Here is a 72,089-nt window from a genome sequence, read left to right as displayed (position 1 = left end):
ATGGCCATGGGAGCAACTGCCACTTTGCCAAATTTCAATGATCCTCCTGCCAGTGCAAAGCAGACTCAACAAAAACCCACAGATATGTCTACCCTTAATAATCTCTTTGCCCCTCATAAACCCAAAGTTAGCATGAACCAGTTAGCAGAACAAAAACCGAATCAGTGACTTAATCACTTTGAACCTCCTGACGGGTACCCAAGTATGGGCAACACAGTAATGGGGACACAGATGAACATGATAGGACAATCTGCCTTTTGTATGCAGTGTAATCCTTTCTTTAACCCACAGAAATTTGCACAGCCACCAACTACTATGACCAATAGCAGTTCAGCCATTAATGATTTATGAGATCTCATCGGGTGAAATCTTGCACTTCTTTTTAAAGTATTCCTTCAGTTTTAATCATGCGTGAGCTGATTTTCATCTTTATAGTTGGCTTGGAAAAATATCTCTGTGGGAAATTGAATGGTTCTGTGACCGAAAAGGCCTCTTTCCATGTCAGCATAGTTGTCATACAGACTCCAAACCAGTTGCATTTTTTAAAAGCATTGAGAAATGTTTCCCCTCTTGTCAACTCCTTCAGGTTTTTAAAGACCTAAACCAGTCTCAAAGATTAAAAAGTCAGTTGAATATCTTGATTTTCAGCAGAATTTTAAAGTTAAATGTTCATTTTGGCTTGTAAATCTTGGTATAATTTTTAAAAATGATGTGATGGTAATTGCAAGTTTCCTCTACTGATTACTACATGCTTATATTCTACTTCACAAGTCATCAGCCTTCATTTTAATATGTGAAAATCTCAATGTTGTTTAATTTGTTTGCATTAGTCTGACTGAATGAGAAAATGATAAGCGTAAAGAAAAGGGTGGACTAATAAAATCTTACATTTAAGATGAACTAAAGTTTAGTATGAAAGACTGAGGAAATACTACAAAATTTAACTTATTCTTTTTTCAAACTACAAGAATTGTTAGCCATCTTAAATGCAAACTAACCATTGTAAATTATATTTTAGCATGGTCTGCTTCAAATAGTAATGTATTTTTCGGCATTGACTTGGCTATATTTAGAATCACTTATCCTGCTATCTGTGTGGAACTGGCTCCTGAAGTCATGGCTGTCCTGGAGAGCAACTTTAGTAGTTTAACACAAAAGTGTCTGGACATATCAAAGGGACTCTGAAGAAATCAGCACAGGAAAGTCACTGAGAGGGAAATTCTACTCTTCTAGGTCACTGGAGGAGCATCATAAAGATAAGTAGAAGTAGACCCACTAGGTTTTGAGGAGCTGTGGGCTTTTGGCTTACCACCATGGAGGCAGGCTAAGGCTTAACCTTTGCCCAGCAGTCTCGGCCAGAGCCAGGATCCTTTGGATTGCCCAGTGGCTTTACTTCAACACAGCCACAGCTTGACAACACCTCTGGGCTCGGTTTAAAGCCCTCCAGACCCATGGTCAATGATCGGGTCTCAGCTACATCTTTACTTTTGTTTCTCTCTCATTTCTTTCCCCACAAAGTCTCCGAGGGCTCAGGTTTTTTTTTTCTCTTCTCTTTCCTCTCACATGTCACTGCTGGCCTCCAGGCCATTCTCCTTCACCTAGGGGCATTATCTCTTCCCTTCACCCAGCTGGGGGATCTCCCACTCTCTGCAGCTTAACATGTGGCTGGGAAAATTCTGCCAATCTTCCACCCCAGGGGAACTCATGCCTAACCTCCAAGACACTTTTAGTAGCTCTGAGAACTTCCATCCACCCTTTGGGGTGTTCCACATAGCTGGAATAACCTCTGCCCGCCTTCCATGGTGCACCACCTGGCTGGGGGAGCCCTTGCCCATCCTCTGTGGTCCCATGTGGCAGAGGGAGCTTTCTATTGCATGCCATAGTGCTTTGCAGAGCTCAAGGCAGCTCTGCCAACTCTCTCCATTGCCCCATGCTGTTGCAGGAACCTCTGCCTGACCTATGAGGTAATCTAGTCAATATGGACAATTCTGTCCACTATCCGCGGTGTTCAACACAAAAGTGGGCACACCACCTGCTCTTTGTGTCACTCCTGTTGTAGCAGCCACCCCTGCACCCCTGCTGAGGCACCACATGCAGCCATGGGCCACACCACCAGGGCTTCCTGTGAGATCATCCAGTGCAGGGCCATCCTCACGGGTCCACCACCACCCAACCAGCACGCCCTGAGAGGACTATTAATCTTGCTCTCCAAATAACAGAACACTGCATGGCTAGGAAAAGATTGAACCCACACAAGTATAAAGCAGTACCATGACCCCACAAAGCAATTAGCTGCAGGAAGATCAAAGAAGCATTTGTACGAGTCTCCCAAAGAGAGAGCCTTGTGCTCTTCGACTCTCTAGAAAATGGCACTGGGAGCCTCTAAAAAACACAAACAGCAATCAGCCCCAACAACCTCAACAAAAACCTAAGATAAATAAAAGGAAACGTTGGAAAAAGTCCTGAACCTAATGATGTGCATAGAAGATGCAGACCTTGATGCACCACAGAAAGAAATCTTCAGAATGCTGCTTGGAATCATACAAGATAAGAGGAAAGAAATACGGAAAAAAGGATGAAATGATAGAGGATATAAGGGCCAGGCACCAAAGGGAAATACACAACCTAAGGGATGAGATAACAAAAGTCAGTAGTAAGTTCAAAGAATTCACCAACAGACTCAAGGAGCCAGAGAACTGCACCACTGACCTAAATAACCAGGCAAAAATCAACAAAAATAATCAGAGAAGTTGAAGAAAACTGGAGAGCTATGTTTGATGCTATGAAGAGGAATAACATTAGAAAAATTGGACTACTGGAACAATACACAATTAAAAAAGCCAGCAGGTAAAATAGCAAGGAAATTATTGGAGGAAAACTTCCCCAGCTTAATGAATTAAAACCAGGCAACCATTCAGGAGGCCGAAAGAACATCAGCTAGACTAGGAATTCCAAGGAGAAGGCACCAAGGCATATAATAGTTTAAAAAAAAATCCAACTTTGAGAAATCATAAGAGCTGCTAGGGGAAAAAAAGCAGTCACATATAAAGGTACCTGAATAAGAATATGTTCAGACCAATCAGTGGACACTATGAAGAAGAGGAGAGATTAGAGTTACATATTCTGAAAATTGAAGGAAAATAACACAAACTCAAGAATACTCTATCCAGCAAAATTCTCTATCAAGATAGATGGAGAAGTCTCCCCCCAAAAGAAAAAAACTCAAAAAATGTTAAAACAAATCCTGTCCCACAAAAGATCATTGACAACCCAGTTTGGGCAAAAGAACAACACTCATTGAGCACAAATAAGAGCCACATAGAACCACCCAGAGGGCAGCAAAGACAAAACAACCCCCAAGATAGCATTGGTTCAACAGTGGAAAGAAGCAAGAATGAAACACACACACACACACACACTGATAAGAAAGGGAGGTAGGAAGACACCCAAAACAAATGGGGTTCTTTTAACATATTCCTTGAATTTTTCCTTTTCCTGAAAGACTCTTACTTCTCCATCAATCTTGATAGATAATTTGGCTGGATTGAGTATTCTTGGGGTTGCGATCATTTCCTTCATTTTTCAGAATATGTTACTCCACTCTATCATCTTCATATTGTCCACTGATAGATCTGAACATATTCTTATTCTGGTACCTTTATAGGTGACTGCATTTTTTCCCCTAGCTTTTCTTACGATTTTTCTCCTTTACCTCAAAGTTAGATTTTTTTTAAGCTATTATATGCCTTGATGCTTTCTCCTTAGGATTCAGTCTAGCTAGTGTTCTTTCGGCCTTCTGAATGGCTGCCTGGTTTTCATTCATTAAGCTGGGGAAGTTTTCCTCTAAGATTTCCCTCAGTGTTTTTTCCGTTGACTTCTTTGTTTTGCCTTGTTCCAGTTACCCAATTATTGTGATGTTCCTCTTCATAGCATCAGACAAAACTCTCTGGTTTTCTTCAACTTCTCTGATTAGCTTATTTAAGTTTCTTCCCTTTTGTTGAAGTTTGCTTGTTTGTCTTCTAAGTCACATGTGTTATTCTGTCGCCTCAAGTCTGTTAGCGAAGTCTGAATTTGCTACTGATTTTCGTTATCTTCTCTTTTAGCTCTTGTTTTTACCTTTGGTGTATGGCCTTTATCTCCTCTATCATTTTATCCTTTTGAGTATTGCTTCCATCATATCTTGTAAGACTTTTAGCAGCATTCTGAAGATTTCTTTGTGTGGGAGGTCAATGTCTGCCTCTTCTATCGCTGCCACTAGGTCTAAGTCATCCTCTGACATTTATTTTGTTTCTCTTTTTTTAATTGAGGAATTTGACTTCTTCCTTGTTGATTTATTGCAACTAGGTGCCATTTTCCTAGGAGTCAACGAGCCCTGGGCTCTCTCTTTGGGAGGTTGGTATTGATGCTTTTGCAGACTGCCTATAGCCAAGTGCCCTGAGGGATTGAGTTTCACCCTTTCCCCACTGTGGTTTCCCTCTGACTGGAGCCCACCCAGAGTCTGTTGTTTGGAGGGTAGGTTGGGTGGTCCTTTCAGTAGTCAGGCTCGGAGGTCAGCCTTTGTCACCCTCTAGCAACCCTCAGGCCTTCATAGGGACCGTTTTTAGCTGGGCTTGCCGTGATCTGAAGGAATGTGCTGGTCTGGGGGCGGGAGTACACAGCTCAGGGAATGGGGATGGCCTGGGGATGGGGCCCCTTGCTCTCGGCTAGAGGCAGCCAGTCAAGTCTGTTAGAGGGGCGGGGAATGCCAGGGAAGGCAGGCAAAAGGAAGGAAACAAAGTGCTGGTCTTAAAGGAGGGATCTGCTAATGGGCAGCAGGAGTGCCCTGTGCAGTTTGGGCTATCCAACTGAGGCTACACCAGCCTCTGCTGGGTCATTGGTGCTTGGGATGTTGCAGCTGGATGAGATGCTGCGGTCTGCAGTAGCACAGTGGCTAGTGCCAGGCCAGTTTCTGCTAGTGCCATAGAATTAATTGACTGTCGCTGGAATTAACTGACAGCCTCGAAACCCCCACTCAGCCCCCAGATCTCCCAACTCACGGTTGTCCAAGGAGCTCCCAGTTTGAGCTACCTACGTGGTCACCATCTTGTGAAGCAGACCCTTTATATATTCTTAAAGCATCATCACTCTCAGCAAACACATTCTGATGCCATGTTCTTCATAAGGCTCCAGTGATTAGATTATTTGTTCAGCATGCAACTTGAATAGACAAGGTGAAAAGATACAACCCTATCACAAGTCTTCTGCAATGTCAAACCACACAATCTCGCTTGGTGTTATTTAAATGATTGCCCCTTAACAAGCCCAATTAAGTGTTCTGAAATTCTCATTCGTTGTGTTGTTATTCATAATTTAGCACAAATCACAAAGTAAAATGTCTTTGTGTAATTGACAAAATATAAATAGCCATGTTCTGAAAGTATTCTCTAATTTCAGCCAGACTTATCTGACATCAGCAGTGATATCATTTATTCCATCTCTTCTAAATCCAGTTGAACTGCGGGCAGGTTTTAGTTTATATATTTATATGCAGCCCTTAAAAATTTTATTTTGCAAAAATTTACTGTCAAGTAATATTATTGGTATTAGTCAATAATTTCCACATTTGGTTTGATCAACTGAGATGTATCTGACAGAAATTACTAAGAGTTGAACAACGGGTGAACAAGGTAGTGGGGCAGGAGGAAAGAAAAAAATTAAATAGAGGAAACAACAATGAAGTAGATATTATATATATGTATAAATCAAGATATGCAAATATGTAAAGATATGAAGATAGGTGTATTTATCAATGTATGCATATGCATGTAAATAAAATAAGGAAGCAGATGGATTGTGGGCCTCTACTTAAATCTTACCTCAGTACAAGAATGGTTTGTTCTAATAATGTGGCAATGTATGATACTCATCTTCCTGACATAATTGCTGAAGACAAAATGAGTGCATAAGCAAATGTGGTGAAGAAAGCTGATGGTGCCCAACTATTAAAAGATATAGTGTCTAGGGTCTTAAAGACTTTAGGTTAAACAAGCATCCATCTAGCAGGGAAGCAACAAAACCCACATGGAAGAAGCATGCCAGCTTTTGTGATCATGAGGTGCTGACTTGAACAGGTATCAGAAGTTCAAAAACAAGCAATTGAGTTGACGTGAATGAGAGTAGGCAAAGTGGAGATGCCAAATCCACCTGTAAGATAATTAGACAGTCCTTCATAGAAGGGCTACACAGAATAGTCGTAGTATCCAGGGTGAAGTAGAGCACTGATGAAAAACATAACTATTCTCGACTTCTTAAAAATTTCCCCCTCCCACTATTATGGCCTTAGTTTTACCTCACTAACTATCTGTGTATGTACATGGGTACAAGTAAGATCTTTTGATGCACAAAATCCAAGATAGATAACCCCCTCAGAAACAGTAATGGGAATAATAATAATAATCCCATACCTAAGGGTATGGGATGAGGGCAGGGGCAAGGGGGCAAGTGGAACTGAAAGCAATGATGACTGCATAACCCCACTCGAGGAGAATAAACATTAGAATTTTAGCTGAATGGGTGGGTACATTGGATGTTGTAAGTTATGGCCCAAACCACCACCCATACTACTACTACTACTACTACTACTACTACTACTACTACTAGTAATGTATTAAGGGTTCAGGGGGGTGGTACGGTGGAGGAGGGGGGGCAAAAATGGGAGCTGATATCAAGGAGTTCAAGGAAAAAGAAAATGTATTGAAAATGATGATGGCAGTAATTGTACAGCTGTGCTTGATCTAATGGAGCTGTGGATTATAATAATATCTGTAAGAGTTCCTAATAAAATGTTTAAAAATTTCCACATTTGATTGTCCTTCTTTGGAATGGCATGATAGTAAATTTCTTGCAGTTAACTTTTCAGATCATCATTTTACAATCATCAACTCAAACAACTTGTCAAAACTTACTGTACACTACACCTCCCTCTAATAGGTTATCTTCTTTTTCACTGAAGTTAACACCTGTCTACCCTCAAGCACCAACCCTATTATTTCCCCTTCTCTCCTCCCTCTCCTATCTCTGGTAACCATCGAAGTCTATTTCTTTTGGAATGAATACACTTTATCTTGATTTTAAGAAAATTACTCGTATCATACAATATTTGTATTTTTGTGATTACCCAGTCCTAGACCACCCTCATGATTGTCATGTTTGAGCCCATTGGTGCAGCCACTCTGGGACAGTTTTCCTCTATTTCTTGGACACTCTTCCTTACTAATCCTGATGTCTTTCTCCAGAGCTAGTCTGTTGTGATAACATACCCAAAGTAATTGAGATAGAGTCTTGCTTCTAAGAAGCATTCTAGTTGTTCTTCTGAGACATTTTTGTTAATTTTTCTTGGAGTCCATGGTCTAGTAATTATTCTTCACCAGCATCATAATTCTAATGCATCATTTTTTCTTTGACCTTTCTTATTCATTGTTCAGTTTTCAAAAGCAAATGAGGCCATTGAAAATACTTTGACTTGGGTCAGGCGCACCAAAGTCTTCAAACTGACTTATTTAGTCTATCACACTGTGAAGAGGTCTTTTGAATCAGATTTTTCCAGTGCAATATGTTGTTAGATGTAATCATATTAAGAAGAGTTTTGTGATTATCACCACAATCAATTTTCAGAACATTTCGTCTTGTACTCATTGTTGTTAGCTCCCCATTCCCCACAACCTTCCCTGCCATGGGCCTAGGTAATTATTAACCCAGTTACTGTCTCTATAGGTTTACCTATCTTAGAGACTGGGTGGTGTGGTGGTTACATGTTGGGCTGTGATTTAAAAGGTCCACAGTTAGAAACCACTCTGTGGTAGAAAGAGGAGCTTTTTTCTTCCACAAACAGTTCCAGTGTTGGAAATTACACTGTCCCAAGGTTGCTATAAGTTGGCATAGACCCGATGACAGTAAGTTTGGTTTAGATTTCATCTACAGAAAATCATACAAAACACAAACCAAGCAATTAACAACAATAAAACGCAGACAAGCCAACCAAAATGACAAAACCTTGAATTAAAAAGAGCAGAAAATATAATCACACTAATAACAATGAGTACAAGGAAGAACAAAATGTTCTAAAATTGATTGTAGTCATGATTGTACAACTCTTCTTGCTATAATTCAACTATTGAGTTGTATTATATGTGGATGAAGTGCCCATGAAACTTTTTTTTTTCTTTAAGTGTAGAGATGCTGAGTGAGAGCAAGTCTGAGGAGTTTTCCCCACCATATGTGTATGATGCTCTGGATGTCTCACTAATTCCCAATTTTAAGTTGGGTTAAAATGTATTTATCATCTATATTCTTACTACAAATAATTCTGAGGTAGAAGTTTGTAACGTACTTGCGAAATAAACCGAAATTATTATGAAAAAGGAAAGCAGAAAATATTTAAAACTGCAATAACTATGGGGCAGGGGCGGGGGCATGAATGCTGTGTCTTGTGGTGGGGCCGGCCCTATGGTCCTCTTTGTGCATTGACTGCTTTTGAGCAGGAACACCATCCTTGGGGCTTGGTGGGCCAGGGTGCGTTCCATTATATCTTTCTCTATCCTTCCCTCTTAGTTTGCTCCTGAGTGTTCTGAGCAGAAGTGCCCCTCTCCCCAAGCTATAGTCTCAGTGCTGTCCCCTGTAGTGCATTCTTCTTGGGAGAGGGTCCGCATAGTTTGGATTGGGGCCAGCCCCACAGATCTCTCTATGGGTTCAATGCTTCATGCTGGTATGTAGCATCCAAGTCTTGGTGCGCCAGGTTGAGGTCTGGTTCCTCTCTCCATTTCCTGGGGAGATATAAACAATACCTTCTCCTTGGGTGGCTTAGTGCCCTGTTTCCCTGCTGCCCATGTTCTTTCCTCCCTTTTTTTCCTCCTTCTATTTAGTTGGCTGCCATATGCATTCCTGTGCTGGTTCTGACCCCTGCCAGAATGTCTGGTCCTCGCCCTGGGAATTTATGCATATAGTAGCTTTCCTCCTATGCCCCTTTTACTTTTTAAAATTACCTTAGTGGACTCATGTTGTACTTGTCCTGTTGTGCTTGGCTTAGTTAGTTTACCATAATTTTCTCCAACCTTCCCATGCGGCGATGTGCTTCATACACTCATCACTACTTTTTAGGGATGCATTATACTCCATTGTATGCGTGTGGCACAGTTTTTTAATCCATTCGTCTGTTGATGGAAATTAGGTTGTTTGTAACTCCTTGCCATTGTGAACTGCACTACAATGAGCATTGGAGCACAGATGTCTGACCGTGGTCTGTTTCTTGCCTCTTCTGGGTATATGCCCAGTAGGGGGATTATTGGGTCATATGGTAGCTTGATTTCCATCTGTTTTAGGTATTACTAATTGGGCATCCCATCACAGAAGGGTCACAAGGAAGGGACAAGCCAGCCAGGGTGCAGTATAATACTGACAAAACATACAACATTGCTCTAGTGTTTTAATATTTCCTCCTCCACGGTATCATGACCCCAATTCTACACAGGGAATCCAGGACAGATAAACCCCTCAGGAAAAGTTATGGGAGTAGCAATACCATGAAGGTAGGAGGAAGGTGGGAGGAGAAAGAGAGAACTGATCACAACGATCAATGGACAACCACCACCCCCTCAGAGGCACAAACAGCAGAAATGTGGGTGAAGGGACGCAGCGGTTGGTGTAAGATATGAAAATAATAATAATTTATAAATTATCAAGGGTTCATGAGGGAAGGAAGGAAAGGGAGGGAGGAAAAACGAGGAGCTGATAACAAGAACTCAAGTAGAAAGAAGATGTTTTGAAAGGGATGATGGCAACATATGTAAAAATAGGCTTGACACATTGGATGTATGGATTGTTAAAAAGCTGTAAGAGACCCCCCCAATAAAATGCTTTTTAAAAACCTGAAACAACTTTAAAATGAGTCAAAAGAGACCAAATGATAAGACATTACATTTTAACCTAAACTACCATCTGCCATAATCAAATATCCAATCCTCTCTGTCTAAAAATCTAGGCTATTCACGTTCTTTGACTGTGGTCAGAGGGCATTCACCAGAGGTTGAATCCATGTGTGTTGCCTGCAAATGGATTTGGGGCCTCCATTGCTCTCCATAGCCTTCTGAAAATAAGGTGCTCACATTTTAAACTCTAATACCATGCCCTCCTTTGGATTTGGATTTTATTATTTAAAATCCTTGGATCTTCCATAAAGATGTAGTTGATACCTCACTTAGATGGCTGTTTGTTTGAAGACACCCCTTTAGGACCCTAGATACTATGCTTTGTGATTGCCAGACATCCTCTGGTTTCTTCACTACACTTTGCTATAGCACCCATATCTTTAGTGATCAATTTATGAAGGGATTAAGTAGGGCATGTCATGAGAATGAATGGTTCTTAGATGTGTATCCTTATCTTTCTGCTACAAACATCAGTCTCAGCCACATGTTAGGAATGCTGCGTCTCAAACAGTTCCACAATTCTCAGCAGAGGAATCAATCAGGAAAGAATTCGCTCTTTTCCTCTGTGCACTCAGAGACTTCTACCCAGACCATATGGTCAGTTATAGTGTTCCCATTTCCCTCACTGCCTCTATTCTCTGAGGATCTTGGGGAAACTAAGAGGAAAAAATATCTACCATTCTCTTGCTTAGGTAAAACTGAAAAATTAGCGAGGGGCATTTAATTTGGCCCCTTTTTGGAGTAGCCAATTTTCTCTTCTGCTATTTTTTTTTTTTTTGCTCCCCATGGCAGAGACGGAGCCTTCCTGGCAAGGCCTGACCTCTCCTAGGATATGTTTTTATGAGGAAAAACATCATATGGGTATATCCTCAACGTCCCTTCTCTTCACCTTTGGTATTCCAGGATGTCTCAGAAGTCCATTTGCCCAGTTCTGTCTTCCATTTATGAAATCCATCTGCCTAAATTTTCCAAAGGAGCTCTGGTAGTGTAGTGATTACATGTTGGGTTGTGATCCACATGGTCGGCAGTTCGAAAGCACCAGCAGCTCTGCAGGAGAAAGAGTGGGCCTTCTACTCCCATAAAGAGTTACAGTCTCAGAAATCTTCGCGGTGTCGCTATGAGTCAGCATTAACTTGATGACAGTGAGTTACAATTTCCAAGGACCTGGCATTCCTCAGTCTTAAAGACCCAAGGAATCTTACGTCTTGTCCAAATTTGCAAGCATAACAGTGCCCTAGATAGAATGGAATCCAAAGTTTCCCTCACTCCCCTGACTTCACGGAGCTTTTAGGGACATCTAGTCTGATTTCAGTAAAGAAGTTTGCCTCATATCGTTCCTGAGTGTCTATCTTCCAGCTAATTCTGTGAGCCCTGGTGGTGTAGTGGTTATGCTTTGGGCTGTGATCTGCATGGTCAGCAGTTTGAAAACCACCAGCAGCTCTGCAGGAGCAAGACTGGGCTTTCTACTCCTGTGAACAGTTAAAATCCTCGGAAACTCACAGGGGGTCACTCTGAGTCAGCATGGACTCGATGGAAATGAGTTTATTTTTTTTTTATTTATACTCCTCTTAGGGAGCTCTGATATCTTCTCGAAGCTCCACTTACTTGATTTCTCGTATCTGTCTAGGATAAATTTACTTTGGAGAAGAAATCATGAGAAATGATAGTGTGAGGAAGGCATCATTCCTCTTGACTGCTCTGCTTCTTAACCACTAAACCACCACTGCAGCACCACTGAAAAGATTATATGTGAGTGTCAGACTTTACTGAGGGGAGAAATGCAACTAGAGAGAATTATAAGGTGGAACAAAACCCTTAGGACTTGATGAATAAATATTAATGTTCTTACTTTTCAGGGAAAATCGAGTAAGGACTTCTGGGGAGATTCCATTCGGGGTTATTTCTTGGTCACAGCCTTTCTTCTAGCTTGAAAACCTCCTTTTTCTCCCTTAGAAGGAGAAAATGTCCTTCATTTGACCACTTGTTAGTTGGGTTTTCTTTTAGCTTCACAATGGAATTTATACATATTCCCGCCCAACTTTGAAAAACACACACACAATTAATGGCGTACAATCTTTAATCTCTATATTTTCCCAAATCTACATTTGTCAGTCTCCGTTCGCCTTAATTACTCAGCCTGTGCCTTAGGAATTGAAACACGCATGCCTTCATTTTCTGGCCATTTTTGCTTCACAAATCCTTAATTCAGAGTTTGTCTCTATAGATAGATGTAGATTTCAGCAAATTTGAAGCAAAAAGTGTGAAATATAGGGACCCGTAAATCATAATTTTTAATAATTTCATATTCTATTCACAATACCTTTCATCCAGGAAAGATTTAATCTCACCATTATTCATTTTGTATCTTCAAATTCATATGCTCTAGTGGTTATATTCATGATATATTATTACCTACCCTAAATCTTCCCATGATGGCATTCCTTCTGGCTATTGCTCCATCTGTTTAAATCCCTTGATAGCATACTTTTCTGATAAATTGTCTAAATGTAGTGTTACCGCACTAGTTTTGATTCTGCTTTAAGGGTTTTCTAGAGTTTATTCATGAAGTAATGTGATTGTTTTATACCCCCATTTTGTTATAGATTTTTCCAGATTTTTAAATTACTCTTGAGGCAGTTTCATTGGTTTGTAAGTTTATAGGAGCTTATCCATTTCATCTAGGATATCAAATTTGTTGGCATGTAATTATCATACTCCCTTTAATTTCTTTCTGTAAGGTTAATAATAATGTCCAATCTTTGATTTCTGATTTTAGTGATTTGGGTCTTCTAGTCTAGCTAAAGCTTTGCCATCTTTGTTAATCCTTTCAAATAACCAACTTTTGAATGTTGTTTGTTCCCCCTATTATTTCCTATTCCATTTATTTCCATTGTAATAGTGGTTATCATTTCCTTCATTCTTCTTCCTTCAGCTTAGTTAGCTCCTCTTTTTCCTCTGTCTTCAAATGAAAATTTGGATATTTTTAGAGCTTTCTTCTTTGTTAACACAGGCATTTATAGCTATAAATTGTCCTATCAACACTGTTTTAGTTACATCTGTCATTTTGGGGACCTTGTGTTTTTATTTCAACTCAAAGTGTTTTCTCATTTTCCTTGTAACTTCTTTGACTATTTTATTATTTAACAGTGCAGTATGTTATTTTATTTCCACATATTTTAAATATCCCAATGTTTTTTGTTATTGATTTCATTCCATTGTGGTCAGAGAATATAATTTATATGACTTCAATGTTTAAAAACGTATTGAGGATTGTTTTATGTTATATCCTAGAGAATGTTTTAAGTGCATTAGAGAAGCAAATGTGCATTCTACTAATGGCTTAGAACTAGTTAATTCCATTTCCAGACCTGCTACAAAATTTCTTTTACTCTTCAGATCTACTAAATCAGAATCTACATTTTGAAAACATCTGTGGTAACTGGGTTTGTGTCTCTATTTGGCTGGACCAGGATTCCCAGTGTTTGGTAGCAGAGGTCTAGTAATCCCTCATGATGCAGCCTACTATAATGTAGTAAACTGTACAATAGGCTGCAGTTAATAGCCAAGTGGTTGTAAGAGTAGAATGCTACCACCTTACTCAGGTCACAGAGCTGATGCAATTGAAAGGAGGTTTCCTTTGGAATGTGGTCAATTTCCTATGTAAGTAGACTGTGGGAAAGTTTGCTTGTTAGGTCTAAATCCTACATCTGGCTCATTGACCTTCAGGTCTTTGGTCTGGTACAGAAACTGAATGAAGGGTCTGGCCGCCAGACATTGTAGCTAATCACAAGGGAGCGAGGGTGAGATCTGGAAGGTCAGCGGAATAATTCTCCAAAACTGCCTTGCTTTTCTCAAACAGTCAGGGTTTTTAGAATTTTCTGGAGTCAGCACATTATAATGCTACCTTGGTTTTTGAAAAGCTCCAAGCTTGTACTTTCCACTGCGTGAAAAGCAAAGTTAAAAAAAAAATTCTTCCTGGTGTTTGTGCTTTCTTTTGCACTTTATTTGCATAAAGTATCATAAACATGGTTCCAAAGAAAGTTAGTGATACCAGCAAAGGAAAAGTGTGAGAACCATGGCAGAGTTGAAGAAAGAAATCATTGCAAAATTTGAATCAGTCTGCTGCTTTGTCTGATTTGCCAGCTGAATACAAGGAGGCTAAGTCAACATTGTCAACATTTTGGGGGAGGGGTGATTAAAGTGGCTGATGTAGTAAAAGGTATGAAATAATTAACCACAAAACAAAGAACCTAGATCATAAAAGATTTTGAAAAGTTACTCTTAATTTGGATAAATCAGAAACAACTCGATGGTGATACTGTATCTGAAACAGCGATATGGGATAAGACTAAAAACCTCCATAGTGATTTAAAGTCCTCAAAAATAAATTCATAAGTGAAATTCTTGGGCCTCATAACCAATTATTTTTCCCCATTAGTTCTTATGGAGAAATGTTCAGTTCTTGAATTTTTTGGCATTTGAACCACGAATTTAGAATGAATTGAGTTCAACAACCAAGGTATCATTGTCCTTTGTTATAATTTTTTCTCTAAAGATTATAACCTTCCTCTTCGGAAGTACAATCTATTTTTTTGTGTGTACATCAGTTTTACTTTAACAACTCAGATGCTTGGGGTCAGGGGAAGTTCCTGCACCTGCAGGAAACTGAAACCTAAATGTGACAAATAAAGCAAGAGATTCCTCTCTCACAGCCAGTAGCCTAAAATACTGACCTAAAGTATCTTGATCTGTCGACCTTGGATTCATTCATCTATCCAATAGCCAATCTAACCTCTGAGCTTGGACTAGCCTGTGGAAAATAGGATAGGCTTTGCTCACTTCTACAACTATGTGAGTCATTTTCTTAATACATAACTCCCCCTCCCATACACACACATACAAATGCCACTTCTCTACTGAATCCATGCTTACATATTTGCTACCCATGGATCAAATAGTAAAGATAAGTGTTCTAAATTGGTCCTCAAGTGTGATTAGGCTTTGAGACTCTGATAACTCTGCCTTCATTAGTACTGATAAACTCACCACTATTAGTAAAGAAGGCACTGTTAATTATGGTAATACATAAACTAACACCACTAATAGACAAAGTGTTGTTGAGAAATGGGGTTTTGTGTGATCATGTCTTTGATATTTTCTGCAATTTTGTCAGGATAAGTATAGAAGTCTATTTTTTAATGTTAAAATGTAGTTTATTAAACGTTTTATCCCTCTTAACAGTATATGTCTCAATTTTTCTAATTAAATGCATTTGATTCCACATTATAAACTAGCAATATGCAAATTTACACATATTGTCTGCATGAATGAGAACTCTATTGGCCAGAATAGAACTATTACCAATGTGGATGTCTTCTACACCTCCATTTAAAATTTTGTTGTATTAGGTACTGTATACTTATGGCATAGTGGTTATATCTTGGGCTGCTAACTGCAAGGTCAGCAGTTCAAAACCACTGACTGCTCCTTAGGAGAAATATGGAGCTTTCTGCCCCTATAAAGAGCTACAGTCTCAGAAACTCACCAGGACAATTCTTCCTCTTCTATAGGGTCACTATGAGTCAACATCAACTCAATGGCAATGAGTTTGGTTTTGAGTTTAGAGGGGATTTGAAATTATGTACAGCAGAACCAAATATTGTCTAGTCCTTCGCTATCCTCAGTTGGGTTTTCATCTTTTCTACTGTCCTTTTACCTTAATAGCTATACTATATTTCAATGCAACTATTTATATATTTATTTAATTAATCATACTCAGTTAAACTTTTCATTTATTTTAATGTCATTTCTTTTATAAGCAATTCTGCATTTGATATATGTTTAATTTCTAGATAGATGTTTCAAGGGTATAATTTAAAAATAATTTTGGGGGGCTCTTACAGCTCTTTTTCTACAATAAATCATTTTATTGGGGCTCATACAACTCTTATCACAATCCATACATACATCAATTGAGTAAAGCACCCTTATACATTCGTTGCCCTCATCATTCACAAAATTTGCCTTCTACTTGGGTTCCTGGAATCAGCTCATTTTCCTTTTTCCCCTCCCCATTCCCCCTCCCTCATGAACCCTTAATAACTTATAAATTATTACTCTACCCTATTTTACACTGCCCGGCGTCTCCCCTCACCCACTTTCCTGTTGCCTATCCCCCAGCAAGGACGTTACATGTAGATCCCCGAGATCTGTTCCCCCTTGCTACACCCCCTTCCCTCCCAGTGTCGCCAATCTCACCGCTGGTCCTGAGGGGTTCATCTGTCCTAGATTTCCTGTGTTTCCAGATCCCTATTGCACCGCTGTGCATTCTCTGGTCTAACCAGGTCTGCAAGGTAGAATTGGGATCATGATAATTGGGGGGGAGGAAGTGTTCAAGAACTAGAGGAGGGTTTTGAGTTTCATTGTTGCTACATTGAACCCTGGGTGACTCATCTCCTCCCCACTACCCCTCTGCAAGGGATGTCCAGCTGTCTACAGATGGGCATTGGGTCCCCATCACACACTCCCCTCATTCACGATGATATGATTTCCCCCCCCCCCCGTCTTTGTTGTTTGAAACCTGGTCCCCTCGGCCCTTCATGATCACACATGTTGGTGTGCTGCTTCCATGTGGGTTTTGTTGCTTCTGAGCTAGATGGCCGCTTGTTTACTTCCAAGCCTTTAAGCCAATGCTAAATCTCTCTATAGCTGGGCACCATCAACCTTCTTCACCACACTTACTTATGCACACATCCGTGGTCTTCAGCGTTTATGTGGGGAAGGTGATCACACAATGATGGTTTTTGTTCTTTGGTGTCTGCTACCTGATCCCTTCAACACCTCGTGTTCACTGAGGCTTGTGTGCTTCTTCTCTGGGGGCTTTGTTGCTTCTGAGCTAGATGGCCGCTTGTTTTCCTTCAAGCCTTTAAGACCCCAGACGCTATATCTTTTTTGATAGCCGGGCACCATCAGTTTTCTTCACCACGTTTGCTTATGCACACGTATGTCTTCAGCGATCATGCCGGGAAGGTGAGTATCATGGCATGACCGTTTAACTAAGCAAGGTGCTATTGTATTGAGGGAGTGTGCACAAGGAGGCCCAATGTCCACCTGCTACCCTACTACTGAACTTATACATATATGCACATAGGTCTATTTCCCCCATAATCATAAATATATTGACATATGTACAGGTCTGTATTTAGGCTTCTCTCTATGCCCTCTGCCTCCTACTCCTTTCCTCTATTTCCTTACGCTTTCCTCCTGTCCCACTACCATGCTCAGCCTTCATTCTGGTTTCAGTAATTCCTCTGAGTTACTTTGCCCTTGGTCACTCCCTACCAGTCCTCCCACCCCCTCCCTCCATTAGTTTAGAACCACTCGTTTTTCCCCTTCTTACAACTCTCATAACAATCCATACATCCATCATGTCAAGCACAGTCGTACCTCTGCTGCCATCATCCTTTCAAAACATTTTCTTTTCTACTTGAGCTGTTAGTATCAGCTCCTGATTTTTTCCCTCCTCCCTGCCCTCTCTCATGAATCCTTGATAATTTATAGATTATTATTCTTTTCATATCTTACACCAACCGCTGTCTCCCTTCACCCATTTTTCTGTTGTTTGTCCCCTTGGAGGGAGGTTATACATCATTCACTGTGATTCGTTCCCCCTTTTTCCTCCCACCTTCCCCCCCACCCTCATGGTATCACTACTCTCATTATTGTTCTTGAGGGTTTTATCTGTCCTGGATTCCCTGTGTTGAGAGCTCTTATAGGTAGTAATATACATGCTCTGGTCTAGCCATATTTGTAAGGTAGAATTTGGTGTCATGATAGTGGTGGGGGAGGGGCAGGGAGGAAACATTAAAGAACTAGAGAAATGTTGTATATTTCATTGGTGCTATATTGCACCCTGGCTGGCTCATCCTGTTACTTGTGACCCTTCTGTGAGGGGAGGTCCAATAGTCTATAGATGGGCTTTCATTTTCCACCCCACACCCACCACCCCTCATTCGCATCAATATAATTGTTCGTTCTGGGTCTTCTGATGCCTGATCCCATCGATACCTCATGATCACACAGGCTGGTGTGTTTCTGCCATGTGGGCTTTATTGCTTCTCAGCTAGATGGCTGCTTGTTTATCTTCACGCCTTTAAGACCCCAGATGCTCTATCTTGTGATAGCTGGGCACCATCAGCTTTCTTCACATTATATTATGCACCCATTTTGTCTTCAGTGATTGTGTTGAGAGGGTGAGCATCACAGAATGCCAGGTTGTTAGAACAACGTGTTTTTACAGTTGAGGGAGGGCAGAGCAGAAGCCCAATGTCTGTCTGCTCCCTTAATATTTAACATCAAATATATGTACATAGATCTATGTCCCTATCATTATATATAAATATAATTATATATGTACATACCTATGTTTATACCTTTATAAATGTCTTTTGCCTCCTACTTCTTTCCTCTGCTTTTACTATCCTCTTGTCCCACTTTCATGTTTTACCTTCATTCGACCTCTCTGTATTTCCTCTCAGCTACATTGACCTTGATCAGACCTCACCAGCCATCCCACACTCTCCTAGTATAGATTTTAGGTCACTTGTTGTTCCCTTGTCCCTGGGTTTATTGGCTCCCTGCTCCCTTTTCCCCCACCTCTCCCTCTCCCATGTCCCCCCAGAACCATCAGCCCAAGTTTTTTCTCCTCAGGATTGCTTATTCTGCCTATCTTATCTAGATAGACATGCAAAAACAGAAACAAAACAAAACAACAACAAAGAAAAGCCTATAAATAGTTCCAGGTTTGTCTGTTGATCTTTAGGTTTTCTGGTTGAGTTTAATGAGGTGCCACGTCCTGCCCTTGAAGTCTACTTTTGGGATTCCTCTGGGACTTCATTGCTTTGCTCCCCTTGCTGCTCTGTTGCACACACTTTATGTTTCACCCTGCTGTGGTGGGGTCAGATCGAGAACAATTCCTGCACTCTATCCCCAGTGTTGCTCCCCATAGTGAGGGACGTCATCATATCTCGTCATATCTCATCATATCGCTAGCATTATGGTCCTCTCTGTGGTTTGACTGCTCCAAGCAGGAATATCATTCTTGGGGCTTGGTGGGACAGGATGTGTTCCAATATCTCTTTCTCTCTCCTTCCCTCTTGTTAATACCACCAACCAACCAACTTCCCTATACCTTACCACTTTGTCTGTTGTTAATACCACCAACGAATCAAAGTGGTAAAGTAATGAGCTCCGGGCTTCAGAGTCACAGATAAAGTCCCCCTGCCCCCCAAAGATCTCAACTTTTTGAATTGTGTCCTGAAAAAAAAAAGCCTTATTTCTTGTAACAAGAGTTGATATTGCTGAATTACAATGCAAATGGAATTTCTGACCTCTAATGGTGCCTGATGTTAAAGTGAGGGCATTTATTGAGACTAAATGGGACCCTGCAATTTGCGATAGGGACTTATGGGCCGATAGTCAGGAAGATGGGGTTATTGGGCCCCTAAATTCCTTTGAAGTACATCAGCCAATAGCACTTCCCTTACCATCTGAAGTGATAACTCCACTTTTGCCTGCTAATTCTTTATAAGTAAAATCATTATCATTTTAAACCACATTTGAGGAGCTTAACTTAAAAGTGCATGCTGATATAGTACCTGAGTTTGTTTCTGGAACATTGCCTGAGGCAGATGCCCTACAAGATATTGCTAGAAGTTCCCTGCGGACACCTTCATCACAGATTATTGCTTCTAAAACTATAACTAGACATAATTTTCAGTGAGTCTCAAATTGTAGAAAATATAATTGATATTTTTACAAAAGGGTAAAAAGAGAACTTAAAGAATAGGAACAATTTTTGGTAGTAGCACATTTAATACAGGGTAATCTCTAAAGCTTGTATAAAACTTCAAAACCCCAACAACAAAAAGGAAAACAATCCAAATTACAAATGGGACGATTTTTCTTCAAGAAATATATATAAGTAGCTGCAGTGTTTTCAAGTACTTCATATGACTGTTTTGGCCTTCATCCTTCAGTTTTTTGTGATATACAATCCTAACTGCTACACCTGAGACTATCATCCCATTTTGGAGTGAGTTATCTTGTATATTAATGTGATAGGATAAAAGTGGGATATATTGTGAGTCTCTACCTAACTCAAGTCACTATTCTTAGTTTCCTTGGGCTCATGATGGTCAGTTTAGCCATCGTCTTTGAAATATGTGTTAAAACAAGAACTATCCTGTAGTTTTAAGCACTTCTCTTAACAGGAAAATGCCTCTACATGGAATAAGAGAAAGTTGTGAACAGAATAAGGGAATACTGCATGATTTCAAATCAAGAAAGGTGTGGGTTAGAATTGAATCCTCTCAACATACTTATTTAATCTGTAAAACCATAAAAATTGGATTATAGAAAGAAAAATGCGGCAACAAGATGGAAGAAAGGCTTACTAACAGCCTGTAATACACAGATGACACAACCTTGCTTGTTGAAAGTGAGCCCTTGACTTGAAGCCCTTGCTGATAAAGATCAAGGAGCCTACAGTGGATTAGAACTTAATGTAAAGAAGACCAAAATCCCCACAACTGGAGTAATATGTAACACCATGAGAAATGGGTAAATGTTTGAAGTGATTAAGGATTTATTCTGGCTTGGATCCACAATTAATATTCATGGAAGCAGCAGTCAAAGCAACCAAAGACACAATATTGGGTACTTCTGCTGCACAAGACCTCGTTAGAGTATTTGAAAGCAAGGACACTGCTTTGAGGACAAAGGATGCCTTACCAAAGTCATGGTATTTTGAACTGCCTCATATGCATACGAAAGGTGGCCATTGCATAAGGCAGACCAAAGAAGAATCCATGTGTTTGAAGTGTGGTGCTGGTGAAGAATACTGAAAGGATAAGCAAATCTTTCTTAGAAGCATGGTCAGAGTGATTCTTAGAGGCCCCAATGGCTAGATTTTGTCTTACATACTTTGGATTTGTTGTCAGAAGAGTCATCTTCTGGAGAAAGGTATCATGAGGAATGTCCCTTAATGAGATGGATTGACAGAGTGGCTGAAACACTGGACGTAAGCATATGGGCAATGGTAAGGATGGTACAGGCCCAGACAGTGTTTAGTTCTGTTGTGCATAGGGACAGTAGGGATTGGAAAGGACTTGACACCAGGCAAAAACAACAATCCATTTGATCAGCTCTCAATACTATAGAACTGGAAATCAACAATAGAAAGAGCAAGAGAATAAGATAAAAAACATGGAAAAGGGCAACTTTCCCAAGGCTATATCTAGTGGTGGGATCCAACCCGTTTGCATGGTTTTGTGATACATAATTTTTTGTTGAGTTTGGGAAACTGTTTGTTAAAATGGCAGGGTTCTTTCTAAGGTTGGCTGCTGGGAGCTGCCCAATATGGAAACTACAAGTTTACTTTCCGCATTCTTTTTAAAAGTTTATCTGTGTTAATATCATATTCTAAGTTTCCAAATGAAATAGTAAATGTTCATATCCTTCAGTAAACAAACATATAAAATAAAGAGAAAAAGTGCCAAACAACCAGCTGGTTACACTGTCATTCTTTTCAGCTTTGCGTAACACCCACAATTTCCACAAGATAGTATGAGTGAATTATTCAATTCCTAAAGGCTTTCAAAAAGTTAAAAATATTGTCAGAGCAATTGTGGTAAGTTTAACAGACACAGAAAGGGGTTCTTCAAAGATGAACATTATATGCTCAGAGATGAGAAGTTGGCTGTTTCTAATTGGAATACCTCTAAAAGAATGGGATCCTACTCGTACAGTGAAAATATGCTTAAGAATAGATCACACAGCTGATGATACTCAGATAGATACAAGGGAAGAATATTTCAAGTGAAGACACCAATCAAGAAAAAATATATAAATGTCTTAAACAAAAATAGGAAAAATGTCGAGGATGGTGCAGGATGGCACAATGGTTTCTTCTGTTGTGCATAAGGTTGATATAATTCGGAACCAACTGGATGGCACCTAACAATGACAATATTCCCTTGTTAAGTTTGCACAACAGTCCCTTGATCCATGAGAACAGTGTAGAGTGCTGGAACTCTCAGTCTTCTCAAGGCTATTTATCATTTGTGATGGCTCACACAATCCAATACATTGGCAATGTCAATAAAACACAAGTAAGCTTATTTCTGGTATTCTCTGCTTTTGGCCAAGATCCATCTGACATTGGTAATGATTTTCTTTGTCTCATGTCCTCTTCTGAATCCGACCTGAACTTCTGGCAGCTCACTGTCAATGTACTGCTGTAACTGTTGTTGGATGATCTTCAGTAAAATATTACTTGCATGTGATATTAATGATTTTGTTCTGTAATGTGAGCATTCTTCTGGCTCACTTTTCTTTGGAATGGGTACAAATATGGATCTCTTCCAGTCAATTGGCTAAGTAGTTGTCTTCCAAATTTCCTGGCATAGATGACTGAGTGCTTCCAGTGATTCATCAGCTTCCTGAAACATTTCAGTTGGTCTTCCATCAATACCTGGAGCCCTGGTTTTGGCTAATGCTTTCAGTGCAACCTGAACTTCTTCCTTCAGTACAATTGGTTCTTGCTCATACGCTCCATCCTGAAATGGTTGAATGCTAACTAGCTCTTTTTGGTACAATGGCTGGATTGTTTTCATCTTCTTTAGATGTTCCCTGCATCATTCAATGTTTTGCCCATTCAATCCTTCAATATTGCAACCCAAGGCTTGATTTTTTTTCCTTGAACTCTTTCAGATTAACTTATGCTGAGCATGCTCTTTTTGGTTTTCTAACTCCAGGTCTTTGCACATTTCACTATAATATTTTACTTGGTCTTCTTGAGTTTCCCTTTGAAATTTCCTGTTTAGTTCTTTGACGTCATCATTTCTTCCATGTGCAATTAATAGCAAGTTTCAGAGACTCTTCTACCATCCACTTTGATTTTTTTCTTCATTTCTTGTTTTAAGAACCTTCTGCTTTCTTCATCAATGATGCTCTTGATGTCTTCCTACAGCTCATTAGATCTTCTGTCATTAGTGTTCAGTGCAGCAAATCTGTTCTCGAGATATTCTCAAAATTTATCTAGGATAGACTCAAGATCATATTTTGGCTCTCATAGAGTTGTTTTCACTTCCTTCTGCTCCAACTTGCACTTACATATATGTAATTGATGGTGTGCTCCACGGTAAGCCCCTGACCGGTTTTTAGCTGTTGATACTGAGATTCTCCATAGTCTCTGCTCAAAGATGTAGTCAATTTGATTTCTGTGTATGCCATCTGGAGAAGCCCATGTATATAGTTGTCATTTATGTTTTTGAAAAATGGTATTTGGGATGAAGAATTCATTGTCTTGAAAAATTCTATCATGCAATCTCTGGTTTCCAGTATAAATCACACTGGAGTCCAGGGAATCTATGTTGATACATTTCACCTGCAACAGTGCAATGTCACTATTTATTTAGCCCTTCCTGCTCATTAGGTCACAAAAAATGAAAATCCATCCATCATAATCCCCAAAAGATTCGACACTGGGACCAAGAACTTTGCAGAAACCTCTGAAACGCTATACTGACTTGCCAAGTTGGGCAAAACCTTTTTTGATTTGTCAAGTATGGGGAATGGGTAGAAAGAATTTTTTGGCAAGTCCAGGAGGGAATGGTTGTACATGGGCAAAAAACAATGACCAGGCAAACTGTAAAAATAAAATGCCAGAAATAATATTAAAACTGGTAGCCCTGGTAGACCTGGAGAAACTCTCCATGTAGAAAATGGAAATGGCTCCAACTCATGTCCCTCAACTCAAGCACAGTCTAGCTTTACTCAACAATCTAGCTTTAGCCACCAGCCTTCAAATGGGGGAAAATATAAAGGTAACCTTCGCTGGTGGTTCTTACTAGACATAAGTATCTGCTTCAACAAAGAAGTGATCTTTATCCCCCAGGATATGTCCCCCAGTACACATCTTTGTCTCCCAATGAATTGGACTGGATTATATATCAGGCACCTAATATAGCACTCCTTCCAACAGAATCCAGCATGCCTGTCTCCTTGAAACTCCATTAGTAGCTTTAAGGCACAAGTGTGTCATTCACCTGATTCCCCTACTGGTAGTCATGAGGCATATACAAACCTTATCAAGAGAATTAGCAGAAACTCTAACCGAAATCTTGAAAGAATCCATGTGCTGCAGTCAGATAGATTCTCTAACTGCCGTAATCCTACCAAACAGGTGAGATCACTTAAGAGCAGAAAAGGGAGGCATTTGTCTAGCTTTACAAGAATGCGGCTACTTTTATACCTGTAAGTCAGGAGTAGTCTAAGAATTAATCTCAAAATTGAAAAACAGAGTCGTAAAACTACAGCAACAAGCCAATGGCTCCTGGGATTTTTTCCTTAGGCACTTAACCATCTTAGGTAATACCCATTTTATTCCCTGTAGTAGCAATAATATTTTATTGCCTTTGCCCCCTTGTATTTTGGGTCTAGTCACGAAGCTTATGACCAGGATGATTAAACCACAAGTCCAGGTCCTACTTCAAGACCAAGCCCCAAACATTCTCCTGTCTCAGTCCCAGCAACACAGGTAGTACCCAAACTCAGCCGGAGGCAGTCAGATAAACATTTACATCCCTCTTTTTAAAATACTATCTGTTAGCTGCCAATGAAGGGTAATGTCTATCCAGAAATGAACCTCTCTCTTCCCGTTCAAACAGCCCAGACACTGGCTGGCAAAAACATCCTGCAAAAACAGCACAAACACCTGGTTCCGGAAACTAACAAAAATTACAACTCAGCCCACAAATGTAGCCAAATAATTCCTTTTGACTAGTCCTGTAAAGCCCTGTTAGTTTGTACAGAGAAGGCCTTCTGATTCAGGTCAAAGGTCCCCTCAGGTTTCTTTTAATAAGTCTGTCTCTTGCTGATGTCTCTCATCTCATCCCTCTTGCATTTCTGATTCTAACAAGCCTAAACAGAAACAAATGAGATGTAGACAAAGAAAATTGCAAAACACTACAACCTGAAAACAATGCAAGATGGGTGAAAGGCCTAAATGGGAAACCTAAAACTATAAACATCATCATAGATAAGGTAGTGTCAAACTTAGGTACTGTGCACACCAATACATGGCATAAATAAACCTTGAAACATACCATATGTACTTGAGTATAAGCCGACCCGAATATCCACTGAGGCACCTAATTCTTTTTATCATTTTATTGGGGGCTTGTACAATTCTTATCATAATCCATACATACACCCATTGTGTCAAGCACGTTTGTACATTTGTTGCCATCATCATTCTCAATACATTTGCTTTCTACTTGAGCCCTTACTATCAGCTCATTTCCCCCTCACTTCCCACTTCCCCTCCTTCATGAACCCTTCATAATTTATGAATTATTATTATTATTTTGTCATATCTTACACTGTCTGATGTCTCCCTTCACCCACTTTTCTGTTGTCCGTCCCCCAGGGAAGAGGTGATATGTAGATCCTTGTAATCGGTTCCCCCTTTCTACCCTACCTTCTCTCCACCCTCCAGGTATCGCACTCTCACCACTGGTCCTGAAGGGGTCATCTGTCCTGGATTCCCTCTGTTTCCAGTTCCTACCTGTACCAATGTACATCCTCTGATCTAGTCAGATTTGTGAGGTAGAATTGGGATCATAATAGTGGGGGGAGGAAGCATTTAAGAACTAGAGCAAAGTTGTATGTGAGGCACCTCATTTTACCACAAAAAAAACTGTATTAAAATGTGCTGGAAAACTTGGCTTATACTCCAGTATAAACGGTAACTAAAATTGTACAAACAGCGGAAGGTAAACTAGACGACTGGGCCCTTTAAGAACTAGACACTTATGTACCCTAAATTGAAAGATGTGCTCAAAGCAATGAAATGAGAACTTAAAGAATATGAAACTGTTTGGCAAGTGACTTCTGATATGGGGCAATCTCTAAAGTTTGTATTACACTTCAAAATATCAACAACAAAAAGGAAAATAATGTAATTAAAAATGAAGAGATACTTGTTCAAGAAATAATACAGGTGCTTTCACTGATGCTAAGTACTTCATATGGTTGCTTTGGCCGTAATCCTCTATTTGTGGTGTATAATCCTAGTGCTGCGCTTATGATTATAGTCCCATTTTGGAGTGAGTTTTCAGTTATGCTAATGAAGTGGGATATATGTTGCGTCTCTACCCATCTAGAGGGTGTGACTCAAATCACCATTCTTGGTTTCCTTGGGGTCACTGTTGGCAGCTTAGCCATCACCTTTGATACCTGTGTAAAAACACAACTTAAGCGGGTTTGTGGAGTCTTGAATACTGAGGCATGGGGGTAGTAGGGGTACAAGGTATTTTATTTAAATAAACAAAATGGAGCCAGGGAGTCTTTCCTTTTAATTTTGCTGCCGTGGGTATGGAAAGGATGACTTCAAAGTAGGCCCATTCAGCTGGGCTTGGGGTATTTTCAAAGGGTTTTTAAAAGGATCTGATATCTGGGCATTAGGGCGTATGGTGGATTTTGTGTAGTGTACTGAGAGGGTTGGGTTGGTTGTCTCCCACCACAGGCTGCAGACTGTTTGTAATATAGGGCTAACTAAAGTAATGGGTAGGGATAAATCGTGCTTTAAAAGGTGGTAAGGGCCATCCATACATTAATTCAAATGGATTGATCATTAAAAGTTTTTTTAGGGGGGCTCTGAGTTTCAGCAAGGCCATAGCCAACAGTGTGGTCCATATGTTTCTGTGCGGGGTTTGTGAGGTTGTTTTTTAATCTGCTACTCATTCTGTTGATATTTTCTGAGGATTGTGGACAGTACAGGATGTAAAAGTGTCAGGAAATTCATAGCTCTTTGCTGTTATTTAGGTATTTTACATATAAATCCTTTACCATTATCTGATTGAAGAGAGAGCATTATGCCAAAGCAGAATGCTCTATTTAATTAAATAGTTGTCTACAGTATTTGCTCTTTTTTATTTGTAGTTGGAAATGCTTCTACTTAGTCTGAAAATGTATCTACTAGAACCAAAAGGTATTCTTATTTTTTGTTTGGTGGTATATAGTTGAAGTGAATCTGCCAGGCTTCTCCAGGAAAGCTTCCTCTAAATTGGTGCATGGGAAAATGAAAAGGAATGGTATTGGACCAGAGAGAGGCACTCTGACAAATATGGCAATGACTGGAGATGCTTCATAATTCACTACATATATATGGGGTAATTTAAGGTGTATATTTAAAATTTGCAGGAGAGGGAGTGAGCTACTGTGGAACATGTTATGAACTGTGTGTAAAACGTCCTTTTGTTGACATTTTTGGGAGGATTAGTTTCCCATTTTGGTACCAATATGGACTGGAAAATGTGGCCCCAGAAAGGGTTAGTCCCTTTGTTTCCTAGTCTGTGTACTTTGATGGGGCACTAAGGTTAATGGGAACATAAACTATGGGGGCAGGGGAAGAGGATGGCCTGTGGCCACTAATTTGGCCAACTGGTCCACCAGTGGTGATGTAATTCTTTGCCTTTTGATATCCCTTGCAATGGATTAGGGCTAAGTGTTGTGGTAGCTGCGTGGCTTTTAGTAATGCTTGTATTAGGCTAAGAGTGCCTGTGTGAGGTGGTATCTCATTGTTGTTTTAATTTGCATTTCTTATTGCTAATGAATGTCAACATTTCATATGGATGTTGGCTACGTGGATGTAATTTTTAGTAAACTGTGTGTTCATATTGTGGTAGTTACACAACTGATAAAAGAATGACTGGATGGAGTCTAGCCTGTCACAGCCTGATGATCCTTCCTTGTGGGCGTGACCTTCTCATGAGGATTCTGGAAACGTCCTCCCCTTTGATTCTGCCATTAAAAGAGGCAGGCCACTCACTCTCTCTCTCTCTCACTGCTAGACATTCCTGGTGAGAAGCCACACGGAATCACACTGATGGCAGTCAGATCCCTGGAGATGCGCCTACTGTCATTGAATCCACAGGAGTTCCCACCCACCAGCCTGTAATTTGCCTGCATTTGGCATCATTTGCATGTGCTGTGTGAATTTGACAAGGAATTTATGGGCTAATATCAGACATATGGACTGGATCTGGACTGGACTGGGATGTTTTATTGATGTGTAATTACTTCTTGATATAAAGTTATCTCTTACACATATATGTCAATGAATTTTTTTCTCTAGTTAAACTAGCCCAACACATATATCCATTGCGGATTCAAATCAATGACAGTCACTATGATGTCTTGATAATTTAGAAGAGTCTTTATTCAGTTATAACTGGACTGCTAGAATCTAAAAGCGATTTTTTGATTGCAGTCCTGAGTCCAAATTTCAGTTCGTCTTTAAGGTCAAAAAACTCATTTATCACCTGTCAAGGGTTCAAGCAAACATGAACAGAAGCAGAAAGCAAAATTAATGGATTAATTGTAATTCCAAGAAGAGAAAGCATGCATTATAAGGTACATTCCTTATCATAAAAGAAACAATACCGCTCTGATTGAGAAGGTTCAGTGCGAGGGTCTCACGAGGAGGGAGCGGGCACAAAGGGATTTAAGGAGGAATGAGTAAAGGGCCAGTACACCTGCGGCAGCCTGCAGATTGTGCATCACCAGCAGCTTCGAGGAAAGAGGAAGAAGTGCCTTGCTGGGCTACTCTTATTTCTGAGGTGTCCTCATGAGAGATTCAAATTTGTGAACATCATTAGAGCTGATCCAGATAAGACAAAAATAGAGCATCTCATTTGCTGGCAGTGTTCTAAGGACTAAAGAAAATGACCAATGCTCAGGAATCACTGACATTCAACGATGTGGCTGTAAAGTTTACCTGGGAGGAATGGCTGCTCCTGAACCCTGCTCAGAAGACGCTATATCAGGATGTGATGTTGGAGAACTATCACAACCTGCTTTCCATCGGTGAGGAGAATTCTGAAGTCATTGGCTTTTCCTATCTTATGTGTTAAAATCTTTGCAGTGTCTGTGGTGTTCTCAAAGAGGGATATTCTCATTGCATTCTCTGGTCCTAAGTTAGTGTGTAAGATCTACCCGTAAGAGAACACCTTTTACTTTGTTCCTTTGAACATGATTTTCCTAGAAATACAACATTCTGCAGGTTTTAGAAACCTTAGGTTGATTTTGGTGTGTCTGATTCTGTAATTTCTCATGAACAGGTTATTTAGTTGTCACCCCAGTAGCTTTCACTCAGTTGGAATAAAGAGAACTGTGGTCTGTATTAGAAAGAAAAAAAAAAGAAACAATACCCAAATTGATTATAACATTCTGGTTACTATAACAAAATTAACTACAACATTCAGATTGCAACATCCAAGGGAACCATATTGAATCAGAACAAACGTTATATTGAAGAATAATTGAAAATAATTCTAATGTCCAGTACCTGGGAACATGGGAGTACATTCTAAAATCAATCACCAGCAGAGACTTTGCCGTCAAGGGGAGGGAGAACGGGCAGGTCAACTAACAATCAGCTTTCTGAGATGGGAGCGAGGAACAGGCAAGTTGCTTGGCAGCTTGCTAAAATGGAGCTTCTTTTGCCAGTCCGCCTCACATCTTGTGCCCATTTTTGATGGGTTTATTTTAATTTTTATTATTAAGGTGCTGTAATTTTCTATAGGTTCTTGAAATTAGCCATTTACCTGGTATCATTTCAAACAAACTCTCCCTATTCCATGGGTTCTCTTTTAACTCTGTTGGTGATGCATTTTGATGTGCATAGATGCTGTATTTTTAGAAAGTCCCAGCTTCTGTAGTATGAATATTTTTTATTATGTTCAGCAGTGTACTTGTGCCTTGGGTTAGGGCCCTTAAATTTGTCCTTATTTCTTCATTGATGGTCTTCATAGTCCTGAGGTTTACATTTAGGTCTTTGGTCCATCTCCAGGTAATTTTGGTATATGGTGTGAGGTATGGGTCCTGTTTCATTCTTTTGCAGGTAGAGAACCAATTTCTCCAGCACTTATTGAAAAGGCTATCTCTTCCTAACTTAATGTGTTTGATCAACTATCAGGTGTCTGTAGTTACTTGGTTGTATTTCTGGGTTCTTAATTCTAATCCATTACTCTTCCTGTCTATCTTTGACCAGTACCAAGCTTTTTATTTAATGATTTGATTACTTAAAAAAATAAATCATTTTATTGGGGCTCATACAACTCTTATCACAATCCATACATGCATACATCAATTGAGTAAAGCACCCTTCGTTGCCCTCATCATTTTCAAAATTCGCCTTCCACTTGGGTTCCTGGAATCAGCTCATTTTCCTTTTTTCCCCCTCCCTCTCCCTCCCCACTCCCCCCTCCCTCATGAACAATTAATAACTTATAAATTATTACTCTATCCTATCTTACACTGCCTGACGTCTCCCCTCACCCACTTTCCTGTCGCCCATCCTCCAGAGAGGAGGTTACATGTAGGTCCCCCTTTCTACACCAGCTTCCCTCCCGGTGTCGCCACTCTCACCGCTGGTCCCGAGGGGTTCATCTGTCCTGGATTTCCTGTGTTTCCAGATCCCTACTGCACCGCTGTGCATTCTCTGGTCTAACCAGGTCTGCAAGGTAGAATTGGGGTCATGATAATTGGGAGGGGAGGAAGTGTTCAAGAACTAGAGGAAGGTTTTGAGTTTCATTGTTGCTGCACTGAACCCTGAGTGAATCATCTCCTCCCCATTACCCCTCTGCAGGGGATGTCCAGCTGTCTACAGATGGGCATTGGGTCCCCATCATGCACTCCCCTCATTCACAGTGATATGATTTTTCCCCTGCCTTTGTTGTTTGAAACCTGGTCCCCTCAGTCCTTCACGATCACACATTTTGGCGTGCTGCTTCCATGTGGGCTTTGTTGCTTCTCGGCTAGATGACCGCTTGTTTACTTTAAAGCCTCTAAGTCCCCAGACATTATGTCTCTCAATAGCCAGGCACCATCAGCCTTCTTCACCACACTTACTTATACACACATTCGTCTTCAGAGTTTATGTGGGAAAGGTGAGGGAGGCCAGGCCACACATAGGGAGGTACATGAGAGCCCAGCATAAGGAAGGGGAAGTGGGGCAGGGGGAGGGAGAAGCAGGGTGTGGAGAAACCAAGTGGATGGCATGGGAGGAGCAGGGCACTAACCTACCTGGGGGAGAGTATTGGTTGTGTCCCCACAGAACTGGAACATGCTTACGGACCCCACCAGGACAAGCCAAACCAGGAGGGCAATGTAAAGTGTGGAGGAATACACAAAGAGACTGGACCATATGCCAGTCCCATCCAGAATTAGCCCAACCCCCACAATCGAAGGTAGTGCCACAGAAAATGAAAATAGATCATCTGTTGTGGGAATGGAACTGACCCACCACAGAAGGAAGCTGAAACAAACTGACCCACCACACACAGAAGGAAGCTGAAACAAAGGAAGGAGGAAGAACAGAGCGGAGCACACCTGGGCCCACCAAGCTCAGAGGACAATAGCCCGGCTCGAAGGGCCCATTGTAGAGAGAGGACCATACAACCGGCCTCAGGCGAGATGTGACATCCTGCACTGACCCATGGCCCTACACGGGACAGTACCTGAGACACAGTGGGGGATGTACGACTGAGCTGACCCCACCACACTGAGGCAAACACTGGGGGCATGCAATGGAGCGGCACGGGAAGCAGAGCACGGAGGTCCCGAGGGAGTATAAAGGATGGACTTTGGGGCCAGGATGTGGCACCCCACCAGACTCATCCGGAAAACACTCCTAAAGGCCAACAAACAGACCTCAAATTACTAACAGATTTGATTTTTTTTTGCTGCCTTTTTTTTCTCTTCTTTTAAATTTTGTAAATCAGTGGCTTTTTTGTTTGTTAGTGTGTCGGTGTTGCTGCTGTTGATGCCGTGTTCTCATGTGCCACTTGGGTGCTCTCCAAGCCATCTGCATTTGTATGCACATATTACTATGTCAGCAGGTCCACCTAGATAAGATAGGCTGGACAAACAATGAGAAGAAAATAACGGGACCAATGGTCTCAGAAGGACATGAGAGTGTGGGAGGTAGGGGAAGGGAGGAAGTGTTGGCCAACCCAGGCACAAGGGAACAACGAGTGGTTCAAAACCAGTGGAGGGAGGGGATGGGAGGACTGGCAGGGAGTGACCGAGGGCAAAGTAACTGAGAGGAATTACTGAAACCAGAATGAAGGCTGAGCATGGTAGCGGGACAGGAGGAAAGCATAAGGAAATAGAGGAAAGGAGTAGGAGGCTTTTATGTATTATCATGGCTTATATAGTCTTTAAAGTCTGAGAATAAAATGTCTTTGCTTTTTAATAGTGTTTTATTTATCCTGGAGCCCTGGTGGCATAGAGGTTGAATGTTGGGCTGTGATCCTCATGGTAGGCAGTTGAAAACCTCCAGCAGCTCCTTAGGAGAAAGACTGGGCTTTTTACTTCTGTAAATAGTTACAGTCTCAGACACCCACATCGGGGTGGGACTGGGGTAGGGGGTGGGGTGGGAGGGTGTTTCACTATGAGTCATCATTGACTCGATAGCATTGAGTTTGATTTAAAAAAATTTTTTTTGTCTGGGGTTTCTTTCCTTTCCACATAGAGTTGCGGATTAGTTTGTCCATTTCTTTGAAGAACCGTGGTGGAATTTGGATTAGAATTGTGTTGAATTTGTAAAGTATTTTTGGTAATATATGCAATTTACATATCCAGGAGCATGGCAACTTGTTCCATTTGTGTAAGTCTCTTGGTTTCTTGTAGGAGTGTTTTCTACTTTTCTTTGTGTAAGTCTTTTGTTTCTCTGGTAAGATTTATTCCTAAATACTTTATCTGTAGGTTAGTTATTGCAAATAGCACTGTTCTTTTAATATCTTTTTATGGTGTCACCTTCTTTAAAATGCAAAAATCCAACAGATTTCTGTATGTTGATTTTATAGACTACTATGCTGACAACGTTTTCAATTAGTTCCAGCAATTTTTAATTGAATATTTGAGTTTCTGTATATAGGATTAATGATATCATCAGCAAATAAATATAGTTTTGTTTCTTCTTTATAAAAAATCATTTTATTAGGGGCTCATACAACTCTTTTCACAATCTATACATTCATCAGTTGTGTCCAGCACATTCGTACATATGTTGCCATCATCATTCTCAAAACACCTGCTTTCTACTTGAGACCTTGGTATCAGCTCCTCATTTTTCCCCTCCCTCCCTGCTCCCCCCTGAACCCTTGATAATTTATAAATTATTATTATTTTATCATATCTTACACCATCCGACATCTCCCTCACCCACTTCTCCGCTGTCCATCCCCCAGGGAGGAGGTTATATGTAGATCCTTGTAATCTGTTCCCCCTTTCTCCCTCACCTTCCCTCCACCCTCCTGATATCACCACCCTCTCCACTAGTCCTGAGGGGTTATCTGTCTAGTTTTGTTTCTTCTGTGTCATTGTGGATACCTTAATTTCTTTTTGATGTCTTATAGCCTGACTAAGACTTCCAGGACTATATTAAATAAAAGAGAGGGCACCACTGTCTGCTTCTCATTCAAAGGGGGAATGTTTCCAATGTCTCTCCATTAAGGCCCTTATTTTGTTGGGGGAATTTCCAGTCTATTCTTACGTTATTGTATGTTTTTATGAAGAAAAATTGTTGAATCATCAAATACTTTTTCTGTGTTGATTGATATAATTATATGGTTCTTATCTTTTGTTTATGTCATGAATGACATTGATTATTTTTCTTATATTAAAACATCCTTGCATATCTGGTACTAAACTTACATGACTGTGATGCATTATTTTATTGATGCTTCATTGAATTCTGTTGGCTAGAATTTTATTGAAAATCTTGGAATCATTAGATATATTGGCTATAATTTTTAGTTGTGCTGATGTCTTAGGTATCAGGGTTATATTTGCTTCATAAAATGAGTTTATTAGTATATTGCCTGTTTGTATATTGTGAAATAGTTCATGTAGCATTGGTGTTAACTCTTAACTAAATGTTTGGTAGAATTTCCTAGTAAAACCATCTGGTCCCAGACTTTTTTATGTTAGAAGTTTTTTATGATTACATTTATTTCTTCTCATGTTATAGGCTTATTGAGATTTTCTACATCAGTTTGTGGTAATTTAGGTATGTAATGCATATCTAGACATTTATTCATTTCGACCAGATTTTCAAATTTGTAGGAATACAACTTTTCATAATATTGATTTTTCCCCTCATTTGGTTTTGTTGTAATGACACCCATTTTATTTATTACTTGTAAAATTTGCATTTCCTCATTCTTTTCCTTTTTAGGTTTGTCAATTTTGTTAATCTTTTTGACCAACAAACCTCTTGCATTACTTTTTCTAGTTAAAAAATTTTTGATTAATTTATTTCTGCCCTAATCTTTATTATTTCGTTTTATCTAGTGTCTGAGGGCTTGTTTCGCTGTTTTTTCCCCAATTGTTGTAGTTCGTGTGTGCAGTTACTGCTATAAACTGCCTTCTGAGTACTGCTTTTGCCATGTCCCAGAGATTTTGATATGTTATATTTTCATTCTCATTTGTCTTGAAGCATTTATTGTGGAAACAATATAATAAAGGATGGCCAGGCACCAGTCTACCCCAGCAGGATCCAAAGGCAGAAAACAATTAAATATTGGCTCCATCAATGTCCTGTTTTTGAGGCTAGCTCCCAGGTAATAATCAAGCAGACAACACGATGGGGGAGAGAAGAGAGTATTTAGAGTACTGTACATCAGAGCTATTTTAGAGTACTGTACATCAGAGCTATTTTCATAGGCTCTGTATGTCAGAGTTGGGTCTAGTTTTTATTTGGGTGTGGGCCTGTGGGCAGGCAGCTGCTAACACTTTGAATCCTGGGCCGGTGGAAATAGACTCAATTACTGCCACGTGGATTTTCTTCCCTAAACACGCCCTTCCAATTCTTCACTACCCCCCAGGTTCAATGTATCCTTCAGGTACTTTGGGGAAACTTCTGTAACAGTCCAGTCCTCAGTAATTCCAACCATGTGTTGGGAGTTAGTCTATAGCAGACCTAAATCTTCCCTACCTGAGTAGTATGCAATGAGCAAGTTGAGATCCCGTTCAGCCCCAGGGCTTACAAGTCAGTGAATCATCTTACTCAACTTGGATTTAACCCCTCATCAATTATGTTGGTGGAATAGGGTTAGCTAACCGTAGGAGAGAAGGAGGGGGGTCATCAGCTCGCTGCTAAGTTTCAGAGAGCCAGCAAGAGGGGCAGCTCTCTACAGGTGCCCTGCAAGGCAGCTTCCTACAGGATTCTTTGTGCCACAGCTTCTTACAGGATTCTTTGTGTCGATTCCTTACTCTATGGCACGGAGTTAATTCTGTTCTTCAGGGTAGGTCTGGAGTTCCTGTTGTCAAGAGTTATCTGATGTTTTTAGAGGGACAGGGATTAAGAGAGGCTCTGACTACATGGCTATGTTGGAAATGTTGGTTAGATGCTTCTTGATGACCTCAATTTCTCCTATGTTATGGGTCTATTAAAGTTTTCTACATCTATCTGTGTTAATTTGGATAGATAGTCTATTTCTAGGTACTTTTCCATTTATTCTAAGCTATAAAACTTAGAGTCCAGCCTTTTGTAGTTGTATGTTATTATTCTTTTTATTCCATTTCAGTTTGTGTGATGTCATCTTTTTCATGTCTAATTCTACTTATTTGCTCCCCCTCCCCTTTGTTACGTTTGTCATTGATTTGTTAATTTTGTTGATCCTTTCAAAGAATCAACTTCTTGCCTTGTTGATTTTATTTTTTTTTATTTCCAGGTAGTTTACTTCTGCTTCAATCTTTATGATATTTTTTTTTCTTTTTCTATTGTTGGAAGGTTTATGCTGTTGCCCTTGTTCTAGTTGTTGGATTAAAGTGTTGATTTTGGATTTCTCCTCTTTTTTCATGTGTGCATTGGTTGCTATAAATTGTCCTCTAGTAACTGCTTTTGTTGGTGCCCAAAGTTTTCCCCTCACCATTCTCATTTGCTTTCAAGGAATTTCTTAATTTCATCCCTTATTCGGCCTAATATGCAGTCATTTTGAGTCATGTGTTATTCAGCTCCCATGTGTTTATTTATATTCCTGTGTGTTCTATGATTGATTTCCTGTTTTACAGTGATGTGAAAATAGATCGTAGGATCTCAATGTTTTTTTAACTTGTTAAGGCTTGCTTTGTGGTCTAGCATGTGATTTATTTTAGAGTATGTACTGTGTACGGCTGGAGAACAACATATACTGTGTTGTTGGGTTGAGCGCTCTGTATATAACTAGAAGGTTGAGTTGTCTTGCTTGCCTGTTTTGTTTCTGCATTAGGTTTCTTTCCTGATGATCTCTTTCTTTGAAAGTAGTGTCTCCTACTATTATTGTCTAACTTTTGATTTCTCTCTTCAGCTCTGTGAGCATTTGTTTGATGCATTTTGAAGGTCTCTCACTGAGCGAGCATATGTTAATTATGGTTATATGTTCCTGATCTTTTGTTCTTTTAATCATTATGCAGTGTTCATTCTTGTCTCTCAATACCAGACAGTAATATTGCACTCCTATCTTTCTTATGGTTGCCATTGGCTTGGTAGATTTTTCACCATCCTTTGATTTTTAGTCTATTTTTGGCTTTGAGTTTAAGGTATGTCTCTTATAGGCGGCATATATGTGGGTTTTGTTTTCTAATCCGGTCTGCTACTCTTTGTTTTTGTATTGGTGAATTTAGTTTATTGCCACTATTATTTTTTCTAAGTGTGGATTTGTTACTGTCATTTGGCCGCGTTTGTGTTTGGTTCCTTGTCCTCGCTCCCCTCCACATTTTGTGCTTTCATTGCTGACTTTGATCCTTTTCTAGTTCTGTTTTGTTTTGGGTGCTGCTTTTATTGCTTTGGTTTCTGGGTGGTGTAGACTTTATATGCTGCTCTCACGTTTGTCTGCTGCTGTCGTTGTTTGTCTGTCCGTGCTGCTCCAGTTAATCTTTTTTGGAACACTGGTCTTGTATTCACAAGTTCCTTGTTGAGAAATAGCTGTATTTCCCCCTTGTATTTAAGGGCTAATGCATCCAGTAGGATTATTTGTTGGCAGTCTTTTTTTCCTTCAAAAGTTGGTATATATCACTCCATTGTCTTCTTTTCTGTATAATTTCTACTGAAAAATCACAGCTTGTTCTCATCAGTTTTCTTTTGTAGGTGACTGTTAATTTATCCCTAGATTCCCTCAGGATTTTGTCTATTTCCTTGAAATTGGAGATTTTGACTTGATGTTTTTCTTCTGGGGTCTGTCCTACTTGGGGTACGCTGGGTTCTTGAAGAGTTACTTTCCCTTCTTTGTGATGTTGGGGAGATTTTCTTCCTTGAAATTTTGTACTATATTCTCTGTAGATTTTTTTTTGTTTCTTCTTGTTCTAGGATCTTGATGAGACATAGAGTGTTTCTTTTAATAGTGTCTCACATCATTCTCAGGTTTTCTTTAAAGGCTTTCACTTTTTTGTTGGCTGTTTCTCATGTTGGCTGGAGTCATAGTGATTGTACTTGCTTTCACTGCTTCAGTTTTCCTTTTCTTCCATTCTTTTCATTAGATCTTTTATTCTGTTTCCCAACGCTGTTATTTCATTCTTTTTCTTCTGGGATATCTTTTGGTGTGAGTTTTTTGTTTTCCAATTCCCTTTATTGTGTTCATGAGTGTTCCCCATATCTCTTGAAAGGGCCTAAACATAACTATTTTTAATTCTATTCTTAGTAGTTCAAGTGTCTATTTTTCAGAGTATTCATTGGGTTTGGGTGATTTTTGGTAGTTTTCTTTTCTTTTTCTTGATTTTTTAGGGTGCACTGTGGTTGACTACTGATTCCACAGCATTGTGGTACAGCTGTCAGTGGTGTATGGACCACTGAGTTGTGTAGGGGCAGTGGGCTCTTTTGAGTAACAGGAGAGAGAAGTCTAAGTGGATTCATAAATCCTATGATGGGGAAACTAAGACAAAAGGAAAGATATGGGTAAGTGGGGAAGGTGCAGGGCAACAAGAGAGGGAGTAAGTAATCACAGTAAAAATAAGGGGGCTTCTGGATGGATCAAAGAGATTTTCAAGTAATGGAAACCTCCAATTTAAAAAGTGTAATAAGACTTAATGGTTAACGTGAAAGTATATGTCACTAGTAGAGGGAGAATAAAAGCAGAAGGAGATAGTGAGTGGGGCAGAAAAGAGTGTAAGAAGATAATTGACCCAGGAGATAATTGTGGAGAGAGAGAGACTAGACTAGACTAGAATAGAATGAGAAAGAAAAGTGAGCAGGAAGGAAGCAGCAAGGGGGTGGGGGTGGGGAAGGAAACAAAGAGATGGAGTCTTATGTTCAGTATGGTATGGCTAAAGAGTTTTGTTGCTATGTCTGTGTTAATGTGGGTGAGTCTTTGCCCTCATGAGCCAGGGTTTGTGTTGGAAGTATGTTTGAGTTTTAAAAATGAATATAGGTTAAATTAGTGTAGGCAGAGAATGAAAAACCTGAGAAGTAAAAATAAACTTGTGATTTGATGGAAAGAGATTGCTCCATCTTTAGCTGGTATGATATATTAGCTGGTCTGAAACACAAAAGGGTCTGTTGGGTGGGTTGGGGTGGAGTTTTGAATGGATATGCTCTTGCAGGGGGAGGGGTGTGCTTTGAAGCAGCGTGGATCACTGGGTAGTGGTAGAGGCATTTGGTGCCGCGGATTTTCAACTTGAAAGAAAGGAATCTTGTTTTGGCTGGTATGATTTGCCTGTGTCTGCCTGAAGAGAGGATGTGGTACTTAAAAATTGATATAGATTAATTTAAATAAAACCAACAACTCTCAGCCATTTAACTGATTCTGACGCATAGCGACCTTATAGGATAGGGTAGAACTGCCCCTGAGTATTACTAAGACCGAAGCTCTTCATTGGAGTAATAAGCATGGCCTTTCCCTCACTAAGTGGCTGGTGGTTTCAAACCGTTGACTTTGCAGTTAGTGGCCCAACACACATCCATCAGGGATGTGTCTTACTGAAATGAAATGAAAGGAAAATGCAAAAGCCAAGAAACTGAAAATAAACTTGTGGTTTGTGTACAGACTGCCAGTTCCTTGCCTGGGTAGGAACACACATCTATAAGGCAGTGTGCTAGGGGGGGGGAGGGACACCAAGGTCAAAGGTCAAGGAAGTACAGGAAAACTAAAATAAATGAACAAAGTAACAAAAAACGTTGCTTGAGTTGTGAAGGAGTCTGCACAGGCTACGCAAGCATTCCACTGTCCACTTAGGGCTCCCACAGGCCATCCAGGTGAGGGGCTTCTGTGGGTAGGTTGGGATCAATGGGCTTTGGGCTAGATCTGCTCCTGCTGAGTGAGGAGAGGGGAATACTCCAAAGTGACTCAGGCCACTTCTCAAGGGTGGAGGGGAGTCAGAAAAGCTCAGCTTGCATGCTAATATCTGATTTGGGGTGGGGAAGGAATACACCTTGATGCACTCAGCTTTCAAGTTAAGAACCAGGAACGAAGGAAGCACCTCCTTAGGCTGGTGGACCCACTCCAAGATATGATGAGGAGTTGCGCCTGTGCGTTTTACGAGGCAGCGGTATCACTTCCTTGCCCCGCCAATCAGCGCTTACTTTTTTCTAAGAGGTGTTAAGTTTAGGTAAAGGGGAATTTATTTATGAGTAGATATCCCATTGATTAAGCACTATTTGTTGAAAAGAATATTGTTCTTCCATTGAAGTGTGACAGGGACAGCACAGAGACTTCTGCCTTGCCAGCTAAGGGAATGAACAAAGGACCCCGTGAAACAAGTAATGAATGAACGACTCTGTGAGAACTGGCTTGGCAAACTCCCTAACCTTGAAGCCAGGCCCTGGTGAAACTCCTGACACATGACTGTTCTCAGAGATAATCCTGAAACATTCAGAGACATGCTGACCTGGAGCAGTAGCCCAGATAAAATGGAAAGAAACAATTGATACGACCCAAGGCTGGACACAACAATTGGTCCGACAGTTGCTTGACTCTGAAAAGTGGCAACCCCCTCCGTTTTGAAAGTGTCATTTAGCAACTACATGCATTCCCCTAGACAATGTCCCTTCTCACTTCTCATAGTGAAATGTATCATATATATGCTTAAGGTGTCCTCAAGAGGAATCCGCTTCATTTCTATTGAAGTGACTCTATGCCTTAATAAAACCGTGGCTTAACGGTTTGTTGCTGTGTGTATATATGGCTGAGCAAGGCTTATCTCTTGACCCTAACCAACTATGTGGATTTGGAACTTGCTAGTTTCCCTATGGCCGGCTTATGGAACTTCATAAATTGGTTTTGAACCTTTGTCAAAATTAATTTGCCCATACTTGTGTGAGGCTATTTCTGTGTTCTTTATTTTGTTATATTGATTTATGTGTCCACCACTCTGCAAATATCACACTGTTTCGATTATTCTGGCTTTATAGGAAGATCCTCAATGAACTGGATTGCCACAGTGGCTACAACAATGAGCTTAAACATAACAATTGCGATGATTGCACAGGCTGGGTAGTGTTTTGTTTTGTAGTACACAGGGTCTCTGTGAAGCAAAATTAACTAAATGTTGCCTCGAAACAATATAAAATAACAACCAACAACCATGAGGTCAATTCTGACTCATAGGAAACGGCAGAACTGCTCCTTGGGGTTTCCAAGGATATACATCTTTATGGGAATAGCCAGTCTCACCATTTCCCCCACGGAGCAACCGGTGGGTTTGTATTGTCAACCTTGTGGTTAACAGCCCAAAACGGAATCTACTACACCACCAGGGCTCCAACAATGACATACAATATGCCTAACTATTGAGTGGAATGGTTCCTCCCACTTTATTGTTATCTATGACGATTGTCTTAGGTGTGCTACTTTTCCTTTCAATATAAAATTAAAAATCTTGTCTATATTTCCAAAATGCACACTGGAACACTGTGGTTAAAGTGCTCTGTTGCTGACTAAAAGGCCAGTAGTTCAAACTCTCCAGCTGTTCCACAGGAGAAAAAATATAGCAGTCTGCTTCCATAAAAATGTACCACCTTGGAAACCCTATGGGATCATTGTACTCTGTTCTATAGGTTGCTATAAGCTGGATTGATATAATGGCATTGGGCTTGGGTATATCAACAAAATACCTTGCTGAGATTTTTATAGGGATTGTGTTAATCTTACCAATTTAGGGAAAATATACAGTTTTATTATGCTGACATTTCCAATCTATGAATACATTATATCTCTCCATTTATTTGGATTTTTTTGTTTTGCTTTCAATGTGGAGCCCTGGTAGTGTAGTGGTTACGAGTTGAGCTGTGATCTGCATGTTCAGCAGTTCAAAACCACCAGGAGGAAGACTGGGCTTTGCACTCTGTAAACATTAATAGTCTTAGAAACTCACAAGGGGATCGCGATGAGTCTGCATTGACTTGACAGCAGTGAGTTTAGGATTTTTTTTAGTTTTTTTTGTTTTCATTAGAATTTTGTCATTTTCAGTGCACATATCACATACATGCTTATTAGAAATGTTTTCACATATTTTGTTATACATACATACTTTTGAGTAATTATTTTTTCAACTTGTTTTTAAAATTTGTTTTCATGATCATTGATCTATAGAATCACAATAGATGTTTGCATAATGATCTTGTATCATGCAACCTTACTAAACACATTCATTGGCTTTAGGGGTGTTCTGTATATTTCCTGTGATTTTCTATGTAGTTTAACGTGTGGTCTGAAAATAGGGAGAAGTTTCCTTCTTTTTGATCTGTACACCTATTATTAATTTTTCTTTCCTTATGTTAATGGCTAGGACTTCCATTATGATGTTGAATGGCTGTGGTTAAGATGGATGCACTTAATATGTTTCTAATATTCAACTCAACTCTACTCACTGCCCCCCAGTTGATGCTGACTCATAGCGACCCTATAGGACAGGGTAGAACTGCCCCTGTCAAGTTTCTAAGCATGTTTAACTGTTGATGGGAGTAGGAAGCCCTGTCTTTCTCTCTAGGAGTGCCTGAAGTTTAGAGCTGCCTTGCTAGTCACAGCCCAACGCCACTAGAGCTCTGCATATTAGATGGAAAGTACTCAGTCTTTATCACTTATTCTTATAAAAAACTATTTTGTCAAGCTGAAGATGTTTTCAACAATTCTCATTTTTCCTGAGATTTCCAATTATCCTAAATTGATGATTAGCTTTGTCAAATGCATATGACTTTTCTTCTAGCATCTCAAAATGGTATTCGTATTTTGAATGTTGAATCAGCCTGTATCTCTGGAGTAAAGCCCATTTAAAAATACGATCTAATACATTTTTATATATTGCTGAGTTTTTTCTGGTAGTATGGGGGGTTAAGCACTTGGCTGCTAACTGAAAGGTAGGTGGTTTGAACCTGCCAGCAGTAGTGTGGGGTAAAATGTGGCAATTTGATTCTATAAAGATTATAGCACTGAAAACTCTGTAGGAAATCTCTATTCTGCCCTAGTCAGAGTCAACTCAGTAGCAACTGGAAAAAGTGGTATTTTCTCATGTTTGTGAAGGGTATTAGTTTGTAATTTCATTATCTATTTTGTTCTGGCATTTTCTTGTTTCCATATCAAAATAATACTGACTTCATAAAATGACTTGGCAAATGATGCCTTATATTTTAATTTTGGAAAAACATTCTATGTGATTATCAATGCTAATTCTTAAAACATTTGGGAAAATTCTCCAATGAAACTGTTTGGACTAGAAATGTCTCTTCTTAAAAATTAATTTATTTTAACCATACAAGCAAAAAATAATTCATTTTATTTGTAAATTACAAGTTTGTTTAGATATTCCATTTTATCTTGGTTATATTTTAGTCATTTGTTGTTTTGAAAGAATTAGTCCATGTATGTTATTTAGGTTATAGAATTTATATGTAAGGTTGCTTGCTGTATTCCTTTATGATGTTTTAGTATCTGTAAGGTGTGTAGTGATTTTTGATAGTGATGATTTGTCTTTCCCTCTTTTCTTTGAAACTCCTTTTAGACTCTGAAGCTTTTGAATATTTTATAGGTCTGTTCAATGCATACAAAGTTAATATTGCTGTCTTCTTGGTGAATTGATCACTATCATTAGATAATGACTCTCTCTGACCTGCTCATATCTTTTTCTCAGAAGTCTACTTTATCTGATATTAATATCATTCTTGCATATTTATTTTGGTTAATGTTCACATAGTATATCTTTTTCCAAAATTTTTACAACCTATTTTATCATTATAATTCTTCATTGAAGCATTGTATGATGGTTCACTGAAAGCCCTTGTTAGATTAAATTTAACTATGGACATCTCATTGTTGATGTCTGTGGGTTGTCTTTTCTAATTCAAATTAAGTTATTACTATGATGAGCAATTTTCTATTTAAATCTGGACATTTGGGTTATTTTGTACTGACATTTTATTTAAATATTTTAAATTTATTTATTTATTTTTTTCTGGGGCAGTGTTGTTTATTAAATGTTAAGTAACTCCTTAAGGAATAACAGTCTAAGAATAGGAGATAATATAAATTAGATACCCATCTGTGCATTTGCATTCTTGCACAGTTGTGCATGCACATACCTAAACATACCACATATATGTCCAAACTTCAGCAGTTACACATCAAACACCTGTCCCCCCTCGGCCTACATGAGTGGAGAAGGGGGTGGTTCAGAGGTGAGGCTCCAGGATGGATTCTAATAGCAGTCTTGTTCCTCCCTGCCCTGCCCTAGGGGCCAAAGGGAGCTAGGGTGCCTAGGAGGTAAATGGCCACTCTTCTCCACTCTGCCAAAGATGCTGCTTGGCCGAGATCTCATTCATGGCTTCTTTGATAGAGCGTACATCCCTCTTGCTGGCCACCGGCACACAACCATAGGTCTTGTTGGCCTGTAGTATATTGCCTGCATCTTTGGCTGCCCCACTACCAATGATGTAGCTGTACTTGTCCTTGTAGTTGCTGGCAGGTTTCACCACCACTGGTCCCTTCTGGGCTGCCTCCTTTTCCTGCCACCGAGCCAGCTCCTGCAGCTTCCCTTTCTTCTCAGCCTTCTGGGGATCCCGCTCCTCTGCAAAGCAGTAACCCCTCTAACTCCTCATTGGAGGGTGCAAACTCAGTGAGTCATCATCGTCCTGGAAGGAGAAGGACATCAAGTCAGCTACTTTCACCACATCATGTAGAACGCGCCTCTCTGTCTTGTTCATCGACTGAAACATTTCTTGATTAGACACCTCTTTCTCTATCCTTTTATGCAACTCCATTTTGAGTTGTTTCTCTGGTTCCTGTAATTTCTTCAGATGGGCAGTCTGTTCTTGGATCTTGTGTTAAGTCTCCTGGTCGCTGAGACTGGGAGGTTTTAGTGGATGGAAAAAATAAAATTACATTTACTCCATCTTTCTGAAATCAGGAGTCTCCCACATGAATTTAAACTATTTTTTCTACATGTTCTAATAATAGAATAAAAAACAAATTACATCTTGAAATCCAGGTAATAATTGTATTGCTGCTACTGTTGATTGGTATTTTTGTTCAAACAGCATAGACTAATAATTATGGAACTACACTGCCTCATGTAGCACTCACTATATATAGGGAGAGAGAGAGCGAGAATGCCAGTTTAAATATAGAAAGATAAAGAGTTGATATGAATCTTGTATTAGACTAACTGATGGGAATAATATGAACCTATGACTTTACATATACATAGGAAATACTTACAAATGAATAGGAATTTATAAATAATATTACCTATTGAAAGAAACTCTTGCTTCTTGAAGAAATGTGAAGAGAGTTTACACATGTAATTAAGGACCCCAATCAGTTGACCTTAAACACGAGATGGACTGACACAATAGCCATAACAATGATCTTAAACATACCAACTGATCTTTGAAGATGGCACAGGACTAGGCAGTGTTTCAGTCTGCTATGCATAAGGTCATCATGGATTCGAGATGATTCAAGTGCAATGAATAACAACAAGCGTGCATGAGCTTGACCTGATCAGGTGAGACTTTAATATGGACAGGACTCTTCGTGGAAAAAGATATTTGAAAGCATAGGATGAACGGTGACTCTCCATTACTGGTTTTGAAGATAGATAGGATTATGTAGCAAAAATGTGGGGCTTAGTGAATCTTCTATCCAGTAGTCAGCAAAGAAACAGGAACCTCCATCTTACAGCTCCAAGGACCCCAATTCCATCAACAACCTGAATGAGCTTAGATACATAGCCTTCCCCAGAATTTCCAGAAAGGAAATCCTTATTGACACCTTGATTTTGGTCTTGCCTGAGCAGATATTCTAGCCAAGCATGCTTGAATTACTGGCCTTCAACTATGATATAATAAATGGCTGTTGTCTTAACCATTCAATATGAAATAATAGAAAATTAATACATAGTCTTTGAGGAATGGAATATTCAGATGTTTGCCTCACCTTGTTGAAACAGAATAAACCAGATTCTTCCTGGGCTGGCATTGTCAAGAGGCAGTCCTATAACTCAGTCAATTGCGTGCAGAGGTCAGGAATTGCTTATGTGAGTTCACCTCCCTTCAAAATCCCCAAGCTACTGTCTGTTCTGTGGGCCTCTAACATTTAAAAGTAAATTTCATTGTATTTACATTGCTTCTATTACGTTACGTTGTTTTTACTACATGACATTGTTTCTATTGCTATGGCCTTGGTAGCCTGAAATTGGCCATGCGTTATTTACATCACGGAGAATAGTAAATATAGGCTGCTCTTATTAAGTGATGGGACATCTGAGTGCTGGAGTACTCCAAGAAAAAGAGGGCAGTGGTAGAAGGGTGTTGTGAAAAGAACTTGGATCGAAGTATCAGAGTCCTAATTTGTAATCCCACATTTCCCCAGTTGTTTGGGTTTTTGTCTCTTACTTACTCATCTATGAGAGTAGAAGAATGCAGTACTAGCAAAAACAATGACTGCTTACTGAATTTCCATATATGCCCCAACACTTCCCAATCACCCTTGCAGTTTTGTTGGAATCATGTGCCTCGTTCTAGGCAATGGATTGGATTTATATGTATAGATCCAGGATAAGACACATAGGAGATTCAGGTAAAGTAACCTGTGGTCAGCAGAGTCCTCATGGAGACTCTCTTGGCAGGTAGTTGAGTCTTTTCGGGGAGGTGGGACTGAGAGAGTAGGATGAAAACTGTGACGACCTCTAAATGGGCTCTACCTTTCTATTTCTCTGTCAGAGCATTGAAATTCAGAACTCCCCTCCAGCCAGATTTGATTTGAATAGGTTTGGTTGGGTGGGGAGTAAGGCAGATGAAGGACTGTAGTAGGATGCCCTATAGGGACCAGAAGTATAGTTGGGGCCAGATTGAAGAATGGCCTCAAAAACTACATTGGGAAGCTTAGACCTTCTCTAGCCATGAAAGGTGGTCAGGAAAGGACTGGAATCACATCTGTTCTGGTGCGTGAACAGGGCAGAATGGTGTGCTAAAACCTAAAGTAATTCATCAGGATGGACCCAAAGGTCCCCATCATGCACCTGGACTCCTCCAGCAGCCTCATGATCCACTGATGGTTCTCAGTTCCTTCTTTAGGCTAGAGGCTGATGCAGCTCTGCTCCTTGTGCCCTTCTACACAAGTGGTATGGCCACTTTGTTCCATTAGTAAACTTTATTTGGGACTGATCATCCCAAGGCAGTGGTCTCAGGTCTCTTCTATTACTCTGACATCTAACATCTAGAGCTCCAGACATATCATATAGCTTGCTGTCACATAGACCACAAGGATTAGGAAAGTCCCCATAGATCATCACATCTCTACCTCCACTTAGAAATGAGCAACTGAGGCCCAGGGAAGTCAAAGAAACCAGAGGCAGAGCTGGGAGGAGTCTCATTTCCTGCCAATTAGGCCCTTCCTACGTATCCCACAGCCAGTCTAAATTCCTCAACAAGGGAATTGCATCTGTACAGTATGAGGTTGGAAGTATAGAAAGGTTCTTTTATGAGGCTGAAATGTGGAGGCCAGCTACCTGAATTTGTTGTCATCAGAAAAATGAGGTAGGTAGGAGACCCTGTGGTTTAGGCTGGCTATGGACACAGCACGCAGTAACTTCCTCCCCCCCCCCCCAAGCAACCCAAATTCCAGATTCTGGTTATTTTGTACCAACATGTATAAAAATCAGCAGAAATGCTGGAATAGCAGTCCAGCTCGGAGGCACCTTTGAGATGCAGGCCGGGATTTGCTAACTGCCTATCAGTTTGACTCCTGGTCTCTCTCACTTGTAGAGCCCACAGGGGTTTCAAGACTGTCACCTTTTGACATAGTTCACCAGAGCTGTCTCCCTGAGGTGCTTCTAATGGCTCTGAACCATCAACTTCACCCAGGACCTCCCTAGCCAAAAGGGCCTCATACGAATTCTTAGGCCCACTTGAAAGGTGCAAGTTCTAGGTCTGGCTGACAAGAGAGGAACTTAACTGAGTTTAAGGGGAGAGGGGAGGAATTGGGGCTCTTTTCATACTACCAGGGACCCCAAGGAAGCTATGGGCAGTGCCCCTGTTCAGTATAGAGCCCTTTCCAGATGGCCAACTTGCTTTTGATCTTTTTATTGTACCACAGAGTTCTTACTTCTGCTGACCTTGTAGATATGCCCTACGTACCAGTAAGCTCCTAGAGGTCTAGGTCTACTCATTCTCACGGATAGCATCCCAGTCCTGTTCAGTCACAGCCAAAAGACCACCTAAGATCTGCCGGAAGTTTTCTTGCTAATCTTGTTATTTTTAATCATTTTATTAGGGGCTCATACAACTCTTATCACCATCCATCCATCCATTGTGTCAAGCACATTTGTACTTTGTTGCTATCACCATTCTCAAAACATTACGAATCTTATTTTCTAAGCAACAAATACTTCTATTTACTCATGCCGGAGAGGAGAAGAGTTCATTATAAGGCCTCCATTCTCCAGGAGACCCTGTCTCTGAGAAGGACCTGGTTTGCCGGAGGGGAGGTTGTGAGGGCCGTTACCATCCTGGGCTTATTTCACTTTCCAAATAGATAATCGAACTGACACTCTGGCCTCCTAGGCCACTGATCTCACATTTTCATTGACCAGGAGTTGGCAAAGTACAGCTCGTGAGCCAGCCCCATGTGGCTCTTTCAGTACATACATGTGACTCTGAAGAGAAACGGAATTTTAAAAGGCTATTATTGAGATAATGGTGAATTCATTTGTTTATAAAGATGTATTTATGGCTCTTGAATAATTTTTAAATTGGCATGAGGGACAGGATTGACTCTTCTATCTCAACGGTTTGCCGACCCGTCATAGACCATTGCTCCCCTTCAATCACCCCTCACAGTCCTTGTCACCTGCTGGATTTCTACGGTACATTTTTGACCCCATTCCCTAGGAGAAGGGCCCTTTCTCTTCCCATAGAGATGGTCTCAGAAAGCCACAGGAACAGTTCCACTCCAGCCTATGGAGTCACCATCAGTAGGAATCGACTTCATGGCAGTGAGCCTGCAGTTCTGGGGACACTCTCCCTCGTTATTCTACCTCCCTGTGTGCCATGCCAGAGTACGTAACAGCAAAGCTACCACATACTAGGTACTTGAGTGATATTTACTGAATAAACACTAGTTCTTAGACCTCACTGACTGTTAGGTTCTTTGGCTTCGCCCTTGTTTCTCCATGTATTAGCCTACTCTCCCCACATGTCCACCGGTTGGAAGATGAACATCTCTTTAGGCTATACCAGCGGCCTGTCTCTCCCACCTCGACAAGTTGATTTCTCCCTGAACACAGAAAAAAAGGGAGTACATCTAATTCACTTTGCAACTTCAATATTTATTTCTGATACCAAAACTTGACAGCACACAAGGGGAAAAAAGCAATAGACAAGGAACAGCAAATAAACTTTTTCTTGCATGCCACTTTCAGTCAACAGGGTGTGGCTCTCTAGATAGCTGTGTTTAGGAGGAACCTGAGGCTTCAGCCTCATTCAGGGGAAGGACTATTGCAACTGATTAGCAATATCTGTGAACATAAGAAGAAGTGAACACAAATCAATACCTATCAAATAGTAAGAAATACCACACAGTGCTTCACCTACTTCCCTATTTCCCCACCACGGATGTTGTATCACTCCCGCCCATGCATTTAAATATGCCCCTACCCAAAGACGAATTGCCCAATCCAAAGTGAAATACCTACCCAACATCTCACTCAACCCAGAAGAAACCAATGGCACCAAAGTTGGCAGCGAAGTTGGCACTGGCTGCACCACCAGGGCCAATAATGGGGCCGGCAAAGGTTTGGGGAAACCTGGAGCGGGCATTCTGGTGGTATCTGGCCCAGAAGGTAAATGGGATTCTGGACCAGGGATCTCCAAAATCTCCTTCCTCATCCCAGGTCAGCAGCTCAAACTCAATGTCATCCCAGCTCCACGGCCCAGACACGGCCTCATCTCCGATCCCCATGCGGGTTCTGGCCTCAGCTCGGGCTTCAGCCTCAGCTGCAGCAGCATCCAAAGCATCCAAGGCCTCATCCGCAGCCTCCATGAACTGCGCGGTCCAGTCACGAGGATCTCTCTTCTGAACCTGAGATGGAACAGAAAACAGAACAAAACTCCTAATATTAGTTAACCTTTGTAAGCACCTATGATATTTTAAACACCCTACTTTTGCTATTGTTTATAATACCAAACCATAACCCAAATTCACTGCCATTAAATTGATTCTGGCTCAAAATCATAGGAGCCCTATAGAACAGAGTACAATAGTCCCTATGAGTTTCTGAGCCTGTAAATCTTCACAAGACCAGACAAGTTCATCTGTCTTCCCCATTGTCACTGGTGGTTTCAAAATCCTGACCTTGTTGTTAGCAGCCCAAATACGTCACCAGGCCTCTTTCAACAGCAACACATAAAAATAGCAACAAGACAACTTCTATGTGTTATATGTCTAGGTTCTCATTCCTGTCTGGGCTTATCCAAGTTAGCATCTGGCCCAGAGCAATTCCTCCATTACCTCTGCAATGAACCTCAGCACTTTCATCTTGCTAGTTTCGTGATAGGAGCGAAGGCCCCAGAGAAATTCATACTCAGGTGGGTTGCTGTGGGGCACTCGCCTGTAGTCTAGATACCTTAGAGAGAGAAAAAACATCTTTGTTATCTGTTCAGACAGCACTACAGCCCACCACTGCTTAATAATAACCTTACTTAGATTCAGAAATCCCAAATAACAGGTAGCCACCCCCCTCCTACCCCCAACCCCCGGATTCCTTCTTAAACAGAGTCAGGCGATTTACCCTCAAATAATAAGGCCTTCAAAATGACATTACTTTACTTCTACACTAAACAGTCACTTCAAGTTACAGGAAAGGCTTGTGGAGGGTGCTGGGTCAGAGAGAGGTCAATACGTAGTCTCATCCCATTAAAGTCCAGCATAAGGTTCTTATAACCTTGTGCATGTGCCACCGATAGGACACAGATGACACTGCACTGTCAAGCCTTGGCTTGGCACAGCCTTGGAAAGGTCTGTACTGAGGATCCGGTACAGGCCTCATTCCTAACATAACTAAACTGCTTTTATATCGATAAATCCCACCCCCCCCACCCCCGAGTATGTAGTGTACCTGTGCGTGGAGAGTTATTGTAAGAAATAAGCTTGGGACAGATTTCTTTTTGGATAGACTAGTATGCAGAGCTTATGTGCGGGGGAAAGCCTTTTAACCATCACTTACTTCTGCTTTACAAATTCATAAGTGAGAAGCTTCCTCAGATCTCCAAGGAGGGGATGCCTGACCCTGACAATTAGTTAAAAAAGAAAAAAAACCTATAATCAGAGACTAAGACAGCACCAAATGTGGACAGTCCTTCCCAAGCACCGAAGAGCTTTCAGGGGAGGTCAGAAATGAGAGAAGGGGCAGTTAAGTTGAAGATCCTTGGGATCTGTACCTCCTCACCCTCCACCACCAGACCACCAGGCTGATGTAATGCTGAGACCACCCTCTGTTGCCAAAGGATACAAACAGATAAGAGACAAGAGAGCCCAATCATACCCAGGACGCAGTCCCATTTTGCGTAGGGCTTCCCAGAGGACAGCTGCAATGGGAGGCAAGAGGAGACAAGGGAGAGAAAATGAGCACATTTAAATCCGTGTGAGGCCACCCGCCAGCTGCAGGTCCGGCCACTCACCCTCACTGGCTCGGTTGCCATTCATGAAGATAACACCCAGAATCACCAAGAGGAGACCCAACTTAGGTGTGTCTTTGGTCCTAAAAGAATAGAAACTATTTTCAGGAGCCATTTGTATGAGAGACCCGTGCAGTCCATCTATCTAGTTTTTCCAATTTCCCCTAGCAAGGGGAAAATTCTATCCTGGCTCTGCACATGACATGCTATGTGACTTTGAACCTTGGACCTTGACCTACTTGAAACTCCCAGAAAAAAAGCACCACTGAGAAAGGCAATGTTCCACCTCCTTTCTCATCTTACGTTCCCAATATGCCAGCCAAGGACTCCGGGGTACTGATGAGAATATACAGGTGTTCTTCCTTGTCAATTTCTTTCAGCTGGATCCCAAATTTCTATGAGAGGGAGAAAACAGACTATGGAATTATAAAATCTCTGACAAGCTATACAAAGGCAGCCACTCACTTCCCTGTGAGGCTTGCCCTCAACTTCCCGCTGGAGCCCACTTTGCAATAAAGACTTTCCCCATCATTCTTGTCTCTCTGGGTTGTCGTCTCACCTTCTCCAGGACAAAGCATGCACGTTCAATGATTTCTGGATAAACATCAGTGTATTCACGGATGATATCCCTCAGCATTTCTGTAGGAAAAAGGAGGGAGCATCTAGGCTGAGCAGGGACCACCTAGCTGCATCTCCTTGCCCCCTTGCTAAGGGTGGTACAACCAGGATTCTCAAAAGTGGAAAAAGAACCAGTCATGGAAGGAGGGAAGAGATGGTGAAGGAAGAGATAACCAAAGGACTATATATGGGATGAGGGAAAGGGCAGAGTTCGGGGAGGAGGCACTGATGCCTACCTGAACGCTTGATGGGCACCTTCGTGTAGTCTTTTAGCATAAGGTACTTGACCAACTTATTTGCCTAAGGAGAGACAGAAATCAATATGGTAATGAGGTTTTTACTTTTTGGTAGAAAACTCCAGATGAGATGACGGCAAAGGAAAGAACAAGAGAGGGGGAAGTGACTCTTACTCTTTCCTGAAGAAGGGTCACATCTCGGGGCTGTGAGGTACCCGGGTTCTGTGAGGCACGTGGGTTTGGGGAGGGACGAAGGTTTGGTGAGGGTCTCAGGTTTTGCCAGTCAGGTGGGATTGGCCAGTCGGTAGGGATCCAGTCATGTGCGAGTGGCCAGTCAGTGGGAAGTGGCCAATCAGGTGGCAGTGGCCAGTCAGGAGGGCCCTGCCAGTCTGGAGAGCCTTGCCATCCAGGTGAGGTCTGCCATCCAGGTGAGGTCTGCCATCCAGGTGGATTCTGCCAGGCCAGTGGATTCGGCCAGACAACTGGACCAGGCCAGACAATGGGGTTAGGCCAGATGACTGGGTTCTGCCAGATGACTGGGTTTGGCCAGATCACTGGATTCTGCCAAGCAACTGGGTTCTGCCAGGTTGGTGGGGTCTGCCTAGCTGGGGTGCTCTGACGTGCTGGTGGGGTCTGTCTGGCTGTCTGGTTATGCCAGCCTGATGGGTTCTGCCAAGCCAATGGGGTCTGCCAGAGCACGTTAGGTGGGGCACCAGGTGGGTTCTGAGTGGTCACTGGAACTGGTGCAGACCTCCAGGTCCCTGAAGTCAGTGGGGTCCGCCTCTGATCCCCATTGCTGTTTTCTTCCATATTCAAGTTGTTAATCTGCATCATTAGAGAGAAAGGTCCAGGGTCACCAGATGATTTTGTGTATGCACTCTATCACTTGTGGAGAGCCCCGTAAACTTTCACCTGTAGTAAGAGCCTATCTCACTAGCACGCTTTACTTTCACAGTCCCCAGGCAAAAATTTCATCTCTAAACCAAGCCAAGAACAACCCAAAGGCAGGGCCTGAGTGGGTTACACATCGGGTTGCTAACCATAAGGTCAGCAGTTCAAAACCACCAACTACTGCTCATGAGAAAGATGAGGTTTTCTACTCCTATAAATATTTAAAGTTTTGGTAACCCACAGGTACAGCTTAATCGGCCCTATAGGGTCATGATGAATCCTTATTGACTCAATGGCAGTGCATTTTTCGAGATGTCTACTACTGACTCTACTTGTACCACCTAGGGTACGTCAGATCACTTCTCTGGGACCTATGTTTCCTCTTCTGTAAAACGAACTATTATCCCTTGCTGGTAAAACTCACCATCAAAATTTAACGAGGTAACTAGTTCTGAGTGTAACTCATGGTACCTACTATCAAAATATAAATGAAATCATTTTCAAGTTATGTATCGGTGCCTTATCTCATCAGTCTGAGGACATTCTGAAGGAGACTAGGGACCTTCACACTTACCTCAACGTCTTCCACACTCAGCAGAAGAGAGGCAGTTATGTATTTTGTTTATAACAAATCAACAATCACAAAGAAGAAAAGAAAGGGCTCAAAATAAAATAGAGCTAGCAGAGATCTCACCTTGCGGGTCCTCTTGCCCCGAATTATAGTTCGAGACTCCAGATTCTGAGTCTGGGAACCATCTGCTGATGCTTGTGCAGCTGCACCCTCAGGTTCAGAGATACCTGGGTTGGCCTCTATGTCAGCTTGTGGAGTAGCTGTTTTCGCCTGGTTAGCATTCTGGGCCTGGGTATCAGCTGTTGGCGCCTTGGTGGTATCATTGAAGGCTGTCCTAGGCCGGGGGCTGGTCATCTCACTGGCATTGAGAGACTGAGAGAAATCGTAGGTGGCATTTGTGCTCACTGTAGTATTTACATTCTCACTCTTAAGAACTGCCTCAGACTTGTTAGCTAACTCAGTGGTGGTTGCTGCCAGGGAAAAATCATAGGAATTCGGACCTTTGGTGGTGGCATTCTGGGGTTTAAGGTCTGCCTTGGACTGGGTGTTGGACATCTCTTTGGCATTAAGAGCCTGAGAGCAATCATAGGCACCATTAGGGCCTTTTGCGGTGGCATTCTGGACATTAAGGGCTGTTTTAGGCCTAGTAGCAGCTGTTACAACCTGAATGTCAGTCATCTCTTTGGCAGTCGGGGGCTGTGAACTCTGGGGACTTGCATTCAGCTCGCTGACAGCTGCTGTGGCCTGGTTGGTAGGTGGAGCCTCTGAGATCTGGATCGCCTCCATAAGGGTCTGCATAAGCAAGGCGCTGTCTTCCACAGAGTTTTCAGTCTGTCAATAGGGAATGGGGGTTAGAGTAAATCTCTGGGGCTCCCCTCCAAAGAAGCAGCAGTGGAAATACAGGAGTGCGGGAAGGACAGTTTAGGGGAGACGCAGGAGGGTTCCTGGTGCAAAATAGAGGCGGCCTGAGATGTAAGGGGCCTGAGAGGACTAGAGGGAGGTAGAGCTGGAAGAAGCCATGACTGGCATCAGGCAGGAACTACACAGGAGCGAGGCAGAATGAGGAGAGGGGGCAGACTGAAGCAGCAGCTAGGTGAGGGTGAGTAAGTGGGGTCAAAACCTGGATAATGCAGCCTGCAGTAGAAGCTCAGAACAGGAGGTGGAGCAAGAGTAGAGCAAGTTGAGATTAAAGGGGGGGGGGGCTGCAGTAAGTGGGGAATGCAAAAGCGTGGTGGAGGAAAAGGGGGGCGGGGTTTTGGGGGAGGGGGAAGCAGACTGCTCTACACACACTAGGACTATGGGGAAAAAAAGGTTCCTTACCCAACCCGCATTCCCTGGGCAGATTGCCCTGACTTACTAACAGGGTCTCCCCTTGCTCTGAGCAGGGACTGAGGGCTTAAAAGGGACGCCCCTCCCCCATCCACTGACCGATGAAAATTTCAAAGGCGACATAGTCAACGCAAGAAGGCAAAATCAGATCCAGGCCTTTGAGAGAGCCAGCCGCGGGGGGAAATGGTGGGTTTGGGAGGTGAGATCTCACCTGGAAGCCGAGGAGGCCTGCACCACAGTCTGTTTTCTGAGCCATGGCTCCGGTCCCTCTGGCAAGAGCGGAGCCTGGGGATTGTAGAGAAGGAGGTGACGGTTATACCGGAGAGGCAAATATGAAGGTCTGAATTGGGGTAAGGCTTTGATTGTAGCATCAATGAATGCCGAGTGAGGGGAATGGGCCTGATCCGGGCGGGAAAAGTGAAGAGTGTCTAGAGAGATGTTCAGAATCTCAAGAAACTGACAGGATTCCAAATCAGGGTTAGGGTTGCAGATATGAATTCAGATTCGCATGCGGATTTTTGAAATTGAATAGACGTTTCGAATTAGAGGGGATCATGTAACAGTGATTGAGGCCTAGGAATCAACTGATTTTGAGTAGTGGGCGAGGGTTACTGGGGTTCAGGGAGAGAGCAGGGCTTCTGAATTAGTGAGGAAGGAACAGGGAATGTGAATCTAGGTTTGAAGTGCGAAATAGGTTCCGAATCCGGGGATAAGAGGGTTTTTTTTTTGTTTTTTTTTTTTTTGAAAAGGCCCGCACCAGCGGAGCGGATGCTCGTCTGGGGGCTGATTCTCACCTTGCCTCAGACCTCAACCCCAACTCCCTCGTTGTCTCCCTTCTTCACGACTCAGAGGATCTGGATTGCCGTTTTCGGGTCTCAGCAACCGCACCCTCACCTCGTCCAGGAAAAAATGCCAGCGCGGCAGCTAGGACGACCCCGCCTCTTCTCCTAATATACCACCCACCGCCTCAGATCATTGTGCGCGTGCGCAAACACTGAACAACCAACTAGAGTCCCGCCCGCTTTCCCAACAAAAGCTTCATCCTGAAAATCAAGATGCGCAAGCGCAGTGCACGTAAGTCCCACCCCTTTGCCAACACACCACTCCAGCACCAACCAGGTCGACCGGACACAAATGTCCCTCCTCTTCCCCTGTATCCCCTCCCCCAGCAGATGCGCAGTGCTTCTTGGTCCCACCCCTGGCCCCACGCTTCTGCCCCCTACCTTTTCCGCAATGCGTCTCTGTGCTAGCCCTCTCCTCTGGAGGCCCCTCCTCTTTGTTCGGTCTTAATCTCCACCCCCTTGTCGAGCACCGCTTAGGGACGGTTTCTGTTGTTGTTGTTGTTGTTGTTGGTTTTTTGGGGGGAAGGGCTCTCTAATTGCTACAAATGCTAGAGCCCTGCTGAGCTCCACTACTTCCGGACTTGGGAAAGGGAACGACCGAAGAAGAAACAGTAATGCGGGTAGCAGTTAAGCCGGTGGCTCTCACGTGACTCTTCATGACTTCCTTACCAGTTTTCAGACTAATAGAAAAGATGAGCTTCTTCCCTGCTCTTTGTGCGGCCCAAGCCATGGCTGTGTGTGTGTGTGTGTGTGTGTGTGTGTGTGTGTGTGTGTGTGTGTGTTTAATGGATGAAGGAGAAGCACCGCTTGGGCAGCATTGTAGGATTTGTGCTGAAGCTTGTTTTCACCCTCAGCTTCCCTGGCAGGTGGCGTCCACATCCCCATGTTACAGATCAGGAAGCTGAGCCACAGACAGAGTGAATGAACTACACAAGATCACAGAGCCTGTAAACAAAATGCAGTCTTGGGGCCCGTGTCTTCCATATTCCGCTGGCCTGAGGACTGAGCGACCCTTCCTCCTTAGTTGGGGGTGACAGAACTACCCTCACCCCCACAAATATCTGTCCCGAACAACCAAGCTCATTGTCTACATTCAGAAGAACTCAGAGAATGCTGTTGCCTGCTCAGTGGGTCCATCCAAGTGTGGGAATTGCTCCAGCGAAATGCTCAACTATCAACTTTCTTTGTACTCAATAGCACAAACTTAAAGTCCTGGAGGCATTCCTAGGAGTGCTCACTGGAGCAGCCAGCCCAGCCCCGGTGCAGAGGAAAAGGTGCTCTGGTTCCTTCTAGGCTTGGGACTTGGGTCTCAGAAGGAAGTTGCTTTGGGCTCCAGAATTCCCGGGGTGGAGTCTGGGCCTCTCTTTCATTAGCGTAGTGAATCTGCTCAGGTTACTTAACCTCTTTAAGACTCATTTTCTCAATATGCAGAAATGGGAGGCCCAAGGTCACACATGCCGGAGTGCTTCCTGGTTGACCAAGACCCCCAAAAAAGAAATTTTAGATCCATGAGAGGCAACTCAAACAAGTACTTTACCCAAATCTAAGGTGCATTTCACATTTGATCTGGTAAGAGTTCCTGCCAGAAACTCTCATATGAAATTAAATTAATGCTAGGAAGGACAGCAGCACCTGGACCCCAAGGGCCAACATCAATCCTTCCTGGTTGGATGGCTTTCCTCAGCTGTTGCATAGCAACCTCCTCTGTCAGCTGCCTGTTTTTCCACAGCACTTCCTCTGTAAAGTGTCTGCAGTGGGACGTGATCAGACTTAGGAAAGGAGGTTTCAGACACCATTTTATATGTTATCTGCTGCCTCCAAATCGATATCTCCAGTCCTGACTTGCCCTATGGCTTCTAGATCCATTATGCAAGTGTCGACCTCACTTCTCCAAATGGATATTTTTCGGTATTCTCAAATTTGACAAGTCCCAACTGGCTCCTGCGTGTATATTCTCCTCCTCACAGCATTGTGTATTTCTTCTCCAGTTATCTCTTTCTCCATTCGAATGTAAGCCCTTTATGGAGATGAGTTTTTGTTTGTTTGATTCATTGTTATGAACCCCTAGAAAATTAATGGTCAGATTTTAAATGATCAATACATACTTGTTAAATGAATGAATGAGTGAACCCCATCATCTACTCTGAGAGACATTCTTTTTAAAAATAAATTCACTTATTTTTTCTCTATATTTAAAAAATGCAAGTTCATCATTGAAAATTTGAACATTACCTAAATATCTTAGAAGTTAAGTAAACATCACTCCAAATCTCACCCCTCAAAGATAATCATTATTGGAATTTTTATGCAACTATTTCATACACCACTGTATGCATATGTATGTACATCTATATTTTATTACATATATCATTAAATTAGAAGCCCTTGTGGTATAGTGGGTTACAAATAGGGCTACTAACCAAAAGGCCAACTGTTCAAAACCCCCAGATGAGGCTTTCTCCTCCTGTAAAAATTTACAGTCTCTGAAACCCACAGGAGAAGGTCTACTCTTTCATTATGAGTCAGAAAAAAATCAGTGGCAGTGAGGTTTTTTTATGTCATTATATTATATAGACTATATATTTTAAATTGCCTTCATTTGATTATTGCCTCCCACTCCTTTCTTTCAACTCCACTGTCACCTGCCAGTCTCATGTATTCTTAAAATGTATTTTGTCTTGTTTTGAGACAGCCAGGAAGAATGACAATGATTAACTTATTTGGCTGTATAATCATTCGCACAGTCCTCTTCAGACATGCATATTTAACAAGCAATTTTGTATCCATCTGTCTCAAAAGTAATGTTTTTTAATCGTTTAACACAAACTAAGACTATTATATATACTTCATGCATCTGATTTATCACAGTCTGATTATGATACTTTTAAATTGTTGCACAATATTCTGTGATACGGTTGTATCACAGCCTAGTTAAAGTCCTCCCACTTGTGGGAATTTCTGAGATTGGAGATTGTGCACCATTTACCTGTTGTTGCAGCCCTTACAAAAATGTTGCAATAAAAATCTTTGTATTATGTGGCTTCAAAGCTAGAGTTATGAAAATGAAGTTTTTTTCATGAACTTTTTAATTGGAGGGCTACATGGTAGTTTAGGCTCCCATTTAACAAGTATTCACAAATTGTTCAATGACATCATGGGTTATACTCCTCACGATGCAAGAACATTATCATATTTTCATTCTGGTTATTTCATTTCCATGAACCTAGTCTCTCCTTCTCCATACATTCTTATTTTGGTTTATTGTTATTGTTGACCTTTGATCACATATAGGTGATTTTTTAAAGGAGTACAGTAATTATTGGGATGAGATTGCTTCAAAAGTTCATGGAAAAAAATCCATTATAGTTTAATTATATTTCCACAAATGTTTTAAAGCTTTCCCATATTTAATTTTATTTTAATTTTTGTTTCTATGCCAGTAGATACCCAGGAGTAGCATTGATGTATTTTCACTGCTTTATGAGACTTTTCCAAATATTTGCCAATTTGATGTATATGTATTGATATTTCCTTATGGTTTTAATTTACATTCCTAATAAGTAAAATAGTAGAACACATTATCACATATTAATAGACTTATTGAATTTTTAAAATAAAGTACCTATGCAAGTCTTACAGTTTTTCTTTGAGATTATCTCTTTATTTTATTGATCTGTAGGGATTTTTTATACAATCCAACAGATTTTTAATGAGAACTCTTGCAACAAATTGTATTTCAAAAATTTTAGTAAGGCAGTACAGTGCATTACTCTTATTACACAATAGTTCCACGGACAAAAATCACATATTCGCTTTTTCATATTCCCTTGGTCACTAAAAGAATGTCAACTCGGATTTACCATTATGGTCAAAGGCCCCCAAGACTACACTTAGGTTTGATGATTTAATAGGATTCATCCCTTGACCTTGGCAGCAAGCTGATTCCAACTCATAGTGACCCTATATAGGGTTTCTGAAACCATAGGAGGAGATATCCGCCCCCCCACTCCCCCCCCCCCACCCCAACCGGAATTGTGCTGGGCAAAGCAGAGCTTTCCAAGTATGCATTTCCCCCACTAGGCGAGCATTGAGCAACTCACTCTGAGTAAGTGCAAACAGTGGTGTCTCCTGGTAAAATTCCCTCTGTTCACTAATATTTTTTTGTAAAAGCAGTTCTGCTTGAGCTTCATTTTTTTTGTGATGGCCTATTTAAGAGAATAGGGTGCAGTTGTGAGATTTTGTTTTCTGCTCTGGAAAAAAATGCTGCAGAAACTGTTGTGATGTTGAACACAGCTTACAAGGACAGCACTATGGGAAAAACTCAAGTGTATGAGTGGTTTTCTCATTTCATAAAAGGTGAAATGTCAAAAAAAAAAACACCCCGGTGAAATGTCAGTTGATGACAAACCTTGTTCAACTTCCCAAACAGACGAAAATGTCAACTCATAGTACATTTGGGGTTCGTTCCACCAGGTCAGACTGTTACTCAAGCTTTCTATTTCGAGGTTCTGAAAAGATTGTTGTAACAGTGTGTGACAAAATTAGCCTGATTTATGGCAGACAAGGGACTGGTTTTGCCACCATGACAATGTACCTGCTTATGCAGCCATCTTAGTGCACCAGGTTTTGTTTTTTTTTTTTTTTGGAAAAAACAGCACGCTTCTCTTTCCCCACACACCTTACTAACCTGACCTCACTCCTTGCGGCTTCTTCTTCTTCTTTGGTTTGTTTCCACTAATGAAGAGGGATATGAAAGGACTGTAATTTGACTACGTAGAAGAGGTGAAGAAAAAAAAAAGAGGGATATACTCTCAGCCATCCAAGCAGATGAGTTTGAAAAATGTTTCCAAGAATGGAATCGCAGATTTCCATTCATGGTATTCACTGTAATGGAGAGTATTTTGAAGGTGATAAGATTGTTTTGTAAAAAAAATATACATAGCTTTGGGGGGAAATTCTGTTGTTTATTTTTAAGGGAGGGTACTACCTAGTAAATCTTTACTGGAACAGACAGCCTCATCTTTCTCTCTCAAAGGATCTGGTGTGTTTGAACTGTTTACCTTGTGGTTAGAGCCCAGCACCCAATCCACAGCACCAGCAGAACTCCTTAGAATAAGCCTCAAAAATCTGTCAAAAATGGTGAAAAGATGCAGAGTAAAATCAGAAAATGTGGAAGTCACATAGTGCAGAATCCAGGCGATACCAGGCATAATCTTCCAGGTGTTCTTTCCCAATGGAGTTGCATGTATAAAACTTAATTTTCCTATCAATGATGTGTTTTGTCAACTATAAAACTTCCTTGGTTTTCAGAGTTTCTGTTGGGGGTCTGTCACATAGGCATGGAGTGTCCATGTGTTGTTGCGAGGTGTCCTTGAGTTAATTCCAACTTATGTACAACTGAACCAGGTTGCTCCATCCTCACAATCATTGCTATCTTTGAGCCCATTGTTCCAGCTACTGTGTCAGTTCATCTTATGCACACACACACACACACACACACACAACCCAAACTCATTGCCATCAAGTAAAGCATGACTCATTCAGGGTCTTCTTTATTGCTGAACTTTTACTTTACCAAAGATGATGTCCTTCTCCAGGAACTGGTACATCCAGATAACATACCCAAAGTATGTGAGATGAAATCACTATCCTTGATTCTAAGGAGCAGTTTGACCGTATTTTTTTTCAACACAAATTACTTTATTCTACTGACAGTTCATGATATATTTAATATTCGGTGCCAATGCCATTATTTGAATAGATCAATTCTTCTGTGATCTTCCTTATTCATTGTGCAGATTTTGCATACATATGGAGAAACTGAAAATATCATGATTTGGGGTCAGGTGCACCTTACTCTTCAAAGTGATATATTTGATTTTAATGCTTTAAAGAAGCCTTTTGCAGAAATGAGAAGATCTTTCACTAGAGAGGAGATCAATATGGCCAATAAATATATGAGAAAGTGCTCGAAGTCCCTTGCCATAAGAGAAATGCAAATCAAAACAACCATGAGATACCACCTAACACCCCTGAGGCTAGCCCAGATCAGTAAATCAGAGAGCAACAAGTGTTGGAGGGGCTGTGGTGAAATAGGAACCCTCCTCCACTGCTGGTGGTCGTGCAGATTTGTACAGACACTGTGGAAAGCAATCTGGCGATACCTAAAGAAAATGGAAATTGATCTGCCTTACGACCCAGCCATCCCTCTACTGGGCATATACCCGGTTGAAGCAGCAAATAAAACACGACCAGTCATATGCGCTCCAATGTTTATTGCGGCACAATTCACAATAGCAAAGACTTGGAAACAGCCTAAGTTTCCATCGATAGACGAGTGGATTAGCAAACTTTGGCACATACACACAATGGAGTATTATGCAGCACTGAAAAGCACCGATGAGCACATGAAACACGTTATTTCATGGGAAGAGCTGGAAGGAATTATGCTAAGCGAGGTAAGCCAGTCCCAAAGGGACAGGTACAACATGAGTCCCCTGAGGTAAGTACAATCAGCATGACAGAAATGGGGCATTAATCCACCCAAGGGGAGGGTATTGTTTATATCTCCACAGGGAAAGTGGGACCAGACTTCAACCCAGTGTCGCAAGGTGTGAATGCATTATCCCGGCGTGGAGGACGGAACCGGTGGAGAGGTCTGGGAGGCAGGCCCCAGCACCATAAATTAAGTGGATTCCTGCCCCTCCCCCGAAAAGAACTTGTTCCAAAGGACGACATTGACCCTGCAGCTATGGGAGATGGACATATTTGATCAGAGCACACGGGAGCAGATGAAGGGGCAGGAGGAGAGAGTGGAGCACAGCCTGGCCCACCAGGCCGTGAGGATAATGTTCCTGAGTAGAGCAGCCAGTCCACAGAGAGAACAACATGGCTGGCCCTACTATGAGACATGATGCCCCTCAGTGACTAAGGGCGATACAGGGGACAGAACCGGAGACACAGTGTGGGAATTGCACCTGACCTGATCCCACCACACCGAGGCAATGCACTGGGGGAGTGCAGCGGAACAGCAAGGGAATGGAGTGGCAAGGTCCCCAGGGAATGCTGAAAGTGGACTTTGGGGCCAGGGCGTGGTGCCCCAACAGACTGGACTGGAAAACGCTCCTAAGGGCCAGCAAAGATCCCTGAACTAACTACAAGCTTTTCTCTTGCGAACTGTTTTGTTCTGTTCTTTTTCAGTGGTTTGTTTTGGTTGTTTTGTTGTCTGGTTATATACTGTTGCTTTGTGTTCCTCTGTCTAGTTTTCGTGCATGTTAGTGACTCCACAGGTCTGTCTGAATAGGACAGGCTGGATGAACTATCTGGAGGAAAAACAACGGGACCGACAGTTCCGGGGGGACTTGGGGTGGGGGGTGGGGGGGGGTAAGGAAGTGGTGTTAACAAACCCAGGGACAAGGGAAAAACATGGGACCCCAAAGGGTAGAGAAGGGGGAGTGGCAGGCCTGGTGGGAAATGATCAAGGGTAAGGTTGCTTAGAGAAGAGGTATACTCTAGCCCAGGTGGCAATGAAGCATGGTAGTAGGGCAGGAGGAAGGTCAAGGGAGATGGAGGAAAGAGCTAGAAGTCAAAGGGCATTCATGGAGGTCTAGACAACGACATGTACATGCAAATATATATAGGAGGTTGGGGAAATAGATCTTTGTGTCTATATTTATAGGTCAAGTATTAAGGTGGCAGAAGGACCTTGGGCCTCTACTCAAACACTCCCTCTATGCATGAATACCTTCTTTTATTAAATTGGAACTCTATGATGCTCACTCTCCCGACACAACAGCTGGAGCCAACATGGGTGAACAAGTAAATGTGGTGAAGAAAGCTGATGGTGCCCGGCTATCAAAAGAGATAGTGACTGGGGTCTTAAAGGCTTGAAGATAAACAAGCGGCCATCTAGCTCAGAAGCAACAAAGTCCACATGGAAGAACACACCAGCCTGTGTGATCGAGTGGTCCCAAAGGGATCAGTTACCAGGCATCAAAGAACAAAAAATCATATCATTGACTGCACACCTCCATGATAGGATCGCTGAAGACAAATGGGTGCATAAGCGAATGTGGTGAAGAAAGCTGATGGTGCCCGGCTATCAAAAGAGATAGTGTCTGGGGTCTTAAAGGCTTGAAGGTGAACAAGCGGCCATCTCGCTCAGAAACAAATAAGCCCACATGGAAGAAGCACACCGGCCAGTGCGATCACGAGGTGCCCAAGGGACCAGATATAAGGCATCATGCAAAAAAAAAAAATATATATATAAGTGTGTGTATTTATGTGTATTTATGTGTATATGTATATATGTATGTGTATATATATATTATATTAAATGAAGGGGGAAGTGCAGAGTGGAGACCCAAGGCCCAAGTGTCAGCCAATGGAGATCCCCTCACAGAGGGGCTTAGGAGAGGAGATGGGTTAATTAGGGTGTGAGGTAGTATCGATGAAGAACACAGCTTTCCCCCAGATCCTGGATGCTTCCTCCCCCCAACTACCATGATCCGAATTCTACCTTGCAGGGTTGGATAGGACAGAGGCTGTACACGGGTACATAGGAGGGTTGGAGATACAGGGAATCCAGGGTGGATGATACCTCCAGGACCAAGGGCGTGAGGGACGATGCTGGGAGAGTGGAGGGTGAGTGGGTTGGAAAGGGGGAACTGATTACAAGGAGCCACATGTGACCTCTTCCCTGGGAGAGGGACTGCAGAGAAGGGGGGAAGGGAGACCCCAAATAGGGCAAGATATGACAAAATAACGAGGTATAAATTACCAAGGGCATATGAGGGAGGGGGGAAAAGGGAGGGAGGGGGGGAAAAAAAGGAGGACCTGATGCAAGGGGCTTAGGTGAAGAGCAAATGCCTTGAGAGTGATTGGGACAGGGAGTGTATGGGTGTGCTTTGTACAATTGATGTATGTATATGTATGGATTGTGGTAAGAGTTGTTGGAGTCCCTAATAAAATGTAAAAAAATAAAAATAAAAATAAAAGTCCTTAAAAAAAAAAAAAAAGAAAAAAAAAAAGAAGCCTTTTGCGATATGATTTTATACATAGAAGCCCCCTCCCCCAAACTCCACAAGTAGATTCTTCGAAGCGATCGAGGAATACAGCAGAGTGGCAGAATACAAGATCAACAAACAGAAGTCCATCAGACTGCTATAAACATCAGACAAGATGACAGAAGAGGCAATTAAAAAGGTAGTACCCTTTACAGTAGCCAAGCACAAATTGAAATATCTAGGGATCTACCTGTGCAATAAAAACACCAAAAGATTTGTACAAGGAAAACTGCAGAACACTATTACAAGAAACCAAGATTGACCTCAACAAACGGAAGAATAGCCCGTGCTCGTGGATCAGAAATCTTAATATAGTAAAGGTGTCAGTTCTGATCAAGGCACTATATAAGTTTAATGCTATTCTGATACGAATACCACTACCCTTCTTCAAAGAATTGGAAAAACTGATTACCAACTTCATATGGAGAGGTCACCCAGGCGAGGCTCAGTGAGGCAGCCCACATCGAGTTAACCAGAACCTGATCAGATGAAGAGAAGATATTTGAACCCTTGAACTGGTGCATGTTGCTGCTGACTTTATGGATGGCCTGTCCTGATTTGACTTTGCTTATGGATGCAAAATTCACAAGGTTCCAACTGGGATGAATTTCTTCACATCCCAAAATATGATTGTCTCCTCAGAGAACTTGGTTGATGTAAGTGGGCAGAATAGAAATTGGATACCCAAAATGGGGAGGATAAAGGCATGAAGTGGCTGGCTCACAAACGTTCAGAGGTGGGGGAATATGTTCACAGGATTATGGTTCACATAATTATAGGATATTTTTGTTTTGTTCACTTATAGAATGCTATGTTTAAAAGAGGGTGGCACATTTTTGAATTGCATGTATTTTAGTTGTATCCTGTTAGGTACAGATATGATTTTATTATTGTTTGAAAATCATATATGGCTAAAGAGTTGTGTGAAAGTGTCAAATTGACAAGGGGTGGTCTGTGGGATTTATATAATCTGTTGTCAATTTGAGGATTAAGAGTGAAAGGGTGGAGTTTAACCTGCCAATTAGGTTGCAGCTTGATGACCTCATTTGGAGGTGTTAAGGAGATTAATAGCTCACTGGAGGTGGAACACACACTCTCTGCCAGACATTCCTGTTGAGAAGACACATGGAGCTATGCTAGAGTCCTGGAGCTGAAGGACCCTCGTGAGGACCCCTGCCAATGTGAGGATGTTTCCATGGTCATTGGATCCACAAGACTTTCCACCCACTGGCCTATGATCTTCCTGCTTTTGGTGTGATTGCATGTGTTGCATGAGTCTGAAGAGGAATTTATAGACTGGCATCAGATATATGGGCTAATATCAGACTTGTAGACTTGATCGGAACTGGGCTGGGATGTTTTCCCAATATTCAATTACTCTTGTATATAAAGCTTTTTCTTATACATATACGAGTGTATATGAATTTATTTCTCTAGTCTATCCAGACTGACACACTTTATGATGCTTTTCCTGTGACCTGGAAGAGTGGAGTTTCCCTCTCATTGACTCCCCTGTGTTGATTTCCATGGAGTCGCTCTGGTGTGTGTTACTTGGTCACCATCTTGCCCCTCCTCTTGTATCTGAGAATCTTAAGTCTTTGTTTTTTCTTAATGTACTTTCTTCTCACTTATCAGCTATCTCATTATCCTAAATTTCTCATTTATGAAAAGAGTAAAAATATATACTATCTGAAATATCGTGAATATTAGCAATGCCTATCGGGCAATAGTAAATTCCTTGGTGTGATGTGAGAGAAATACTGGCTGTGATGGTTATATATCAACTTAATTTGTCCATGATTCTCAATCGTTTGGCAATTAAGAAGTAATGTAGTTTGACAGTTACATAATTATGTATTCTTCCTTCATTTTGTGATCTAAGGAGATCATCCTCTACTGTTTTCTAAAGTTGATTTTCACATAAAAGCTGGTGTTTGGAACCAAACATGTTGCTATGTGAGGAGTGGGTATCATCTTTATTGTTTTGTTATAATGAGCATTTTTCCCCTTCTTTCTTTTTTGCATTTTAAAAAGATATTTTCTCAGTGGTTACACTGTATATCTGAATATTACATTTGAAATCTCACATTTACAACATTCTATGAGAGATATCAAGAAGAAATTCTATACCCACAATGCCCCCTTTTGTTGTATTCAAGGATTACATCTTCATAATTCTTGTTTCCTGTAACATACTTTCACCCTTGCTTTTCATACATTTTAATTAAGTTATTAAAAATATGAAGTATGGAAACGTATTAATAATCCTTATACTGGCTCAAGGAGCCACGATGAGGCGGTGGGTAATGTCTCCAGCTACTACGAAAATGGTTGACCACTGGAACCTGTTAGCTGCTCAGAAGGAGGAAAAGTTGGCAGTATACTTCCATCACACTTACAGCCTGGAGGCCTTATGAGTTACTGTGAGTTAGAATCACCTCAATAGTAATGTGTTCAGTTTTTGTTGCATGTAGTTGTCTATGAAAGTACCTTTAATAAAAATGTTTATTTTTATGTATGACTTAAAATCGTTTCCTATGTTTTTCCCTTTTATTTGCATGACTATTGATATTTTTAGCACACACACTGTACAGATAAAACCAAAGAGAGCTGATTTAAAATCAGACTGTTCACAAAGGAAAATGATCAATTCCCAGAGTGAAGATTATAGCGTCCCGAGACAAAGTAGCAGCAAGCAGTCTTCCGCAGTTGAACTAAAGCAGCAAAATCACAATAGGCTGTAAAGGAAGTTGACGGCAGGCTATCAGCCAACAGGACTAGTGGATTTAAAGGGCCCCGGTGGCTTAGTGGCTTTCACGTTGGGCTGCTAACCCCAAGGTCAGCAGATGGTACCTACCAGCCATGCCACAAGCGAACTTGACGGTCTCTGCTCCCACAAAGATGGCCGGCCTGAGGAAATGATTGGGTGGCAGTGGGTGGTGGTGGTTCTACATAGATGTAGGATTGACCTGACTTGTTACAGGTATTTAATGGTAAGGGTACAAGCTTTTCCGTTAACTACAGGACAGTTACTGGATAATGGCAGGTCATACTTTTCTGGGAGCATACTATTAAAACTGCTTTCTCAACCATGTTTACTTTACCTTAGGGTCCATTGTAATGCCGATTTATTGCTAAATAAGAGGCATTAAGGGCCTTGGACTTAGGTTATCCTTATCAGATCCTTGACCTTGTTTGACCTTGGGGGATGGCCCACTGGACACCAGTAGAGGAACACCCTGCATCTGCCTGACCACAAAAAGTATTCCCCTGAGGTACCCGGGACGGGTGACGGATGGGTCTTTCTGCTCCTGTAGAGTTTGAGTTGGAAGCACACACGGACGGTTCTACCCTGTCCTATATAGGGTCGCTATGAATCAACATCGACTCCTAGGCAGCGAGCTTAAAGCTTGATGGGTATAGGGTTAAGTCAACACACAGATTAAAGAAAAGCCGCTGTTAGAAACTGTACTTTTAAAATTCAATATGGATTCCACAGTCCTGTCAAGTCTTAAGACCGGGTTAAGACTCTGCTTACGCCGAGTCTGATGACTCACCTACAATACTCAGGATCGAGGGTAGGGAAGACACGTTACCCTAAGAAGAGCAGGTTCAACTGGTCTTTCCCTTGAGCTAGATGACTTGGGACACGCAGCACAGCAGGGCCAGGAACTCTGACATCGGAGCTAGACGCCAATTCCACAAACTTCTTTCTCTCCCGAGCTGCGGAACGCCCACCCGAGCGTCGCCGGCGCACAAAGTTCGCATCAGCGGCCGACTATTAATATTTTTAAAGGGTGCTCTGGTGGCTATGGATTCTCTCAAAGTCTGTTTATCTGGGCACATTTTCATTTCACCCTCATTTTTAGATAGTTTCACTGAATATAGTATTCTTGGTTGGCAGGATTCTTTTTTAGTTTTTTTTCCCCCTCCAGCAATTAAAATATAACATACGATTGCCTTCTGCTCGCCCTTGCTTCTGAGGAGAAATAGGCATATAATTTTATTGTTGTTGTTAGGTGCCATCGAGTCAGTTCTGACACACAGTGAAACTCACCCAGTGCTGTGCCATCCTCACAACCGTTCCTGTGTCGAGTCCATTGTTGCAGCCTTGTGGCAGTCCTTCTTATTTAGGGCCTTCTTCTTTGCACGGCTCTTCTGCGTTACCAAGCATGCTGTTCTTCTCCAGGGACTGGTCTCTCCTGGCAACATGTCCAAAGTACGTGAGACAACGTCTTGCCATCCTTGCCTCTAAGGAGCATTCTGGTTGTACTTCTACCAAGACAAATATGTTTGTTCTATTGACAGTTCATAGTATTTTCAATATTCTTCACCAGCACCGTAATTTAAATGCATCAATTGTTCTTCATCTTCCTTATCCAATGTCAAACTTTTCATAACATCCATGTTTTCCAATAATCTAAAGAGATCTTGTGCAGAGGATTTATCCAAATGCAGTGCAAAATTCGATCTCTTAACTGCTACTTCCATTAACATGGATTGTGGATACAAGCAAGACAAAATCCTTAACAGCTTAATTTTTTTAAGTTTTCCTTACTTTTAGCAAGCAAGGTTGTGTCATCCGCATATTGATGGTTGTTAAAAAGCCTTCATCCAATCCTTATGCCACATTCTTCTTCATAATATGATTAGATATGACTCTTCTTCATAATCTTATTACAGATACTTTATGTATAATTGTTTGCATATCTCTCTCTCTCTGCTCTTGAGAGTCTCTCTTTATCTGTACTTTTTGAGAGCTTGACTATGCTGTCTTCTTGGTGTAGGTTTTTTGGATTTATGCTACTTGGATTTCTTTGAGCTTTTTGGATTTGTATACTTGTGGCAGTTATATAATCTGCTGTCAAGTTGCGAAGGGATGGAGGTCGCAACTTGACGACATCATTTGGAGGCGCCACAGAGATAAATAGTCCACTGGAGGCCAGATACAGAGATACTCTATGCTTTCCAGATGTGGTACGCTGATGGAGCCAGAGCCCTGGGGTCGGAGGAGCCACGTGGAGACCCCTACTAGTGCTGAGATGCTTCCACCTCCACTGGATCCACAAGACTTTCCACCCATTGGCCTTTGACATTTCTTCCGGCACTCGGCATCATTGCATGTGCTGCATGAGTCTGAAGAAGAATTTATAGACTGGTATCAGACATATGGGCTAATATCAGATTTATGGACTTGACCTGGATGTTTCTTAATGTACAATTGCTCTTTGCTATAAAGTTTTCTCTCATAAACATGAGTGTCTATGAATTTATTTCTCTAGTCAACCCAAACTGTCACAATAATCATGTATTATTTGAAATTCATAATTTTTTTCTCATAACTTTTCAAACATTTTTCTGCCTTTCTTTATTACATCTCCTTTTGAAATTCCCTGATGTCTTTGTCAGGCCATTTGATGTTGCCTCATTCATTCATTAAATTGTGCTCAGCAATTTTGACTATATTTTCTTGTTATCCCAAAGCCTCTGTAGTTTTCATTATTTTATCTAATAATTCACCGATTCATTCTTTTGCCTTAATGAATCTGTTGATACATCCTTCCATTGTATATTTCATTTCAGTTGTCTCTTCCAGTGAAATATTTCTGTTGGCTCTCTTTTAAAAGTGTCTACTTTAAAAAAAAGGGACTTGGTGATGCTGTCAGGTAAGTGTTGGACTGCTGACCAGAAGATCAGTGGCTCAAACCCACCAGCAAATACATGGGAAAAAGCTGAAGCTATCTGCTTCCATAAATACTTACAGATTTGGAAATCCTATATTGGGTCACTATGCATCACAATTCACTCCATAGCCGTAGTTACCTATGGACATTAAAAAAACTCATTTTGGACGAGGAACTAATTACTAAAATCTTTAGAATTCTGGAATACCTCAACAAGAAAAAAAGAATAATCCATTTAGGAAGTGTACAAAACATGAACACTTCACAAAAAATGAAACTCAAATGACTAAAAAACACATGAAGAAATGCTCATGATCACTAACCATCAGGGAGACACAAATCTAAACAATGATGCAATATCACACACATAATGAGAGGCCAATTAAAAAAAACAGAATAGAACAGATGCTAGAGAGAGTAGGGGGAGTTTGGAACTCTTACACAATGCTAATGGGCTTGTAACATGTGCAGCCATTGTGGAAAGCAATATGGCTTTCCACAGAAATCCCATATGACTCAGTAACACCTCTGCTGGGTATATATGCCAAAGAAGTAAGAGGAGTACCACAAACATACATATGCTCTTTCATGTTCATTGCATCACAGTTGCATCAGTATAAAAATGGATAAAGAAACTCTGGTGCACACATACAATGGAATACTATGCATCCCTAAAAAACAGGGACCAATTCACAAAACATCCTATTACATAGGCTGACCTGGAAACCATTATGCTTAGTAAAGTTAATCAATTACAAAAGAGCAAATACAGTATGAGACCACTACTATAAGGATAAATACCAAACCAAAGTCTGGCATCTGTTTTCAAGTCACACAATAATTCTTCTTCTTTTTCTGCTTCTTTTTCAGTTTTATTGGCATTTCATCCACATATCATATAATTCAATAGTCATGTAATTTTCTAATCCAGTCTCCCAAGCAATGAGGTGGTGTGCTTGCCTAATGTGTATGATCCACATATCACCCCCCTTATTTGTACATTTTAATAACTACTTTGATAGAGGAGGCCTTCCCTTAGTGGGATCAGTTTCTCAGGTTGGAGGGAGAAAGTGAAAGACCTGTCAGTTTCTGCCATATAGCATTGTTTAACCCCCCTCCCAATCAACAGACACCCCTACAAGAGTGCTTATTGAACTTTAACAGAAATTTAAGTTTATAAATGATAGGGCGTCGGAGTAGGTCTGCCTTTAAACCCATGGTTAAACTCACAGATAAACCAGGTGGAGCAACCTACCATTGGGAAAAACACTTAACATTCCTTATGTAGACCCCAAATTGGAGAATCAAGAGCTGTGGGGACTTGGTGGTTACACTTTGAGCTGTGATCAGAAGGTTAGAAAACACCAGCCTATTCCAAGGAAGGATGGGGGTTTCTATTCCTGTAAACTTTTGGAAACTCGCCGGGGCAGTTCTACCCTGTCCTATAGAGTTGCTATGAAGCAGCATCAGCAGTGAATTAATGGGAGACTATACCCTGCATTAAGCTCCTAGTTGGACCATTTTATCCAGTCTCTATCCAGCCCTTGGTGACCCAAACTGTAAGCCATAAACAACCAAGATTTTAGACTCTGTCCTTTAGCGGTGCACACACACTCCATACACCACATCAGAGGCTCCAATTTGGAAGCCCTGCAAAGCCTTAAACACACACATCGTAGGTT

At 41.3% G+C, this 72,089-nt stretch overlaps 1 protein-coding gene, 1 long non-coding RNA gene and 1 pseudogene across 3 annotated transcripts; 1 reads left to right on the top strand and 2 right to left on the bottom strand.

Annotated features, from left to right (window-relative positions):
- Positions 1-40,331: 40,331 nt before the first annotated feature.
- LOC142433406 (sperm-associated antigen 7 pseudogene) lies at positions 40,332-44,355 on the bottom strand (annotated as a pseudogene).
- A 4,448-nt stretch (positions 44,356-48,803) lies between these two features.
- On the bottom strand, positions 48,804-55,795 carry LOC142434909 (melanoma-associated antigen D1). 2 transcript variants are annotated; one of them, XM_075539492.1, is made up of 14 exons: positions 55,611-55,793; positions 55,028-55,101; positions 54,151-54,318; positions 53,611-53,859; positions 52,200-52,850; positions 52,026-52,089; positions 51,731-51,810; positions 51,475-51,566; positions 51,175-51,254; positions 51,039-51,081; positions 50,721-50,783; positions 50,006-50,120; positions 49,191-49,576; positions 48,804-49,013 (listed from the first exon to the last, which is right to left on the bottom strand). In XM_075539492.1, the coding sequence occupies exons 2-13, from the start codon at positions 55,070-55,072 to the stop codon at positions 49,199-49,201; spliced, it is 2,028 nt and encodes a 675-aa protein (XP_075395607.1). In that variant the 5' UTR covers positions 55,073-55,101; positions 55,611-55,793; the 3' UTR covers positions 48,804-49,013; positions 49,191-49,198. The 2 variants fall into 2 exon arrangements, with proteins under 2 accessions (XP_075395607.1, XP_075395606.1); XM_075539491.1 differs by having other exon boundaries at positions 53,611-54,318; positions 55,611-55,795.
- Positions 55,388-59,299, top strand: LOC142434910 (uncharacterized). Its single transcript, XR_012781185.1, has 2 exons — positions 55,388-55,890; positions 56,513-59,299. It is a non-coding gene; the product is annotated as an uncharacterized LOC142434910 (long non-coding RNA).
- Positions 59,300-72,089: the final 12,790 nt, after the last annotated feature.

Source organism: Tenrec ecaudatus, chromosome X, assembly GCF_050624435.1.
Source record: "Tenrec ecaudatus isolate mTenEca1 chromosome X, mTenEca1.hap1, whole genome shotgun sequence".
Taxonomy (NCBI): Eukaryota; Metazoa; Chordata; class Mammalia; order Afrosoricida; family Tenrecidae; genus Tenrec; species Tenrec ecaudatus.
This window is presented reverse-complemented; position numbering and strand designations above follow the sequence as displayed.

Bases quoted from the DNA above. Each gene is read 5' to 3' on its own strand.
- LOC142434909 (XM_075539491.1), bottom strand. From the start codon at position 55,072: ATGGCTCAGAAAACAGACTGTGGTGCAGGCCTCCTCGGCTTCCAG. The intron at 52,851-53,610 runs GTGAGATCTCTG...CTAATGATGCAG, and splicing joins GGGGCAAGAGGACCCGCAAG to ATTAACAACTTGAATATGGA. The intron at 51,255-51,474 runs GTAAGATGAGAA...CTATTCTTTTAG, and splicing joins TTGGCTGGCATATTGGGAAC to GACCAAAGACACACCTAAGT.